This window comes from Durio zibethinus, chromosome 3 (genome assembly GCF_047325235.1).
Source record: "Durio zibethinus cultivar Kanyao isolate XHJ-2024 chromosome 3, ASM4732523v1, whole genome shotgun sequence".
NCBI lineage: Eukaryota > Viridiplantae > Streptophyta > Magnoliopsida > Malvales > Malvaceae > Durio > Durio zibethinus.
The window spans coordinates 11,392,839-11,464,927 of NC_143164.1; the positions used below are offsets into that span (position 1 = coordinate 11,392,839).

The following is a 72,089-nucleotide window of genomic DNA, read 5'->3' on the forward strand; positions in this document are numbered from 1 at the left end:
GTTCGATGAAATGTCATATGCCATGGGACATCCTTTTATTTTTAGGACCCACCCTAATAATAATATTATTATTGCTAAATATTTGACGTAACCATTTATTACTTCATGCAATTAAATGCATTATTATGCCATGCAAATTTATCAATTAATTTTTTTTAAATAATCTAAAGATAACCCAAATATATCACGCAACTAGGCATATTAATCATCTACCCGCAATGTGGTCTAATGGTAAGGGCTGAGTTTAAGGATGAAATGCATTAGTGCATGATTCGAGTTTAATTTTTATTTTAAAATTTTGATTTAAGTGAAAGATAAATGATTCGAGTTTGATTTTTGCTTTGAAAATTTTGATTTAAGTGAGAAAACATAATGGTGAAATGCTACACTAGTTTCTTTGAATTTGGCCAGAAATGACAAGTCCATCATGCCCTGCCTTCTCAAGGTTCCCTTCATAAAAAAACTAGGTATATTGATCTTTATCCAAAAGAGTATAGTTTGGTGATTAATTATTTTACATGATAACAATATTTTTGTTTTAATTTTTTCTCCTATTTATAGTATTATGTTTTTTTTATTATTATTTTGCTAATTTATCAACGTAAATGCAAGATGTGGGAATTACATGGTTTGAGATTTAACTTTTGTTTTTTGTTTTTTTTTTTTTACATATAAAAGGAAAAAGGAAAAATATAATTTAGTGAAAATAAAGGGTTTTTGCTAATAAATGTCTTAAAAACACTTTTTAAAAATTGAAATTCATTACCAGAACAGTTAATTATCATATTATAACTATTTTTTTTTGTACATAGAAAGTTTTAGTTTAAGAATAAAGAAAAATTTGTAAATACTAAAATTTGAACCCAAATTTATTAGATATTCAAATTTATTGAATATCATATTTTTAAAATGATTGAATAAATCATTTGAATTAAGTTATGTATTCATAAAGCAACTTATTGGCAAAAACCAAAAAAAAAAATTGAGGGAATAAAATAATGTGGGTTTGACATACGAAAGAAAAAAAGAGAAAATGTTATTCTAAATACACCATCAAATCTTCTCCTTACATCCTAATTATTTTCTTCTATAAATACCAATATATAAAATACCAATTTTATCATTTAATAAATTACAATTTTACCCTCTTTACACCCCATTTACCCAGTTTCTCTTATTCTTCTCCTTTTCTTCTTTCTTTGTTTCTTCTTTTTTCCTTCTTTCTCAAACCCCAAACCCTAAACCTTTGAAACTAAAACCAAAATTTTGAAACATTTGTTAAATCTTATAAATAGTGTAAAAATGGATAGAGACATGAGAAACAATAATGGGGGAGCTGAGCTTGAAAAGGTAATGATATCTCAACCTAAGCGAACCTGTAGTTTTTATGCTTATGGAAATCCATTTTGGAAAATACAACATAATTTCGGAAAACCCTATTTTCAAAAATTATTTTGTATTTTTGGAAATTCATTTCTAAAAATACATCATAATTTTTTAAGAACTGTATATTTCTTTTAATTATAATTTTTTAACATATTATGATATGTAGATCAATTCGAAAACTATACTAATAGAGTGGAATTAGTAACTAGAAAATTAAGATGTGAAATATGATTGCACGAATTCATTTATTACAGAAGAGGTAAGATTATGTTTTTGAGGTTTAAAGTTATAAAAGGCATAAAATGTTAGTTTGTATAGATGTAATAAGTTAAATATGCTGTATAGGTGTTTGTAGTAGGAAACTTTGATTTCATTAGCTAGGTAGGTTGGAAAGGTTAAATACTCAATTTGAGATTAAACATTTGGATGGATACTTAATTCAGGACTAAACGTTTTAATTTATACAAATAAGAAATCAATGTTATTAACTTATAACAATGTAAGATTTTTTTAACAAAAATTGGGATGTGAAAGATACGTGTCATGATAATGCATGAAAAAATTAAAAGGCAATTGATTTGGCACTTTAATGCTGATTTGGTTACTTTTTTCCAATATTGGGTTAAAAAATAAATATATTTATCAAATATATATTATATTTATCAAATATTATCAAACCAAACAAAGGAAAAGTTATTAACAAAAAAAAAAAAAAACTCAAATCACCTAAAACATAACTGCTCTCTCTTAAATCACGAAAATAATGTTTGGGTTTAAAATTCATTTTTAACCTAGACAATATTTCTTATCAAGAATCTTAAATTTTAATATTATGCTTGGATCTTCAACCAAGCTAACAATTTCTTGAGCGAAGGTGTCTTGAAGAACAAGCTCTTCATTTTTTTCCATTAGGTTCGTCTTTTTCAGTAACTTTAGCAATGATGCCTTCAGTTTGCACCATAGGAATTGCAAGGATTCCTGAATTTCTTTGCCTCTGTTTCTGCAAGAATGTCACTTCCTCTAATGCCAATCTATACATTCCAATTTTTTTAACTGATTTCCATTTTTTCTTCTATTTCCAACTTAAAATTCCAAAACAAAAAATTTAAAAGAAAACCCTAATGTAATTAAAAAGGTGAAAAATAGATTATCTTTTGTCTTTTTTGTCGTTTGATTTAGTGGCAGGGTCATCTTCTTCGTCTTCCTAAATGCTTCTTTTTCTGAAATTTTTTCTCTTTTGCATTTCAATTTTTTTTATTTCTTTCCCTAATTTCAATAAAATTGAAACTTGTAGTAAACCCTAAGTTCTCTTAGTTTTGAATAAAAAAGATAATGAAGAAGAGAAATGAAAAAGGTTTAGGAGAAAAAAAGGCAAGAGCCTTTCTATTTATCATTTCAAGTGGAAACTTAATTCTACTGTTAAACTTAACGGTGTGTATCTTTCACATCTCAATTTTTGTTTAAAAAATCCTATATTGTTACAAGCAATAGCATTGAATCTTTATTTGTATAAATTAAAATGTTTAGTTATGAATTAAGCAATCACCCAAATGTTTAATCCTAAATTGAGCATTTAGCTGGTTGAAAAAGATCAAGGTGTTGTGATTGTGATAAAAAAAACTTTAAGGTGAAAGACCCAAGAAAACCTAGAATAAGATTGGCATGTGAACGAAGTGAAAAATACAGATAGCAAAAGAATAAGGACAATGTAGGAGAAATGCAACCTAAGAGAATGGGAACGAAAAAGTGTGGTTGCTCATTTGAGTTACATGAGATTAAGTTGACAATGAATGATGAGTAAGATGTGACAATAGTCAATGAATTTCATAATCATCTACTAGCAAAACAATTAAAAAGACATTCATTTGTAGCTTGATTAATTGAAAAAGAAAATATAATAGTTGCTAATATGTTAAACAGTATGGTCAAACCCAAAATTATACTGTTGACCATAAAATAACATGATGAGAAGAATGTCAGCATTGTAAAGACAATATACAATGAACGTCAGAGATACAAATATGTTGATAAAATTGGTATATCACAAATGCAATAGCTTATAAAAAAATTGACTGATTGTAAATACCTAGAGTGGCATAGGACTGACGAGTCAAGTGACAGTTTGAAATGTTTGTTTTAGGCCCATCTTACTAGTGTAGAGTTATTGCAAGCCTTCCCAAATATCCTAATTATGGATTACACTTATAAAATGAATAGGTATCGTATGCCATTACATGAAATTGTTAATGTGACTTTCACTAAGATGACATTTTCTATTGCATTTATGTAAATGAAGACTGAGCATTTTGAGACTGACAAGTTAAGTGATTATGTGAAAGACCTATTCTAGGCTTATTCTATTAGTGTAGAGTTATTGTAAGCCTTTCCAAATATCTTAATTATGGATTACACTTAATAAATGAACAAGTATCGTATGCCATTGCATGAAATTATTGGTGTGACTTTCATTGAGATGGTATTTTTCGTTACATTTGTGTATATGGAGACCAAACATTTTGAGAATTACATTTGGGCATTGGATAAATTAAAAAATTTGATACCTACTGATAAATTTTCTATTATTATTGTTATTGATAAAGAGTTGGCATTGATGAATGCCATAGAAGCAATGTTTCCTAGCATGATCAATCTTTTATGCAAATTGCATATCTCAAGAAATATACTTGTGAATTGTAAGAAGTTTTTTAAGTGAAATGAGAAATGGGAGGCATTTATGTCTGGTTAAAGTGTACTTGCATATTCATCTATCGATGATGAGTATAAAAGGCATCTAAGCTCATTAGAAATTGATTACCAAACTTATCCAGATGAAATAAAGTGTGTGAAAAATTAGTGGTTGGCAAAGTATAAGGATAAATTTATTGCTGCTTGGACAGATAAAGTAATGCACTTTGGTAATGTTACAAAAAATAGGTATGATTAATGTTGCATTGTTAAAATTTATTTATGGTTTTTAGGGTTTCATAACAAATCATTTATATACTTTTATTAATTCATTTAGGGCCAAGATTGCATATGCAAAATTAAAGAGGTACCTTGAATCATCTCAAGGGGATTTCAAATCATCATAGAAGGTAATTAATGCACTTATTAAGCTTCAACATAAAGAGATCAAGGCTTCATTTGAGTGAAGTGCTATGGTTGTCAAGCATGATTTCAAACCTTTATTGTTCAAAGAGTTGTGATGTTTGGTATCTAAAAGTGCACTGAATATGATATTGATGGAGGTTAAGCAAACTAATCACGTTGAGATTGATGCAAATGCTTGTGGTTGAGTAATCAGAAGCATGTATGGATTATCTTATACTCATGAAATTATAGAGTATATAAGGGTGGGAAGTTCAGTTTCTTTATCTGAAGTACATCTACATTGGAAGAAGTTTGATTTATTGAAGAGCCAAGATAATGAAATATCTAAAAAATTGACCTTTTAGTTCGAGATTGACCAAAGCATAAAACACTTCAATTAATGTGATGAGTTTGGTAAATTGGCTATGAGAAAAAAATTGCAAGAACTTGGTAATCCATCAACAACTATATTAATTCCACCATTAAGGATAGCTAAGCCAAAAAGTTACAAAATTATAAAAGTAGATACCTCTACACGATGCGATACATCACACTGTAAGATTGTTTTATCAGTTCAGGATAGTACATCACCACCAACTATTGCAAACTCAGTAAAGCTGATAACATAAACCAGCAAACTTCTTGTTCACTGTCCTCATGGTAAATGAAAAATGTAATATTTAGATAGTTTACTAATAGATTTACATATGTATATAAAGAGCATCATTGTTGTTGAGGTGCATGGATAATGTGGTTTTCGTTCTATTATTGGGTTGCATGGATTGGGATTAAATGGTTTGATACAGATGCAACAAGATTTAATTGAAGAGTTTAATCAGTTTCGAGGTGATTATGTGACTTTGTATGGATCCATAGAATATGTTGAGGAATTGTTATAAATCTTATTGTGTTTTGACAATTTTATCTCATATAATAAGTGGTTGACCTTATCTAATATGAGTCATTTGATTGTCTCATGAGATAATATTGTGGTAGTCCACATCAATTTGAGATAGTGCCTGACATAATATCCCTATTAGATCTGTACCACTTGCACCATTAGAGCATAGAATAATTATAATTGGATTTGTTAATGATTGTCATTTTATGCAGGAACTATTAACTGGTGTTGTCATTTACTGTTTATATTTATCATTCCTATTTTATGTAAGATTCAATATAATTGTGCTCGAGGGTGGAAGATTCTATATGTACCTCGTATTGAAGATTTCAAGTTATTGTTTAGTATAAATTTTGATATGGTCATTCAAAAAACAATACACATTGATTAATTTTTTTTTTGCAATACTTGTTTATCATATTAATGTATATGTTAAAAGTTTATATTAATGTTTAGGGTTTATATATTGAACATGTTATCTAATGGACAATTGTTATATTGAACATGTTATCTAATAGGATGTGTCATATTGAACAAGTAATCTAATGGATATTTTATAAATGTAACATACTATAATGGACAGTTATAAACATAATAAACTAAATAAAAAAATATGACACAAAGTATTAGTGCATTATATCAATACATCAATTCCTATCCCTCAGCCTCTTGATTCAAAGATTATACATGGTGGCTTGGATGGTTTAGGCAGTCTAAATACATGAAATAAGGGTGTAGGAGTCCATGTCTAATGCAATACTATTGATCTAGACTGACTGCTATTGCTTATTGTAGTCATGACCCAAACAGTAAAACATGTGCTCTGATAACTACATTTCTTTATATTGTCATAAGATATAGATTTGTGGATCTACCACTAGACATAGATTTTAGGGAGTCACCACTAATCTTTTTTGTTTAGGTATGATTGACCACCTAAACGAATCTATTTTATTTAGAGAGGAGTTCCAAGATTAACTTAGGTATCTTTAAATAGTAGATTCTAATCCATGAAACCATATTTAGATTCGAGAATATGGTTATATATAAGAAAGATTATAACACCCTCACAGCACCCATCCAAGGGATGATATCAATTTGATTTCAAATTATCAAAGCCTTAAATATGTTTATAATTTCTCAAAATATTTAATATTAAAAATTAATCCTAAAATTACTCCAATAGTTTAGTAGCAATTTAATATAATTCTCTCAACTTAGGAGTATTCATGGAAACTAGTGTCTTACCCTGAAGAGCTCTGTTATCAATTTTATTAATGTATTTTATTCAAGAAAATAATTAGTAAAGTCCTCCAATAGTTTGGTAGGATTTACTTTGATGCAGATCTCTTAATAGATTTATGACATTCTTCAATAGTTTGATAGATTCCATAAAATTTAAATTTTTGAAAAATCCTCCAGCAGTTTGGTAAGATTCATAAATTTATTTCAAAAGAGAAAATTATGCATATATTTTTTATTTTTTTAGACTATTTTCCAAAAATAAATAAAAAAGAATATTTAATGAATGATAAAATGCTCAATTAAAAAAATAAATAAGTAGAATAAAATAATAAAAAATTTGAAAACAAAAAATAATAAAAAACTTAAAAATAATGAAAATGGAAAAAATAATAAAATAAAATAAAATAAAAAACCTGTGATCGGGTTGAGTTGGACACACGGGTTGTTTTGGCACAGTATAAAAACCACACCCTTCAGACTTTTCTTAGAATTCTTCTCCCCTCTTTCTTTCTAGCCTAAAATTTCTCTGCTTTTTCTCTAAAAACCCAAGAATATTCAATCGAAAATTGGGCAACTTGTCGGTTTCTGAAAAAAGTTATTGAAATCTGGTCAAAAAATTCAAACTCCAGAAAAAGCTCACCAAAAAATTCAAACATTAAACCCCAAAACCTAGTTTTCTAGATTTTTCCAGATTCTCTAAAAATTTTCTAAAAATTCAACCTTGAACCCAAAAACCTGAAATCTCAATCCTAACATTCCAAACCAAAAACTAGAAATCCAAACCCCTCTAAATCACCAAAACCTCAAATCTAGAAACTTCAAAACTAAAATCCCAAAAAACCAACCCAAAAACTATTTCCAGAATTTTAAACATAATCTTTTCTCCCAAAAATCCATTATCCTATTCCTCTGGTCCTCTATTTAATTTATAGCCATCCTTAGTAGAAATTTTAAGATTCAAACCAATCCAGGATTAAATCCTGGGATTGGATTCTGTCAAATGTAAATTAGTCCTAAGCATGGCAAGTTTAATTGATTTGATTCCTGGTTTCATGCAGAATTGAAATCTTAATTTTAGTAGATTTAATTCCTGATTCAATCGCAGATTATGAAGAAAAACAGAAGGAAATAAAGTAGTAGTAGTAGTAGTAATAGTAGTAGTAGTAGTAGTAGTAGTAGTAATAATAATAATAATAATAATAATAATAATAATGATAATGATAATATAATATAATATAATTACTATATAATAATGTAATACTAGTAATAAAAAAAATAATAATACTAATAACAATAATAATAATAAAAGTACTAGTACATATAAAAAATCGACATTAATTGACCCCAGACATAGATGGGTGTCTACAGTTGCGCCTTTTTGCATATTCATGTTTGACAAGGATAATACAAAAAATTGGACATCTACTTTGTTCTGACCCAAAATAAGAGTCAAATCAGTAAGCAAAAATGATCGAGATTGAGCCGTAAGTTAGAAAGGTGATATGGACTGAGTTGAGATCAAATGACCAAGATTGAACCATAAATCAAGAAAATGATATGGATAAAGCTGATATCAAACAACCAGGATTGAATTGCAAGTTTGAAAAAATGATCTGGACCAAGTCGAAATCAAACGATCGAAATTGAATCGCAAGTCTAAAAAGTTGACTTGGATCGAGTTGAGGTCGGTTTGACGGATTGAGAAATAATTTTAGATTGAGAGTGAAAGAATGAAAAATGGTTTAATGGAATGAAGGGAAATGTAAATTTGTTGAATAAGATGGATTTAGAAGAAATAAAAATTTTAATTTTAATAAGGTGTAAAAAAAACAAGTTTTAAGGTGTAATAGAATTACTAAAAAGAAAAAATAGTGAAACATTGGATGATGTGATTTGCTAGCTTTTGTTTGTTTGCGTCTGTCCCCTCTCATGATCTATTCATTTTCCAATTAATTCTTTACAAAAGGAAATTTAAAATTTCCTATCTTTCCTTTCTCTCCAACTCATTGGGGATCCAATTAAGCCCCCACTTAATTATAACCGTCTTCCTCATTATTTCCAAGCATTCCCTTTGCCTTCATTTCTCTCTCTTTCATCGAATGTTTACCTTTCCCAAACTTATGATGGCCTGTCGTTTTCATTTCCCTTTTAATATGTTAGATTTGTTACTTGCTTTCTCCAATGATTTTGATTCTAAGATCTGACATTGCTTTTTTATTAGATCTAATTTCCATTTTTATCATTTTTTCTTCTTTACTTGATCTGGATGTGTCGCATGATTGATGAGAAATTTTATTTTATTTTGTTGTGATTTTTAGTGTTAAAACAATTCAATATGATTCGCTTTGCATTTTTCTAATTGTATCACTTAACGAAATCCAAATGTCACAGTCTTGGAGTGAAGTCAGGAATCCCACATCGACTGTGTACTAGAGTTAACCATAGGATATATAGGTTCACACATTTCCCTCTTTGTGAGGTGCCTTTTGTAGGATAAAACTATGAGGTCAAGGAGGCCAGAACAGACAATACCTCATAAGAGTGTGAACCGAGGTAAGTAGGTAGATCTGCGACGTCGGATGAGTGCATGCTCGGGTCCTGGAGCTGTGCGGGTCTGAAGGTTGAGTCTAGGTCCATGTCAAGTGGTATCAAAGCCAGCTCTAGGGTACTAGCGATGTACCACCAAGGACGGTGGACCTCCGTTGGAGTTGGGAGGATGTCACAGTCCTGGAGTGAAGCTAGGAATCCCACAATGTCTGTGTACTAAAGTTAGCCATAGGATATAAAGCTTCACATATTTTCGTCCTTGTGAGATACCTTTTGTAGGACAAAACCGTAAGGCCAAGGGGGCCAGAGCAGACAATACCTCACAAGAGTGTGAACCGAGGCAAGTAGGCTGAGTGTGAACCAAGGCAAGTAGGTTGATTTGGGATGTTGGGATGCCGGATGAGTGCATGATTGGGTCCTAGAGCCGCGCGGGTCTGGAGGTTGAGTCTCGGCCCATGACACAAATAGGGAAAACATTTATTATTGGTTATTTATTATAAAAATCATAAGTTGGAGTTGAATTCATGTGTAGTGGTCATAGTCATGATGATCTCATGAGCACAATGTATTTCAGTCTATGGGAGTCGTTTCCAAGTCAATGCTTATATTAGGAACTAGCAAATCTGGTATGTTCTAGAGATACATATGGATTTGAATTAGCTTTATTCCTTTAATGGTTACTTTGACCTGGTATCGAATTGGGTAACGCATTGATTTGGTTATATAGGTATCTTGATTGTATAATGCGGAAATTGATTTTGCAAATTTTTGTTAGTATTTAATGGTAAAAATGTAGCTAAATAACTGTGTTTTTTGCTGAAAAAAGTGATTTGGACTTTTTTCCATAATGTTTCCTCCTTGAAAATTAGGCAAAATAAATTAAAATATCTTATTTACAGAAGGCAAATTGTAACAGAAAAGGTGAATTACTGCTAGTGAAAGGTTCCTGGAGGTGGAAGGATAATAATTTTTAGCTATTTATAAGAGATGTAAAGCCATTCTTCTGCTTTTGGTTTATTCATGACATGTTGGACTATCAGGCAATTAGTTGGTCTTAATGACAAACTCATATTTTTATTTTATTCATGCATTCACACGAGTTTCTTTTCAGCTTTTCTTTGTAGACTATTCTTTCTAGCATTTTTATGACTTCAATAAATTTGCAGTTGTTCAAGTTTTTTTTTTTCTTATTTGTTTCTTTTATTTTTGTCGGACTTATTGCTCACATTGTTGAAAACTCTTGGCATATGCACATGGATGGATTACTTAAAGAAAGTTGAGTGATATAGGATTTGGGGTTATCACTTGCGACAAAATATAAAATGGCTCCAGCTAATAAGGCTGATAGAAAAGCAGTTGTAGATGCAGCTGGTTGGATGTTCAATGTTGTCACTTTTGCTGGACTTATTATTGTCAATAAAGCGTTAATGGCTACTTATGATTTCAGTTTCCGTAAATTATTTTTAAGCTCTTTTGAATTGCTTCCTCTCCTTCATAAGCCACAAAGAGTTACTGATGTTTTAATCAATTATAGTTCCCTTGAATTTGGAAATTTTCCTGTCGAATTCTCTTATAACAAATGCATAGCATTAGAGTGGTTAGCAGCCATGAAATCAGCAAATAAATAGCAAACAGATAAGAATAGTTTGCTGAGTAAAGTGATGTTTTAACAGTTGTGTGCATTATCTTGGAAAATGAAACCAGCAGGTGGAATGGCCCTAAATGTTTGAAAATTGAGATTGCAGAGTGGTAAGACTGAATAGCAGACAAGCAATCATCCAAAAATAAAAAAACTGTACAATTGGCTTTATAGTAAGCAGAAATGAACTTGAGGTTCAAACTTAGAATATGTTTGGTGTAGGTTTGTGAGGGTTGCAAATGGTGGAGAAAGTGAAGGGCATGGGCTCTAATTCCCTTCCCTGCCCACCCCTCTCCTTTTTACCTATTCTAGGAGAGGAAACAGGTTGAAGTGGTGGAAAACAATTGAAAAATCAAAAAATGATGTTATCATAAGTAGAGATGAAAAGGAAGCCTTGACTTGTAAGTTTGTAGTCGCTGAGATTGAGTGTAAGATGATTATGATGCCGTATAATAGTCACCTGCAAGTAAATAAGCTAAAGATTCTGGTTTTTTGTTACTTTATGAATGTTCTGATTATGCTTGCTGCAATAAGGATCTAATAAACTGTTATTAATTCCTTTGCATTTGATTGCACATTGTTGCAGCCACAACATTAACTAGTTGGTACTTTGCTACCACAACCTTGATGACAGCTGTTCTAAGATGGTTAGGTTACATTCAATCTTCTCATCTACTGATGCCTGAGCTTTTGAAATTTGTTTTGTTTATGAACTTCTCTATCGTTGGAATGAATGTTAGTCTGATGTGAAACTTTGTGGGATTTTATCAGGTAAAGAATAATATTTGCTAGATTTTACCAGTTGTGTTTTTGAATAATTTGGAAATCACAGATTCTCTAATTCAATGACAGATTGCAAAGCTCAGTATGATTCCTATATCCTGGTTTTTAGTTGTGATAGACAAAATTCGGTACTCTTGAGATACAAAGTTGAGCATAGCTGTTGTTGTTCTGGGTGTTGGGGTTTGTACTATCACTGATATGAGTTTTTTACCAAAGGTTTCATAACTGCCTCTATTGCAATTTGGAGTGCTTCTCTGCGGCAGTAAGTAAGTTATTAATTCCTATGCATCTAAATTGAATTATCTAATGTTCTAAATTGCTATATCTTTTTTAGAACTTATAATTTGGTCATTTATTTATTTTTTGTGTTTGTTTGTGCAGTATGTACATCACCTTCAATGAAGGTATAGTCTTAATTCCTTTAACCTATTGGGACAAACTGCTCCAGCCCAGGCTGGAACACTGCTGCTATTAGGTCCGTTATGGATTATTGGTTGACAAACAAGAGAGTTGATGCCTATAGTTATAACCTAGTATCTGGGGTACGTGTTCTATTTATTTGTATATTTTGCTTTAGTTTTGTGCATCACGGTTGTTGTTGCCATTAGTATAGAACACGTTTAGGTTTGTTTCAGAGTTGCTGTCAGAATCATGTTTGGGAATAAAACTGCTTGTGTTCGTGAATATGCATACTGTAATTCATGCAGTTATGTGTCTTTCTTGTGACCTACAATTATATTTAATTTGCATTTCATATGTTGTTACCTGCATATCTGCATACATCTCCTAATACCGCTTACATGCGATGCGGTGCCTAACATCTCTTAAAACATCTATCCTTTACTTGAACTTAGGCCTAGTGGAAATATTTGTGTTTAGTTCTTCTGATTGAAGAAAATCATTTAATTGTTAGCGTGGTTTATAACATGCAGCTCATTTGAACATATGTACCTACTCTCCTCTCTCCCTCTCTCTCTCTCTCTCTCTCTCTCTCTCTCTCTCTTAAGTTGCTTATAAAATTGATGCATTCATTGATAGTATAATATTCGAGTTATAACTTGACTTTTGCACATTTTGTTATGGTTCTGCTGCTGCATTTGTAGCAGCAAGCTTAAATTACTTTTTGCAAGGCTCCATTTTTGGTGCCTGCCTTTCCTGTGTGCAGTTATTCATAGGCCTATAAAGTATTTGTGGGATGTGTGTAATTCCTATTATAGTTTGTTCCTCTGACTTTGGGTTTTACAGGAATAGTCGCTCACAGCTGTATTTGTTTCTTGGTCTTGGCAGATATTCATAATTGTTTCATGTACTATAGCAGTAGGAACGAACCTCAGCCGGTTCATCTGCGTTGGCAAATTTACTGCAGTGTCGTTTCAAGTACTGGGCCATATGAAGACAATCCTTGGTTGATTGTGGGATTCTTTTTCTTTGGAAAAGAGGGTCTCGATCTGATGTGGTTCTGGGCATGATCATAGCTGTGGCTGGAATGATTTGGTATGGAAATATGCTTCATCTAAGCCTGGTGGGAAGAAGCGTCGAAGCCTGTCTCGCCCTACGAGCAAACAACAAAAGCATGGTAGTTTGTGTTATAAGGTATCCATCTAAAGATTCAATCGCTAAATGAAAATTTTAAAATCATGAAAAATATGAAGAATTGTCAATAATTTTTTTTAAAATGTGATTGGTGACTCAAAAATTTATCTTTTTAATAAAATAATAAAATAAGTTTAAAGTTTATTAAAATGGTAATTTTGGTCTACGAAAATAAATTTGAGTTTACGAGTCAGTTATGTGTGAGAAAAAATTAACACTCTTACAATGCTCATAAAATTGGTACTAATTAATCATGTGTTGTTTATAATTTTAGATAAAAAATAATTTTTATATGAAATTTAATTATAATTTTTTTTTATTTTTAAGAAATAAAATTATTTAAAAATTTTTATTTAAAAATGCTATGAAATTTTTTAAATTAAAGAAATATTTTAAAATTTTTCGACATAAAAGTAGAATTCGTAGGTAAGTCTTTTCATTTAAGATTTACCACAATATTTTTTTTAAAATAAAAATATTATTCTTTGAAAATAATAATTATTAGTAATTCTCTAACATCTAGACGGGGTATCAAAAATTATATTTCATAGAATATTATTTTAATTTATTTATTTGTTTACTTTAAAAAAAAATTAAACAATAATTAACTATAAACATCAACTAAAAATATAAACATATATATATAAACAATAAATACAAATATGGATGTAAAGGTGGTGTATCTTAAATGATGATGAGGTGCGAATTTAAAATCAAGTTCTTAGATATTAAAAGATCATCTAGACCTTTGAACCTTCATGTAAAGTTTGGATGCGATTTTTATATTTAAAATTTCATTTTTTTCATTCTTTATTTTTCATTTTTCATTTAATTTTATTATTTTAAAATACGAAAATATATGAAAATTTTTGAAGAAATAAAATTTTCTAAATATTTCATCATTTAAGCGACATTTAAGAACAAAATATTTCATATAAATTCTTGAATTTTGGGATGGTTTCAGGTTTTTGAGTGGATTAAGGTTTTAGAATTCACTTAAGGTTTAGGGTTTCACATTAAGGATACGAGTTTCATCTAAAGGTTTAGGGTTTCAAATTAGGGTTTTGGATCTCCTATTAAGGTTTCGGGTTTTATTTTAAGATTTAAGATTTAAGATTTAGAGTTTTAGGGTGTAAGGTTTCGAGTGTCACCTAGGGTTTTGGGGTTTTATTGTTGGGATTTATTTTAGGATTTCATTTTAGGGTTTTGGTGTTTTAAGAATTTATGAACCTTTTTAAAAATCTTCAACATCTAGGCAAATCTTTGGAACAAGCTCATTTTTTATAATTTTTCTAAACAAATGAATTTTTATAGTTTTATTTATTTTTTTTGTTAAAAATTTTTATTATTGTTAGTATCTATTAATGTATTAATCTTTTATTATTTTATTTTTATTATTTAATAATTCTTCAACATCTAGGAAGAATTACTATTATTTTTTATTTTTATATTATTTTTAAACATGACTTTTATTCCCTCTAACATCTAGGTAGGGGTTTAAAACAATTACTCCTTTTTTATTATGTTTTATTATTAAACTTTAAGAGACTTTAATAATACAAATATCATCTAAAATGCATAAACATAATTAAAGATAATATGAGCATGCAAATTAATAGGTTATTATATGTACAAAATTATTAAATAGTCAAAATCACATAAAAATCCAATCAAACATGATTATATTAATAATATAATAAAATAATGATAATAATGCAAAAAGATATTTTGACATACATATAACCTAAGTGTTAATTTTTTAAAACAAAATTTTTATTATTGTAAACATCCCATTTCGTTTGGGGCCTATAATCGAATCTCGAGTTTCATCCAGATTATTGGGCTTTTGAAATGCCCATTCGGTTTTTAAATTGGCTTTGAATATTTACACTTGAAAGTGATTTTAGGCTTTAAGCGCAGTGTAAGTTTTGGCGTTTGGGCTTGGGCCCCATCATTAATTTCAATTTTGGTAGAACTACTTTAATAAAAAATTTAAAAAATAATAAAAAAGGGGAAAGAAAATCAGAAAGTTCTTTAGGAAATTTGATTCAGAAATTTGAGTTGATTAAAATGGAAACTAAAATTAAAAATCATTGACCACAATCAAGCGAGATTAGGGCATGAATCAAAATACAAGCCAAAAATCACGTGGTGATTGGGATCGAATTTGGTAGATTTGATCTCTGTCATTGAATGAAATCCTTAAGATTTCTGATGAAAAACCTTATAAATAGTACCCAAAATCACAAAAAAAAATTGAAAAAAAGGTGTTAAAATAGATAAACGTGGTTATGAGGTTTTTTAGGTTTTTAGGTTAACACTAGAAGTCTTGGTTTTGGTAATTAGTCCGTGATTCTAGTTTTTTTTATCATGGATTGAAAGTGGTTTGAATTTCTCAAAATTTTTCTCTTTTATGAAAAAATTTGGAAATTTGGTTGAATATTTGAAGATTATTTCTGATGAAAAACCTTATAAATAGTACCCAAAATCACAAAAAAAAAAAATTGAAAAAAAGGTGATAAAATAGATAAGCGTGGTTATGAGGTTTTTTAGGTTTTTAGGTTAACACTGGAAGTCTTGGTTTTGGTAATTAGTCTGTGATTCTGGTTTTTTTTATCATGGATTGAAAGTGGTTTGAATTTCTCAAAATTTTTCTCTTTTATGGAAAAATTTGGAAATTTGGTTGAATATTTGAAGATTTTATTTGAACTTCTTGACCAAAGTTGAAGTTTTCGGTCAGATCTTGACAAGTTTTCTAGAAATTGATGACCAAATCTAGTTTTCGATCTACTAGATTTAAAGGGTAAAGAGAGTGGTAGAGAAGAAGTGTAAAGAGACGTAATTTTGAGGAAAACAGAAAAAATTTTGGTTTTTGTACAGGTTTGGAATGACATAGTTTTAGGAAAAGCTCCTGACCCATTAGACCCGTGTGACTCGCACGCTGCCTATTTATGGAACCTGACTCGATCACAAGTATTTGTTTTTCTTTTCTCATTCCATTTTTTGTTTTGATTTTTTATTTATTTTATTTTAGATTTTTCTTTTATTTACTATTATTATTATTATTATTATTATTATTGACTCGATCGTAAGTATTCGTTTTTCTTTTTTCATTCCATTTTTTGTTTTGAATTATTTATTTATTTTATTTTAGATTTTTATTTTACTTACTACTACTATTACTACTACTATGACTATTATTATTATTATTATTTTATTGCTTTTTTATTTTTTTATTTATTTTATTGAAAAAAAGATGATAAAATAGACATGCTTGGTTATGAGTTTTTTTTTAGCTTTTTAGGTTAATACTGGAAGTCTTGGTTTTGGTAATTAGTTTGTGATTTTGGTTTTTTTTTTTCTTTTTTTTATCTTGGATTGAAGTGGTTTGAATTTCTTGAATTTTTTTTCTTTTATGGAAAAATTTGGAAATTTGGTTGAATATTTGAAGTTTTCAACTAAACTTCGTGACCAAAGTTGAAGTTTTTGGTCAAATCTTGACAAGTTTTCTAGAAATCGATGACCAAATCCAGTTTTTGTCACCTAGATTTAAAGGGTAGAGAGAGTGGTAGAGAAAAAGTGTCGAGAGAGGCAATTCCGAGGAAAATAGAAAAAAATTTTGGTTTTTATACAGGTCTAGAATGATGTAATTTTAGGAAAAGCTCTTGACCCATTAGACCTGTATGACTGGCACGTTACCTATTTATGAAACCTGACTCGATCGCAAGTATTTGTTTTTCTTTTTTCATTGCATTTTTTGTTTTGATTTATTTTATTTTAGATTTTTATTTTACGTACTACTACTATTATTATTATTATTGAATCAATCGTAAGTATTTGTTTTTCTTTTTTCATTCCATTTTTTGTTTTGATTTATTTATTTTATTTTAGATTTTTATTTTACTTACTATTACTACTACTACTACTACTATTATTATTATTATTATTATTATTATTATTACTATTATTATTATTATTATTATTATTATTATTATTATTATTTGTTTTGATTTTTTTATTTATTTTATTGAAAAAAAGTGATAAAATAGAGGAGCTTGGTTAGAAGTTTTTTAGGTTTTTAGGTTAATATTGGAAGTCTTGGTTTTGGTAATTAGTTCGTGATTCTGGTTTATTTTAATCATGGATTGAAAATGGTTTGAATTTCTCAAATTTTTTCTCTTTTATGGAAAAATTTGGAAATTTGGTTGATATTTGAAGTTTCCAGTTGAACTTTATGACCAAAGTTGAAGTTTTCGATAAGATCTTGACAAGTTTTCTAGAAATTGATGACTAAATCTAGTTTTCGGTCACCTAGATTTAAATGGTAGAGAAAAAGTGTAGAGAGAGGCAACTCTGAAGAAAACAGAAAAAATTTTGGTTTTTATACAGGTTTGGAATGACGTAGTTTAGGGAAAAGCTCCGACCCATTAAACTTGTGTAACTTGCACGCTACCTGTTTATGGAACCTGACTCGATCGCAAGTATTTGTTTTTCTTTTTTCATTCCATTTTTTGTTTTGATTTTTGATTTATTTTATTTTAGATTTTTATTTTACTTACTACTACTACTATTATTATTATTATTGACTCGATCGTAAGTATTTGTTTTTCTTTTTTCATTCCATTTTTTGTTTTGATTTATTTATTTATTTTATTTTAAATTTTTATTTTACTTACTATTATTATTATTATTATTATTATTATTATTTGCTTTGATTTTTTATTTATTTTATTGAAAAAAGGTGATAAAATAGACAAGCTTGGTTAGGAGTTTTTTTAGGTTTTTAGGTTAATATTGGAAGTCTTGGTTTTGGTAATTAGTCCGTGATTCTGGTTTATTTTAATCATGGATTGAAAATGGTTTGAATTTCTCATATTTTTTCTCTTTTATGGAAAACTTTGGAAATTTGGTTGAATATTTGAAGTTTCTAGTTGAACTTTATGACCAAAGTTGAAGTTTTCGGTCAGATCTTGACAAGTTTTCTAGAAATTGATGACTAAATCTAGTTTTCGGTCACCTAGATTTAAATGGTAGAGACGAAGTGTAGAGAGAGGCAACTTTGAGGAAAACAGAAAAAATTTTGATTTTTATACAGGTTTGGAATGACGTAGTTTAGGGAAAAGCTCCTGAGCCATTTGACCCGTGTGACCTGCACACTGCTTGTTTATAGAACCTAACACGATCGCAAGTCTTTGTTTTTCTTTTTTCATTCCATTTTTTGTTTTGATTTTTTGATTTATTTTATTTTAGATTTTTATTTTACTTACTACTACTACTATTATTATTATTATTGACTCGATCGTAAGTATTTGTTTTTCTTTTTTCATTCCATTTTTTGTTTTGATTTATTTATTTATTTATTTTAGATTTTTATTTTACTTGCTTACTACTACTACTACTACTACTACTACTACTATTATTATTATTATTATTATTATTATTATTGTTATTTGTTTTGATTTTTTTATTTATTTTATTGAAAAAAGGTGATAAAATAGACGAGCTTGGTTAGGAGTTTTTTTAGGTTTTTAGGTTAATATTGGAAGTCTTGGTTTTGGTAATTAGTCCGTGATTCTGGTTTATTTTAATCATGGATTGAAAATGGTTTGAATTTCTCAAATTTTTTCTCTTTTATGGAAAAATTTGGAAATTTGGTTGAATATTTGAAGTTTCCAATTGAACTTTATGACCAAAGTTGAAGTTTTCGGTTAGATCTTGACAAGTTTTCTAGAAATTGATGACTAAATCTAGTTTTCGATCACCTAGATTTAAATGGTAGAGAAGAAGTGTAGAGAGAGGCAACTCTGAGGAAAACAAAAAAAATTTTGGTTTTTATACAGGTTTGGAATGACGTAGTTTAGGGAAAAGCTCCTGACCCATTAGACCCGTGTGACCTACACACTGCCTGTTTATGGAACCTAACTCGATCGCAAGTATTTGTTTTTCTTTTTTCATTCCATTTTTTGTTTTGATTTTTTTATTTATTTTATTTTATATTTTTATTTTACTTACTATACTATTATTATTATTATTATTGACTCGATCGTAAGTATTTGTTTTTCTTTTTTCATTCCATTTTTTGTTTTGATTTTTTTATTTTAGATTTTTATTTTACTTACTATTACTACACTATTACTCCTACTATTATTATTATTATTATTATTATTATTATTATTATTATTATTATTATTATTGTTATTTGTTTTGATTTTTTTATTTATTTTATTGAAAAAAGATGATAAAATAGACGAGCTTGGTTAGGAGTTTTTTTTAGGTTTTTAGGTTAATATTGGAAGTCTTGGTTTTGGTAATTAGTCTGTGATTCTGGTTTATTTTAATCATGGATTGAAAATGGTTTCAATTTCTCAAATTTTTCTCTTTTATGGAAAAATTTGGAAATTTGGTTGAATATTTGAAGTTTTCAGTTGAACTTTGTGACCAAGTTGAAGTTTTCGGTCAGATCTTGACAAGTTTTTTAGAAATTGATGACTAAATCTAGTTTTCAGTTACCTAGATTTAAATGGTAGAGAAGAAGTGTAGAAAGAGGCAACTCTGAGGGAAACAGAAAAAATTTTGGTTTTTATACAGGTTTGGATTGACGTAGTTTAGGGAAAAGCTCCTGACCTATTAGACCCGTGTGACCTGCACGCTACCTGTTTATGGAACCTGACTCGATCACAAGTATTTTTTTTTCTTTTTTCATTCCATTTTTTGTTTTGATTTTTTCATTTATTTTATTTTAGATTTTTATTTTACTTACTACTATTATTATTATTATTATTATTGACTCGATTGTAAGTATTTTTTTTTCTTTTTTCATTCCATTTTTTGTTTTGATTTATTTATTTATTTTATTTTAGATTTTTATTTTACTTACTATTACTACTACTACTACTATTATTATTTTTTTATTTTTTTATTTATTTTATTGAAAAAAGGTGATAAAATAGACGAGGTTGGTTAGGATTTTTTTAGGTTTTTAGGTTAATATTGGAAGTCTTGGTTTTGGTAATTAGTCTGTGATTCTAGTTTATTTTAATCATGGATTGAAAATGGTTTGAATTTCTCAAATTTTTTCTCTTTTATGGAAAAATTTGGAAATTTGGTTGAATATTTGAAGTTTCCAGTTGAACTTTATGACCAAAGTTGAAGTTTTCAGTCAGATCTTGACAAGTTTTCTAGAAATTGATGACTAAATCTAGTTTTTGGTCACCTAGATTTAAATGGTACAGAAGAAGTGTAGAGAGAGGCAACTCTGAGGAAAACAGAAAAAATTTTGGTTTTTATACAGGTTTGGAATGACGTAGTTTAGGGAAAAGCTCCTGACCCATTAGACCCGTGTGACCTACACGCTACCTGTTTATGGAACCTGACTTAATCGCAAGTATTTGTTTTTCTTTTTTCATTCCATTTTTTGTTTTGATTTTTTGATTTATTTTATTTTAGATTTTTATTTTACTTACTACTATTATTATTATTATTATTGACTCGATCGTCAGTATTTGTTTTTCTTTTTTCATTCCATTTTTTGTTTTGATTTATTTATTTATTTTATTTTAGATTTTTATTTTACTTACTATTACTACTACTACTACTATTATTATTTTTTTTTTATTTTTTTTAGTTATTTTATTGAAAAAAGGCGATAAAATAGACGAGCTTGGTTAGGAGTTTTTTAGGTTTTTAGGTTAATATTGGAAGTCTTGGTTTTGGTAATTAGTCCGTGATTCTGGTTTATTTTAATCATGGATTGAAAATGGTTTCAATTTCTCAAATTTTTTCTCTTTTATGGAAAAATTTGGAAATTTGGTTGAATATTTGAAGTTTCCAGTTGAACTTTATGACCAAAGTTGAAGTTTTCGGTCAGATCTTGACAAGTTTTCTAGAAATTGATGACTAAATCTAGTTTTCACCTAGATTTAAATAGTAGAGAAGAAGTGTAGAGAGAGGCAACTCTGAGGAAAACAAAAAAAATTTTGGTTTTTATACAGGCTTGGAATGACATAGTTTAGGGAAAAGCTCCTGACCCATTAGACCCGTATGACCTGCACGCTACCTGTTTATGGAACCTGACTTGATCGCAAGTATCTGTTTTTCTTTTTTCATTCCATTTTTTGTTTTAATTTTTTTTATTTATTTTATTTTAGATTTTTATTTAGTTACTACTACTATTATTATTATTATTATTGACTCGATTGTAAGCATTTGTTTTTCTTTTTTCATTCCATTTTTTGTTTTGATTTATTTATTTATTTTGTTTTAGATTTTTATTTTACTTAATATTAATAGTACTACTACTATTATTATTTTTATTTATTTATTTTATTGAAAAAAGGTGATAAAATAGACGAGCTTGGTTAAGAGTTTTTTAGGTTTTTAGGTTAATATTGGAAGTCTTGGTTTTGGTAATTAGTCCGTGATTCTGGTTTATTTTAATCATGGATTGAAAATGGTTTCAATTTCTCAAATTTTTTCTCTTTTATGGAAAAATTTGGAAATTTGGTTGAATATTTGAAGTTTCCAGTTGAAGTTTTCGGTTAGATCTTGACATGTTTTCTAGAAATTGATGACTAAATCTAGTTTTCGGTCACCTAGATTTAAATGGTAGAGAAGAAGTGTAGAAAGAGGCAACTCTAAGGAAAACAGAAAAAATTTTGGTTTTTATACAGGTTTGGAATGACGTAGTTTAGGGAAAAGCTCTTGACCCATTAGACCCGTGTGACCTGCACGCTACCTGTTTATGGAACCTGACTCGATCGCAAGTATTTGTTTTCCTTTTTTCATTCCATTTTTTGTTTTGATTTTTTGATTTATTTTATTTTAGATTTTTATTTTACTCACTATTATTATTATTATTAACTCGATTGCATGTATTTGTTTTTCTTTTTTCATTCCTTTTTTTTTTTGGTTTTTTTATTTATTTTATTTTAGATTTTTATTTTACTTACTACTATTATTTTATTTATTTATTCATTTAAAGAAAACAACGAAAAAATATTTCAAAAATTAATTTATGAATCTTACCAAACTATTGGAGGATTTTTCATGGATTTAAATTTTTATGAATTCTACCAAAACTATTTAAGAATTTCACAAACCAATTTTTATTAAAAAATATTTTGTTTTAATCCTACCAAACTATTGAAAGATTTGAATCTTAAATTAAATCTTATCACAATATCGAAAAATTTAATAAATTTTTTGAAAATAAATTTACAATAAAATCTCACTAAACTATTGGGAGATCTATATTAAAATAAATTTTACGAAACTATTAGAGGAATTTACTAATTATTTTTTTGAATAAAATATATTAATGAACCCAACGACGGAGCTTCTTTAGAGTGGGATACTAGTCTCCATGAATACTTCTGAGATGAGAAAATTATCTTAAATTGCTATCAAACTGTTAGAGTAACTTTAAGATCAATTTTCAATAATTAAGTTATTGGGTAAAATTATAAAAATATTTTAAGACTTAGATAATTTAAAATCAAATTGTTACCATCCTTTGGATAAGTATTATGAGGGTGCTATAACCTTTCTCACGTGTAATTGCACTATCGAACCTAAAATCTAGTTTCAAAGACTAGAATCTACTATTTAAAGATACCTAAGTCTATCTTAGAACTCCTATTTAAATGAAAAAAATTCAGTCAAGTGGCCAATCACATCTAAACAAAAAAGATTGATGGTGACTCCTTTAGTCTATATCTATTACTAGGTCTACGGATCTATACATTATGACAATTTGATGATTCCACTAAAAACAAAGTGAGTAGACCAGTAAATGATTTCTTATTATCCAAGCGTACTTAATAAATTTAAGTTTTTTTTCTTTTTCTTAAGTTTCATGTATTGTTTTTATTACGCTTGTCATTCACTTACATGTGCATAACATGAGCTTTACACCCAAGTTTTATCCCTTAAGAGGAGTAAAGTACTTACACTTTCATGAGATTTCATATCTCTACATAGGCTAATGAAATACTCCTACTCAAATTAAACTTTTTTCTCTTGTAACCTATAATGGGTGAAAATTGGGGTGCTTTACCAGTTTGTGATGGACAATGATGTAAAGAATAATTTGAGAACCTTTTAAAAGTGACCCAAGCTATATGTAGTTAACCTTATGGGTTTAATCTGTAGGTAAAGCCATGTTCCCTTTACCCTTTAGAGTTAATCCAAAATTTAAAGTCATATTGTTGTTGTGTTATATTTGGTTTATTGTGTTTATTTTTTATTTTATATTGCAATAATTAACAAATTTTGTGTTTGTTTCTCTTATCTTGCATATCCATAAACATGCATACAAATTACATATCATTCTTACCCTAAAGATACCTTTAACAAAAGCTTTCAAGGAATTCACGAAATGTCTAGCGTGTGCCTTACCTATGTTTTTCAAGTGTGAGTCACCTATCGATATGAAGGTAAAGTCTAAAAAGAGGCAACGAGAGGAAGAAAATTGTTTACCATCTAACTAGGTCTCTACCCTACCTAAGGAAGTCCGATGGCTCCTTAAACAAAATGATTTGAAAGATCTATTAGACATATGGAATAACATGGTTCCTTCAAGACAATAAGCTTTTTTATAAAAGTTTGGGCATATCAAACATCTCTTATTGATGAAGGTTAAAAATTTACTCATTAAAGTAATGATATAGTTTCGGGACTTTTCCTATCGCTATTTCATCTTCAATAAAATTGATTTGATGCCAACCATAGAGAAGCATTCAATTCTGATGGGTATGCATCTCTAGTATTAAGATAAGGTTTATGTGAAGAAGTAAAAGCTAGGATATCATAAAAAGCTGGCCAGTATTTTAGGGATAGAAAAAAAGCTTATAGATTCACATGTTCAAGAAAAAAGAGGGCATATAGGTATTCGATGGGAAGTTTTTTGAGATTTCATTGTTAAACATCCTGATGATGACCAAAGAATGAATGTGTTTGTCCTAACAATATATAGGATTATGATCTTCCTCAAGGTTTTAGGCTATATTGAGATAAAAGTGATGGATTTGTTTGAGTAGATTAAAACTGGATGTAATCCTTTATCGATAATATTGGAAGAAACCATCAGATCATTGAATTATTGTAGACAAAATGATAAAGCACGCTTCTTGGGTTGCATACCATTATTATATCTATGGATGAAAAGCCATTTTGAATGAAAAAAAAGTATTTTCTCCAAACTTTATTTTTGCAATCGAAATCCAATCTAGGAGTTTTGTGGGAGCGAATGGCTAGAAACAAAATCCAAGAAAGAATAGGAGTACTTGCTACAAAAACTCACAACTTGTCAGGTGAAATGGTTAGTTCTATGAATGAATCGAGAACCCATGCTATATCAATGTGGAGATGAAATAGGGGTTTCACTTTTAGGCTTATGGGGGTCAACAAGTTATGCACCATTGATGGTGAAAAGATAGTATGGAATTGAATAGTTTGTTTCCATGATACATAGGTTTAACCAATTCGATTGTTTATATGGAGAGCCTCAAACATTTCAAAAAATTGACTACATGATCAAAGCTTGGAAGAAGCCTAAGAGAGTGAGTCCTGGGTCATTTACTGATAAAGTCACCAACAGGTATTTGGTGTGAGAGCCAAGAGGGGCAAAAAGGTTGCGTTTAATCCTAAAGATTATTGCCAGCCAGTGAACCAAGAGTTGGATGAGATACCTTCAAAGTTGAAATTTGCAAAGAAAGAATTTAAAGATAAAAGTTAGAGGTCAAGAGTCCATAAGATGAAGTAAAAGATTTTAAGGCTTCAAGAAGAGAAAGAACAATAGAAGGACAAAACAAAAAAGTTAGAGGTTAGAGTTCACAAGATTTTAAAGGAATGTGATATAGTAGTTAATGGTTTGGCTAAACTTCATCAATAACAAAAGAAGTTGGAAGTTGAAAGTAAAACCCAAAATGTTGTTAGGGAATGAGACAATGCCTTTAAAAAGTTGATGGAATTGTGACAAAACCATAAGAGGCTATGTTTCTAGGTGAAAGTGAAAGAGAAAAATATTTCTTATTTGACTTATGAGAATGAAAATTTGAAAAAAAAAATGTTCCCAGTTAAAATATGATTGTGTTGAAGTCGAAAAGGAAATGAGATGGTTAGAGGGTATATTTAGACATTGAAGTAAAAATTGAATGAACAAGAGGATCATATCATGGCATTCATGAAAGAGCATATGGAGTATTCTACCAAGTATTGTTTGGCAAAAGAGAAAGTTTGGGAAGGCAAAGATGTATAGAGCATCTTGTAGCCCAGATAAGCAAAGTAGTGATCAAGGCAAGAGAAATAGGGGAAAAGGCTGAGGCATTAAGAACATTGGTCACATCAGCAGGAAAACATGGGTAGCGATTTTTAAACTTTATTAAGGAAGCCAAGAATTAGTATGAGCAAATTAAACAATTTTACAAATGGAGAATAATAGACTTGGAAAACATGGGTAGCGATTTTTAAACTTTATTAAGGAAGCCAAGAATTAGTATGAGCAAATTAAACAATTTTACAAATGAAGAATAATAGACTTGATGTAAAATAAACCTTTGTAGAATAAATGAAAATTTACTTTTGTTGAAATCTTTAAAGGGGCAAATATTTTTCTTTCTTTTTTAGGCATTGCACTTATTCATAACTAATTTTAATTATGTTAGTCAATAATAAGATCACTAATTTAATATTATGGTACATAAGTTTTAAGGATAGCTCAACATTAGTATAACACCCGAGCTTAAGCTAGAATAATGGAACAAGATAATGCAAGTCATGTTGAGAAATTAGAAAAGGCTTAAGAAAAGATTAAAGGAAAACTAAACAAAATCCTAGAGGCATTAGGCAAGTTGAATAAGGAAAAAGTGGTCGAAGAAGATGTTTCCCATGATATTGTTGACCCTCCATACCCTCCAAGTTATCGTCCATATCAGCCTAATCCACTCCAAGCTTTCCATCATAACAATTTATATTTCCAGCAAGCTTTACTTATTTGGGAATGCCACCCACACCTAGCCAAATGAATGTCCAAAGTTACAATAACCCTGCCTCTGCTGAAAAGCCAGTTGAACCAATCCAAGTTTCAAATTTGGACAACCTAAAAGAGAAGTTGAAAATGGTTGAGGCTTCAGTTGAAAACTTATAAAGGCAACTTGGAAAAGGAAAATATGGCATCATTTGGGAGGTTCACCAACATGTTAACTGGAATATTTTGAAGAGCTCTGAAGTGCTAAGGGCATTGTATGGTTGAGTTTTTGAAATCCAAGATATGTTGTCATAATTATCTGATTATTTATTTTAGGGCATTGTTATCTAAAATAGCTATCCTTGTATGCTTTTATTGTGTCTAGTTGCAAAAATTTGTCCCAAATAGCCATCATTTGTAATCTAGTCTTTTTTCCAAATAGAAAATGTTCATTTCATTCTATTATCTATATATTGTTTTCAATCCTTGCCTTTTCCTTGCTGTTTAAATATTTTCCAATGAATAGAAGAAATGTATAATTTACATCTTATATATTTTGAAATTAGGATAATGATTAATAATTGAATAATGTCATAAAAAATTGTATATTGCTTTTGGAAAGTTGAAAAAGATGAAGGCAAAAAATGAAACCCTCAAAGCTTAGTAAAGACATTGGTTTTGAAAACTCCCATAAAGAATAAGGCGAGTGCCCATTTTGAATAATGAAAAATGGAAATGATTTTGTTTCCCTTATTGGAAATTTGAAGAGTTTGGAATACAAAAAAAAAAAAAAAGAGTCTTGAAAACCTTAGGACCACAATTGGAATTTCATGGCATTGATTAATCGACATTTGCATCGGTATTAGTCAACATTTGCATCGACATTAATCTTCATCATTGCATGTGAGAAAACATGGATTTGTTACATTTGTGTCATTTGCATTATCATTTATCGCATATGAATTTTTTACTTTGATGAAAATTTTTGAACTTGTGATTTTGAGAACATTTTTTGAATTGTAAGGCCTTTATTTTAGAAATTTTTTCTCAAAGCCCTTTGAAGATGATTTATAAGACCTTTGGGCATAGTCTTTAAAAATTTATGGATCATTTGATCTCATATTTCGATGTATACTCAGCCTAGTCATTTTCAATTTTTGCTTAGTCCAGATCAGTAATTTTTTTGATTTGCAGTTTAGTCTCAATCACTCATTTTGGCCTTAGCTCAATCCAGGTCATTTATCTTTTTGACTTATAGTTTGATCCTTCTTAGCACTTTTTTGGTCATGGTTCAGTGTAGATCATTCATTTTCTTGACTTGCGGTTCAGTCTCGATCACTCATTTTGGCCTTGACTTGGTCTAGATCATTTATCTTTCTAATTTGCAATTCAATCTTGGTTAGCATTTTGGCTTTGGCTTAGTCTAGGTCATTTAATATTCTAACTTATAGCTCAGTCCCAATCACCTTTATTTTATTTTGATATAGCTCAATCACTTTCGACTTTAGCTCAGTCCAGTCATTTTTACATTCAAATTTGGCTTAACACAAGTAATTTTATTTTTTGAACCCGGATGTAATGGTTGTCTATGTCTTTGCATCATTTCTATTTCACAAGAATATGCAAAGAGTGGCAACTATAGACACACCATTTTGTATAGGACTTGTAATCGAATCTCAGGTTTTGTCTAGATTAGTAGGCTTTCAAAATGCCTATTAGGTTTTTAAAATTGGCTTTGAATATTTGGACTTGGAAGTGATTTTGGGCTTTCAGCCCAATGGTGTTTTGGCATTTAGGCTTGAGGGCCATCTTTAATTTCATTTTTGGTTTTTCTGCTTTAATAAAAAAAATTATTTAAAAAATTAAAAAAACAAAAAAGGGGAAAGGAAATCAGAAAGTTCTTTAGGGAATTTGATTCAGAAATTAGAGTTGATTAAAATGGAAACTAAATTTAAAAATCTTTGACCATAAGAACTAAAACATAGACCAAGGATCACGTGGTGACTGGGATCAAATCTGGTAGATTTGATCTTTCTCATTGAATGAAATCCCTAAGATTTTTTTTATGAAAAACCCTATAAATGGTGCCTAAAATCACACCCAAAAAAATGAAAATTGAAAAAAAAGTGATAAAAAAGACAAGAACTTGGTTAGGAGTATTTCTGGGTTTGTAGGTAATATCGAAAATCTTGGTTTTGGTAATTAGTTTGTGATTCTAGTTTTTTTTTTATCATTGATTGACAATGGTTCGAAGTTCTAGAGTTTTTCCTCTTTTTTGGAAAAATCTAAAAAAATTTAGAAATTTGGTTGAATGTTTGAAGTTTTCGATCAAATCCTAGCAAGTTTTCCAAAAACCAGTGACCAAATCCAGTTTTTGATTACCTAGATTTAAAAGGTTGAGAGAGAGGCAGAGAAGAAGAAGTGTAGAGAAACAAGGGAATAGGCAATTTTGAGAAAAACAAAAAAAATTTTGGTTTTTATATAGGCTTGGAATGACATCATTTTGGGAGAAGCTCCTAACCCTTTGGACTCGTGTAGAATCTGACCTAATCGTAGGTATTTGTTTTTCTTTTTTCATTCTTTTTTTTTCTTTTTATTTTATTTTAGATTTTAGATTTTACTTATTATTATTATTATTATTATTATTATTATTATTATTATTATTATTACTACTACTACTACTATTATTATTTTTTATCTTTAATTATTATTTTACTCATTATTTTTAATTGAACAATTTATTTTTTTAAATCCCTTTATGAATTTTATTTTATTTTATTTATTTATTCATTTAAAAGAAAACAAAAAAATGTTTCCAAAATAAATTCATGAATTTTACCAAACTATTAGAAAATTTTTCATGAATTTAAATTTTTATGAATTCTACCAAATTATTAAAATTTTCATAAATCAATGTTTATAAAAAATATTTTTTTTTTTTGTTTTAATCCTACCAAACTATTAGAAGATTTAATGAATTTTCTAAAAACAAATTTACAATGAAATCTCACCAAACTATTAAGATATCTGCATCAAAGTAAATCTTACCAAATTATTAGAGAAATTTACTAATTATTTTTTGAATAAAATATATCAATGAACCCAATAATTGAGCCTCTTCAATGTGAGCACCAATCTCTCAATGAATACTTCTAAGGTGAAAAAATTATCTTCAATTACTACCTAACTATTGGAGTAACTTTATGATCAATTTTCAATAATTAAATTATTGGGTAAAACTATAAAAACATTTCAAAGCTTGGATAATTTGAAATCAAATTGGTACCATCCTTCGGATGGACATTATGTGGATGTTATAACTTTTTTCACACGTCATTGCATTCCTGAAACTAAATTATGGGTTCATAAACTAGAATATACTATTTAAATATACCTAAGTCTATCTTGGGACTTTTTTTTAAATATAGCAGATCCAATCAGGTAGCTAATTGTACTTAAATAAAAAAGATTAGTAGTCACTCATTTAGTCTATGTCTAGTGGTAGGTTCACGGATCTCTACATTATAACAATTATTATTATTATTATTATTATTATTATTATTATTATTATTATTTTCTAATCAAGCTTATACAATAGCCAGATGTCAAATGAAGAATACAAAGACAAACCCTTAGTATCTTAGGCAAACCATTTCTATAGAAACCTTACTTTAGCTACCCTCTTCTTCCCATTTTAATTTAGAGAATATAAACAACCATGAATGCACTAGGGTTTCAAACACACAACTTTAATGCCAAAAAGGTTTAGCAAGCTACAAAATAAAAGTCCCATATTATTAAAACCTAAAGCAAACTACTTTCCATTCCATCAAAAGTCGAGGCATGGTTAGATAACAAAGGAATACAAGATAACAAACAAATTAACAAAAGGTAAATATGGCAACATCAACCTTCCCCATGAACCTAAAATAAAGTTGATTGAAACTCCCAATCAACAACCAAACATGCACGAATGTAAAACACTAAAAACATGACACAATGATACCAAAGTATCAACACATCTTGCAACTTGGGCTAAGACTGAGGAAAACTTATCCAAAAATAAAATGGGCCTATTCTTGATCTAAATCCACTAAACAAATACGGAAATAAGGTAGGCTAGAATAAAGAGATTTTGTTCACTCTAGCTGAAAAATGAAAGTATGAAGATGGATGAGATTATGGTCAGATTCATGGATGAACGTAGACACCAAATATTCAGCATATTATCATGTAATTTGCATGAGTAAATGGATAGATAATTGTGTTTACATTATAGATTATTGTGTTCACATTTAATTTCCATGATTTATGGCACCATTTCAACAAGACAAGATTGAAGGCAATTTCATCACTTTAGCAATCGAATCTTTGAAGCTCCCATGCTTGGAGGGAAGTTTCTAGCCTATTTATTTTTTGTTATTCTTTATAGAAGGTAGAATAGAGTATATTTTATCATTAAGCAATCTTTATATTGTTCTTAAGTTTTGTATCTCTTAAGTTGATTTCTTAAAGTGGTGAACTTCTATAGTTTTATATCCTTGATTAGAATTCTTAGGGTGGTATTTCTATATCCCTTAGCGTCTAGTCTTGGCAATGAACTTCTATCCCTTTAATCTAATAACTATATTTTACCATTATTCAAATTCTTATGAGTTGTCTTCTTTGTGAATTTTTCTATTTGTAATTACTTTTGAACTTCTCAGCCATCGATTTTTGACATCAAATTGGCATTAAAGCTATGGCAGGTTATCGTAATCAAGTACCAGCAAAAGATGTTGAAACCAACACCAATGTTGCAGTAGCTACAAATGATGACCTCATGGATGCTTTCATAAAGAATATGCGGTAACAAATCCTCTAACTACAATAACAGTTATGTATGCAAGAGGAGAGAAAGAAGATAAGGCAACAAGGAAAGAGGAATTAAAAAGATAAAAAAAAATCAATCCATACCATGAAAACAATAGTTATTCTGATTATAGCACCCCACCTCACCCATGGTAAGTAAGAGACTACCTATAAGAAACAAATTTTAACATAGCATGTTCAACCTCAAGATAGAGATTCCTAAGTTTAAGGGAAAAATACAATTTGAAAAGTTCTTGATTGGCTACACATAATGGAGCACATTTTTGAATACCATGATGCCCTTGAATATCGTAAGGTAAAGCTAGTAGTCATCAAACTTAGAAAGTATGAATCCTTTAGGTGGAAAAATTTAAAGAAGCAAAAAGAAAAAGAGGGCAGGAGAAAAATTACAACTTGGGAGAAAATGAAAAGAGAGTTGAAGAAAAAATATCTTCCAAACAACTTCTAGCAAGATGCTTTCCTTAGGTTTCATAACTTGAAGCAAAGAGATCTTTCAGTGGAAGAGGATACGATTGAGTTTGACCATCTCATATTGAAATGCGAATTAATGGAACAAGAGAAACAGACTATTGTACAGTATCTTGAAGGGTTAAAGATCAAGATAGCTAATGTGGTACAATTAAAATCCTATTGGACTTTTAACGATGTATGCAAACTTGCCTTTAAGGTAGAGAGGCAACAAAAAGAGGTCTATGGTAGCAACTTAAGATTTGGGTCCTAAAAAGGCTATATCAATAAAGATGGCTTATCTAAAGTTATTATTCCTTCTAAGTCTATTCCAAAGCAACCCCAAAAGAAAGATGAAACCTTAACAAGCAAGTCTCAGTCTAGTGTACAAACCAAAAGGTGTTTTAAGTGTCAAGGGCTTGGACACATTGCCTCAGAATGCCTAAACAAGAATATTGTGAGTCTAGTAGAGAAAAACTTGAAAGAAAATGAAGATAAGCTAGTTGAAGAGAATCAAAACCTCGAAAAGGATGAAAAGGTAACCTATGGCGATTGTGAAGCATCTTTAGTCATACAATGCAGCTTGAGTATCGCACCTGCTAAGGAAGAAGATTGGTTACATAAAAATGTGTTTCACATTCGGTGTACTATCTATGAAAAGGTATGTGATGTTATAATCGATAGTGAAAGTTTTGAAAACATTGTTTCTACTTTTATGGTGCAAAATTAGGCTTTAAAATAGTGGATTACCCCCAACCATATAAGCTATCTTGGTTGTAAAAAAAAAAATAAAATCAAGGTTAGCAAGAGGTGTTTGATTCTTTTTTTTTTATAAGAAAACAATACAAGGATGAAGTGTGGTGTGATGTAGCTTCAATGAATGTTTGCCATTTATTGCTTGAAAGACCTTGGCATTATAATAGGAAAGTTATTTATGATGGTTACTGCAACACTTATACATTTGTCAAAGATGGGTGCAAAATCATCCTAGGCCTTCCAAGCCATAGTAATGTCAAAACTAACTAAAGAGGAAAAAAACAACTTGTTTACCAAGGCAAATTACAAAAAAAAAAATTAAGATAGGTGGTACTATGTATGCACTAGTGCTGATTGAATAGAATAAAGATAATAAGGAGCCTCCTGTAGTGATACAACCATTATTGGTAGAATTTTAAGATGTTGTTCAAGAAGAGTTACTAGCTGGTCTACTACTAATGAGAGACATTCAACACTGCATAAACCTTATCCCAGAAGCTATTTTACCCAACAAAGTAGCCTATAGGATGAGTCCTAAAGAACATAAGAAGTTGCAACACCAAGTTGATGAATTGGTTAAAAAAAGAATAGTGTGCAAAAGCATGAACCCTTATCCAATCCTAGCCCTTTTAGTGCCCAAGAAGGATAGATCATGGTGTATATGTGTGGTTAGTAGAGCGGTCAACAAAATCACGATTGACTATCACTTTTCTATTTCGCGCTTAGATGACTTGCTAGACCAACTACATGGAGCAACTATTTTCTCTAAGATAGACCTACATAGTGGCTATCATCAAATCAAAATGAAGCTTGAAGATGAGTGGAAAATAGCCTTCAAGACAAGGGATGGTCACTATGAATTGATAGTAATGCCTTGGGGTTTATCCAATGCCCCTAGTACTTTCATGAGATTTATGAATCATATCTTTAAACCTTATATAGGTAGATATGTAGTAGTATATTTTAATGATATTTTGGTGTACAACAAAGATGAGGACCAACACTTAAATCATCTATACTAACTATTTTGCATATTGGGGGAACAAAAACTTTATGCTAACCTTAAAAAGTACATTTTTTTTACTTTTGGCCTTATGTTTCTAAGATTTGTGGTATCAAGGGAAAGAATAAAAATGGATTCTAGCAAAATTGAGGTAATTTTAAATTGGCCAATACCAATATCTTTACATGAGATCTAAAGCTTCCATGGCCTCGTATTTTTTTTATAGGCGATTCATTAGGGGTTTAGCTCTATTATGCTCCAACATAGCTTTGAACTCATCAAGAAAAGGATCACCAAAGCTCTTATCCTATCCTTACCAGATTTTGATCAAGTGTTAGAGGTGGAATCTAATGCATCCAATTATGGAATAGGTGTTGTTTTAAGCCATGGAGGAAAGCCTATGGTATTTTTCGATGAGAAGCTTAATGAAGCCAAGAGGAAGTATTCAATCTATAACAAAGAGTTTTATGCCATATATAGAGCTTTATTCCATTGGAGTCAATATCTCATTGCCAAGCCAATTGTCTTATATTCAGACCATGAGGCTTTGAAGTTAATCAATAGCTAACACAAGTTAACCGAAGGCATGCAGCTTGGGTGGAGTTCCTTCAAGCATATAACTTCACTATCAAGCACAAATCGAGAACTCAAAATGTGATGGCCAATGCTCTGAGTCAAAAGCACTCCTTATTGGGGACTATGGCTATTTAAGTTATTGGATCTGATGTGATCAAAAGGCTCTATGAGGTATACCCTTACTTTGGTCAAATTTAGGAAGAATGCAAGTAAGGACCACACAACCAGTTTTTATTGCATGATGGATATCTCTTCAAAGCTAACAGCTTTTCCATTCCTTTATGTTCTTTGAGACATGCCTTAATCAACGAGGCTTATAATGGTGCACTAGATGGACACTTTGAAAGGAACAAAACACTTGCTCTTTTACAATATAAGTTTTATTAGTCGATAATGAAGAGGGATGTGATGAAACACTTTGAACGATGTAAAAAGTACCACATTGCCAAGAGTCATGGTAGAAACACTAGATTGTATACTCCATTGCTCGTGCCTAATGCTCTTTAGGAGGATATTAGTTTGGACTTCGTAGTAGGACTACCTAGAACTCAAAGGAATAAAGACTTCATCATGGTGGTTGTGGATCATTTTTTCAAGATGGCCTATATTTTTTCCTTGTACCAAAATTATAAATGTTTTTTTATGTTTTCGATCTATATTTTAGGGAAATTGTGAGGCTATATGAAGTTTTTAAATCCATGGTGTCTGATCAGGATTCCAAGTTTCTTACTTATTTTTGGCACACCCTTTGAAAGAAACTTGGCACCAATATCAAATATAGTTCTTCTCATCATCCTCAAATAGATGATTAAACAGAAGTAACTTACTGTAGCTTAAGTAACCTTTTAAGAAATTATATAAAAAAAAATCAAACAATGGGATCTTATTTTACTTTAAGTAGAGTTTGCCTATAACCGCTCATTAAGCCAAATTACTGATTGTATAGCCCCTTTGAGGTAGTGTATGGTAAGAATCCAATTAGCCTTTTAGATTTAGTTTTTCTGCTTACTAATCAACAATTTAATGGAGATGCAAAAAAAATGGCTAAGGGTATCAAATGATTGCATTAACAAGTTAAATCTAGGATTTTCTAACAAAATGAAAAATGTAAAAGGCCAACAAACAAGCATCAAAGACATGTGGAGTTCAAATAAGGTGATTTAGTGTGAATTAACTTACAGAAATTGAGATTTTCTCTAATGAAGTTTGACAAATTACAACCTAAGGCAGATGGTCCATTTAGAATTCTCCAACGCATTGAGAAAAATGCCTACAAGATAGAGCTTTTTGATACTAATAGAGTATCTTTCACCTTCAATATTGCTGATTTGTCACCCTATCATAGCAAAAAGACTAATTCAAAATTAAGGACAAGTCTTTTTCAATCAGAAGAGATTGACACTAGAGATCAACACATCTTACAACTTGACCTGAGACTAAAGAAGACTTATCTAAAAATAAGATGGACCTATCCTTGGTCCAAATCCACTAAACAAATATAGAAATAAGGTGGGTTATAATAAGTAGATTGTGTTTACACTAACTGAAAAAAAAAAAAAAAAAAGCCTAAAGATGGATGGGATTATGGTCAAATTTATGGATAAACCTGACACCAAATATTCAACATATTATCGTGTAATTTGCAGTAGTAAATGGGTAGATAATTGTGTTTAAACTATAAATTATTGTGTTCACACATAAATCCCATAATTTGGGACACCATTTTAGTAAGATAAGATTGAAGAATCCCATCAATTTAGTAATCTATTCTTTAAAGCTCTCATTCTTTGAGGGATGTTACTTTTAGTTATTTTTTGTAGAAGGCAAAATAAAGTTTATTTTATCCTTAAGTAATCGTTAGATTGTTTTCAAGTTTTGTATCTCTTAGGTAAATTTCCTACAGTAGTGAATTTCTATAGTTTTATATCCTTGATTAGAATTTTTAGCATGATATTTTTGTATCCCTTAATGTCTAGTCTTGGTAGTGAACTTCTATTCCTTTAATCTAATAATCATATTCTGTCATTATTTAAATTCTTGTGAGTTATCTTCTTTATAAATTTTTTTGTTTATAATTACTCTTCAACATCTCAACCATCAATTTCGGCATCACACAAAGCTCATGCCAAAGAGAAGGAAGAAAAGAACATTGCATGCAACATGTTAATGCATATACTCCATTATAAGAGGAAAATAAGAGCATGTAAAAAGAAGAAAAATAAAGTTTCGACGAAAAAGAACAAAAGACCTTTGCTACAGAACCTTTCGATCTTTTCTTTTTTTTTTTACTGTTGCTTCTTTGTTTTTCATTACTGTTCTTTTTATCTACTTTTTTTTTATTGCTACTGTGCATACAACTTCTATTTTTATTGTTTGGTTATTTTTCCTAGTGTTGTTGAATCCTACTATTGCCACCGCCCTTCCTTATTTTCTGTTAAATTTTTTTGCTTACAGTTTTCCTTCATAGCTTCGTTGCCTATGCAATTTTTTTTTTGCTTCAATTTTTTATTGAGGTTTTTGTTTCTTTTTTAGCTTTCAATTTCTTTTTTTTTTGTCATTGAATACCTATTTATTCTTACTGCTTTGCTATTGGTTCCTATTTCTACTATTTTTTTCTACTTCTACCTGCATTTTGCTTTATTTTTTTGGTTTCTTGATTTTTTTTTTCATTTTTGCTCTATTTTTTTTCTTTTTTTTCTTCACCATTTTCAGCTTCAACTTTTTTTGGTTTTTAGTTTTTTATTCTGCTATCTTTTTTCTACATTTTTTGAATGCCCATTGCCATTTTTTTTTTTGTGTTGCAAGTTTTTTTTTTTTAGTGCTTTGTGTTGCTATATGCCTGCCCTATGTCTTTCCCCACTTTTCCCTTTACGTACGTCTTTTCTTTTCCTAACCATCTTTTTTTCTCCACATTTTCCTTTCTTTTTGGAAAGATTTTTTTCTGTTTTTTTTTTTACAGTTTTTTCACCAAGCCCCCCACATTGCCAAAAAAAATGCAAACTTCAACTTTTAGCTCTGCCTTATTCTTCATGCTTGTAATAGACCTTTTTCATGCACTTTTTGTTTTTTGCTTACCTATTGGCTTATGCATGCCCATTTCATGCATGGTTTTTTAGTTTCTTTTTTCTAGCTTCCATGTGTACAAGCCTTTGCCATTAACTTGGGCCGAATGGCCCCATTTCATGCAAGAAAATTAAGCCAAATGGGTTTCCTTGGACTCTATTTATGGGCTTGCATATGGGCTCCCATTTTGGCCTAAATGGCCAAGCTTTTATATTTTTATATTTTTATATTTATTTGGTTTTTTAACTTGATGATTTTTATAATTTTTATTTATTTAAATTATTTATTTTTTACTTTTATTTAGCTTTTTAATTTAATGATTTTTATTTTTCATTTATTTTGATTTTCATTTAATGGCCAACAAGAGGCCATTAATGGGCTTCAAAAATGAATCGTTGATTGAGCCTTTATCGAGTCCTTTATCAAGAATCATATTGAACCATTCAAGAATAGGCCATGCAATAAGCTCGAAAAAATAATGATCGAGGCCCAATTATAAAAATAAATTCAAATTAAAACAATAAAATGTTTCAAACAAAATTAGGTATCTACAGTTTGTCAAATTCTAATGAACATGACAAGAAAGTCTAATTCTCTATGTAGGATAAGTTGCATAATTAGAAAAACCAACCATAGTTTTTATTATTTTTATCCTAATTTTTGTAATTCTTATTCTTTAGTATTAGGTTCACTTATATAATTTTTTTTCATGCCTTTTGTTTAATTTTCTTCAAAACCATCATTTTTCTTCATGCTAAGCTACCATTTGAATTGAAGTAATAAGAAAAATGTTTGGTAAAGCAAACACCTTGAGGGGCATTTGATTCAGGGAAGTAATGTTTCCTCTCGAAATTTTATTTTCGTAATTTGATTTTTTTTTTTTAATTTGGTTCATGGGAATGTGATTGTTGAAATTTTTTAAGATATTTAGCAATGTCAAAAAATGGAAAAGTATGAGAGAATAAAAAAACTCTCTTTTTTTTAAGGTTTTTTAAATTTTAAAGGAAAAGTGAAAATTTTTTTCCATTTACTTTCTCTTAATTGCATTTTCTTATTGGTATTTGTCTTATAAACATAGTAATTTCTTATAAAATATTATGAAAATAATTTTTTAGTATATTTTAAACAAAAATCACGTTTTTAACACAATACTATTAAAATCTCCATAAAAGTTATGATTAAAAATACGATCTTCGTTGAGAAGATAAAATAAAAATATTTTTTATAATTCAATAAAAAACAACATTTCTAAAATAACAAACGTGTTTTTATTAAAAATATGAAAAAAAAATATTTTTCAAAATTTAACAAATAAAAGGTTCTTAAGATTAAAAAAAAAACATAGTATTTGTTAAAAATATCATGTTTTTAAGATAAAAACGTAATTTTTGTTTAAAACTTGAAAAAAAATATTTCGTAGAATTCAACAAAGACAATTTTTAAGATAGAAAATGCAATATTTGTTAAAAACATGAAAAAATATTTTTTTCAAAATTCAATAAAAACGACATTTGTAAGATAAAAACAGTCTTTATTGAAAAAATGACATTTTTAAAACAAAAACGTAATTTTTGTTAAAAATATGAAAATATATTTTTTAAAAATTCAATAAATACTATATTTTTGAGATAAAAATGTAATTTTTATTGAAAAAACAACTTTTCTAAAATAAAAAATGCAATTTTTATTGAAAATATGAAAAAAAAATAAAACACAAAATATATTTACTTAATATTATTACATTTGAAATCTAAAATACATTTATTTAAGGATTACTAGCATCCGTAATTCCTAAATTTTTATTCAAATTTTGATTTTTGTCCTTAAACTTTAAAAAATTTTAATCGGATCCCTAATTGTCCAAAGTTATCTTATTTTGGTCCTTCCATCTATAAAACTATTTAAATTGATGGCAAATGCCAAGGGATACCATATGGTAACGTTAGCTAACATCTGACATTGCAGATAAGGTATCAAAACAAAATTCTCTCAAAATTTAAGGAGTAAAGATGAAACTATCTCAAAATTTTATATATTTCATATATATTTTATAAAATGTAATACAATGTATTTGTTATTTTTTTTTGTTATATTTCATATATTTTTTTATTTTTTTGTTGTAATAAATGTATTTGTTATATTTTTTGTTTTTAATAGAGATAGTTTTTTAAGAAATTAAAATTAACTTAAAAATTTAAATTCATTTTTTAAAAATTCAACACATTTTAAAAACAAAAAAATTATTTTACTCATAAATGACAATAAAAATATTATTTTCTATCTATACAATATATTTTTTAAAGTATTAAATATCTTTTATTTTCTTTTCTCAAATATATTTTATAAAAAAATAAATAATATTTATAAAAAATAAATAAAGGAATATATAAAAGTAATTCAAAATTTTTATTTTTATATATTTCAAATATATTTTATAAAATATTATAATTTAAAATATTTTAAAATTTTTATTATGATATGATTTATCAATAAAATTATATTTTTCATGGAAAATAAATTTAAAAAAATTAAAATTAAGTTGAAAATTTCAAAATAATTTTGTTAAAATCACATATCATTTTAAAAAATTAAGTAAAAATTTTCATAGCTAATTAAAAAATTAAATAAAAACTCTATATTATGTAAAAATTTTCATATCATTTTCAAAAATAGATTTATTAATCTATTCAAAAATATAAATACTTTATATTCATATAAAATAAAAATATAATTTAAAATATTTTTTCTTTTTTATAAAACATATTTTATAAAATATATTAAATGAAAAAATAAAAGATATTTAATATTTTGGATAGAAAATAATATGTTTTTATTATGAATTATGAGTAAAATAATATTTTAATAAAAAATATTTATTTTTAAAATGCATTAATTCTTAAAAAAGGATTTGAAAATTTTAACTTAATTTTAAGTTTTAAATATCTATTTTGTATTTAAAATAAATATCTATCTAATAAGTTATATTGTAACAAAAACTATGCAAATATAATTTTAAATTTAATATTTTATAAAATATATATGAAATATATAAAATTTTGAGATAGTTTCATCTTGATCCATAAACTTTGAGAGAATTTTATTTTAGTCACTCATCTACAACGTAAGATATTAGCTTACATTATCATGTGGTGTCGGATGGTATTTGATGTCAATTTATACAATTTCATAGAAGGAAAGATTAAAATAGGATAATTTTAGGTAATTAGGGATTCGATTAGAATTTTTTAAAATTTAAGAATTAAAATAGAATTTGAAATAAAATTTAGGGACTATGATGCTATTAACCCTTTATTTAATATTATTACTAAAATTTGTTCTAGGATCCACTTTACTGCGAGAGCTTTTTTCTTTTTTTACTTGAGACCAATTAACTTTAATATAATAATTAAAAATGTAAATATATATTTGTTAAAAATATAAAAATTATTTTTTAATTATTTGATTTAAAAAAAAATGTAATTTTTATAATATTACGAATGTCACATGTTATTCATAGTTATTAAAAATAATATAATAAAAGTATCAAAGACAATATAACAAAAAGTTTTATTAAATAATTTTATATTTCCGTAAACCAAACAAAAAAAATATATTTTTTAAGTTAACAAAATCCAAAAATTAAATATTTTTCTTCAATTATCACTTTCTATCTAAATTACTTTACCTTTTAGAATTTAAAATTATTTCAAAATTTACAAGCCAAACGTCTCCTTCTAGCTTAAACAAAAAGAGGGTGGGCTGGAGCTCCAGCCACTTAATTTGTTCTCTACTTGTAATCAAAATGGTGAAGCTTTTGGTGTAGCCACATTCAGTTGGATCACTCCCTCAGGCAAAACACATCCATGCTTGAAAAGCAAATATTTTATTTTTATCGAATGACAATATACATCAATATTATCAAATAATTTTTAGAATTCTCACATTTTCGCATTAAATTTATTAAACTATGTTATGATTTATTTTAAAAACACTAATAAAACAACTCTACTCAATAGTACTTAAAAAACTCAAGCGGATCAACAGACCATAGAAGAAAACTACTTGAAAATAACTCAATAAATACATCATTAAATAAAACCATTAATAATTTATTGATGTGAAATATATCAAAGTCGCAATTATTTATTAGCTGGAAATTTAACAAAACCCCAAGAAAAAGAATTGATGCCTACAAGTAATTGCCAAGGGTCCTAGATCATAAAACAAACTATAAAAGAGCCAAAGGAATTGAAAATTCAAAGAAACAACATTTAAGCATAAACATCTATCAATGCAACTATTCTTAATAGCAACAGATAAAGATCAAGCACAACTTGTCTGCAAGGTTTGAAACAAGCTCAGAATAAGAAAATCACATACAAAATTTGACTTGATGCAAACAGTACTTAAAAGCAAGGAAATTAACTCTCTGCCTGACAATACAATATTTGTTCAAAATATATGTAGCATTCAACGCTTCTTAGAGACACCAACAGTCTTGCCTCTGCGACCTGTAGTCTTAGTGTGCTGCCCACGGACGCGAAGGCCCCAGTAGTGCCTCAGACCACGGTGGTTCCTGCATGACAGTATTTGAAATCTTAGCTGCCATCCCATGCCCCAAAGGCCAGAAGTTAACCACAAATAGTAAACTGACTCAACCAAGATCCAAAACTATTTCTCAAGAAATCTTAACCCACAGCAGTCGAAACAAAGAGAAAGGAAGAAAGTAGACACAAATAAGTTCAACTAAAGGACCATTTTTTTATGATTTTATCGTAAATGCAATATATTCTAAATGTCCGTTAATGTAACCCTCTACCCATCTTAATCAATAATGAGTATCATCAAGATATCATAAAATTACACTTTCATATAATGACAATAACCTGCCCAGCAGCAAACTTCAAAGCTTGTAAGAGTACAAACAAAACTCAAGGAAAGATGCATACACATTCGAACAAACTTGCCCACATACATAATAACACAAAGGAAAGGTCACAACATGCATTTTATTCCATCTCAAATACAAGTTATAGAAGAGAACTCAAATTATTGTCAAAATTATTCATTGATATGCTTGAAAATGCTTATTAAGAATGTAAAAGCAATTGCTAATGGTCAGAGGACATATTTTGAGCACTGAGGCAAACATAAACTCAAATTAAAAAGCAACTCTCGTGCTTAGATAGTGTTGCTTGATCATATCTTTTCAAGCATCAAATAACCGTCATGTAAAATACACGAGGGCAAAGATTAATTGTAATACAAATCATTAAAAAGAAAAAAAAGAATTAACCTGATCTTCTTCAAGCGCTCCAAGTCATCTCTCAACTTCATGTCAAGAGCATTAGACACAACCTGGGAATACTTTCCATCCTTGTAATCCTTCTGCCTATTCAAAAACCAGTCAGGAATTTTAAATTGCCTGGGGTTCGCAACAATGGTCATGAGATTGTCCAGCTCCTGTGCAGTCAATTCACCAGCCCTGATAACAAGTGAATAAAATATGACCTCCACAATAAACCATCGAAAACTGAATACCATTCGGCAACATCCTCAGGCCACAGCCAATACTTTTACTATATGAATGATTCCAACCTAGAAGACTAATTAATTCCCAATTATGCCTAAAATTAACATAAAAACAGCATTTTCTTGTTTAAACTTTTCAAAAATAAAACAAACCTCTTGTTCATGTCGACATCGGCCTTCTTGCAAACAATGTTAGCGAAACGCCTTCCGATACCCTTGATGGAGGTCAAAGCAAACATAATCTTCTGCTTTCCATCAACGTTGGTGTTCAGCACACGCAAAATGTGCTGAAAATCTTCGTTGGCCACCAGAGACTACACACACAAAAAAATAAATAAAATGAAGTCAAAAGCAACAACTTTTAGGGAAAAAAATGAAACATAAACCCCAATTAAAATCAAGCAAAACACATTTTATAAACGCTCATAACAACCCCCTTCCCACCAAAAAAGATAGAAAAAAAAAAAAGAAATGAAGCAGATTCAGATCAATGAATATAAAGCATACGAAAAGCTACAGAAAGAGATGAACTAATCAATTAATGGCAATAGAGTTGTATAGATTAGGAATTTGGAAAAGAAAGATGGAAACCTAATTACCATTTTGTGAAGGACGAAGAAATTTGGGGACAGGAGAGAAGAAGCGAATAAGCAACGGCGGCCAAAGTAGGGTTTTTAAAGCGCTGTGACAAATGATTCGTCGGGTTAAAAAATAAATGAGAAGAGAATGGATTGTTACCATGATCCAATTCAAAACCACCTTTTATGGTCCCATTATTATTGGACTGGTCTGGATTTAGAAGCCTTGAAGGCCCCAAGAGGCCAAGACCAATTTAAACCTAAGAGAAATATTTTAAGATATATATATATATATATTTTGCTATATTTCTCCTTAAATTTATTTACTTCACCATATCATACATTTTAATCTATCTCTTTATCTATAATTATAGTAAATCCAATCCAATGTTGGACCCATCCACAAGTATTATATTTTTTGTTATATTCATGCCAATCCAGTCTTACATCTGAATACACTTGGAGGAGGAGCTGCTAAATCTTCCTTGATAAGAATTCCAACCGAAGAAAATGAGCACCATATTAGCATTTCTTCTGATTTTCCTCAACGAATTCCATTGAGCAGATTCAGGTTTGATTCTTCAGTCAGTCCATAACCTTCTTATTCATTCTACTGGTTTGATCAAAACCACTACAGCTTCTAAGAAATCCTATTCAGCTGCCTTTTTCATCTCTAATTTCATCGCCTCTTTCCCCCTGCTCCTCATCCTCAAGTATTTAAACATCTCCTATGCAATTAGTATATTGTCATGGATCTGCCTATTGGCCATAATAGCACTTTGATTCTATGTAATCAACTCACCATTACCTTTAAGATTACATAATAAAAGTAATTGCATAAGCTAATAGCTCTAAAATGTTAGACTAATTCTGGACCTTTTAGCTTAGGAATCAAAACAACCTCAGTATAGTTTACCCCCCCCCCCCCCCCCCCGTTTTAAATTTAAAAAAAAAATTAATTATACCAATGATTTTTTTAAAAAATTTATTCAATAAAATTTAACTTTACAACAAGGCGACTAACCAACTAACATTGAGAATTTGAAACATTTAGTTAACCACTATGTTAAATGTGCAAGTTATTTCAATGAATAAGCTTGGACTTGTTTGATAGGATGAAAGGTGCCTTGTTTATTAATATATAACGAATCCAAAAACAGTCACTAAAAGCTTTAGGTGCTGATAATGCTGAAACAAACTGAATTATCCAACTAATTGATACTAAGCAGAACCTTTTATGAGTTGTCGCTTCATGCTAATGGAATAACTATCAAAGTTAACTGAAACTACATACAGTAATCTGACAAACAAATCGCAATCTGGCCCTATATCATACAAATACAAAGCTAGCTTACAGCAAAGTTTAAGATTAGACACATGAAACCTCAGGTTGGCAGTTCACCGTACCCCATCCTTTGTTGAAGCGTTCATGACATTCAAAGGATTCATCCCTAGGACTATTTGAAGAGTTACATTTCTGCCTAAACGATATCCTTCAACCCACTTGAAGACGTCTATTCCTCTTTTGCAGTCTCACTTGAAAAGAAAAAGATATTTATTCTGATAATCCCAAATCAATGTTATATGGAAATATTACAACCTAATTCTTTGGAAGCTGTATCGGCAAATTGTATAGCCTTTCCTCTTGCAAGTTGACTATGAACTTCCCATGTTAAGCACTTCTCAATATCAGAATTCCAGTCAATGACACCCATATTAAAGCATTGGTCAGAGGGATAATGGATGCCATTTATTCCCAACTTCTTGGAATTAGATTGAATTGAAACTGTATGCAAAATATTGCGAAGGACTGATGCGCTGAGAGCACGAGCATGTGCACTTGGATGAGAAAGGCATCGAGTTATAGCTGGTAGACGACACTGCATGAATTGACAGATTAAATATCACATCAGCACAGATCTTGCAATGACATTAGAGGAAAGAAGAAAGAACCTCCTCTTCTATTTGCTCCGTTTCAATCCATGTTAATGAGCATTAGTATTTACAATGAACTGCTTGAAAGCATGTTTTTGAATTGAGTTAATTACATATTTGATATTTTAACTTTGACAAAATTTACAAATTGATACCTAAAGGAAAAAAAAATAAATTGCACCTAAACTTTCAAATCATGTATCATTTTAACCTAAACTTTAACACTGCTAACCCAGTGAGCCTATATGTGGCATTTGACTAATATCATCCATTCAGTTGTATATCACATGGAACCGGCCATTTGTTGGATGCCATGTGGCATTAACATGGTACCCATGAGGATTTTAAAAAATATTCAAAATATAATTTAACACATGACGTACACATTTCTAGACTATATAGACTGAATGCCATGACAGTGGGTTAGGTTAACAGTGTTAGGATTTTGGTTAACATGATATTCTATTCGAAAATTCAGGGTAAAAATTGTATCAATTTGTTTCTGTAGGTATCAATTTGTGCATTTTAAAATAGTTCAGAACCAAATGTGTAATTAATTCTTTTGAATTTAATCTTAAGAGAATATCAAATTGACCTTGCCAATAAAGGGCATTTGCTCACCTTTAGCAGGTTTGAAAGTCCATCTGCAACTGCCAGTCCAGATTCTCCCCACTCTAGTACTGGCTGAACAGCTCTAGCTGTTGCTTCCAACAGCTGCCATTTTTTGATAAAACCTCAAGATATTAACGAAGCTTTGAGATAAATCGGAATGTATTTGGTTTCACAATATCATGTATTCAATTAAAATGACATGGTGATTGGTGAATGGCTATCTATAAGAGAAAATAATTAGAGGCAGTAACTCCAGTTGCAGCAAGCTTCCCCGTCAACAAGCATCGCATCTGTGGCACGCAGAAGTAGATCAGAGGCACTTGCCACAATTACCAATGATTCTAGGATATCATGATTTCTCATTAGTTCCATTAGAGGCAGTAACTCCAGTTGCGGCAAGCTTCCCCGTCAACAAGCATCGCATCTGTGGCACGCAGAAGTAGATCAGAGGCACTTGCCGCAATTAGCAATGATTCTGGGATATCATGATTTCTCATTAGTTCCATTATCAACTTTACAACCCGCTGGTTGATTCTCCACATCTTCTGACCTTGATCATCATCTTTGGCAATCCATGGCTGCAATTCCCTATCCGCCTGACAAGAACACAAGGCCATAAAAGTGACCAAACAAATAGAGACAATAAAGTTAAAAAAAAAAAGAAAAAAGTTAGATAATAAGGCAATTCATGGCTGCTGGTTGGACACCATCCAGATGACAGTTCATCCTGTTATACAGAGGCCTGTTATAAAGAGGCCTTTTGTCAAAAGTGGTAGATCTGAATTTTATTACCCATAAATACAAATTGGTGTCACCTTTTGCCAAAGGTATCGTGTTCAAGTCAGCAGCCGTAGAGAAAAACAGGCCGTTTTTTCTTTTCAATTTTAGAATAATGTTTACAAGATGAATAAAATTTGGACCTGAAGAACAACTGCTGTAGCCGCTTTTGTTGGTGCTGCTGATACGACATTGCACAATGCATCAACCACCGAATTTCATCGAAGAGGGGTAGTAAGACAAGTATATTTCCATGAAATAATCATGATGAATTTACAGATGAACCATAGGCCAAATATATGTATTCCTTCAGCTGTTTTACTCTTATGCACTCTCATTAGTTTCACTTAAAATTTATTTGCATTGCTGAATGTTGCCAATCCATACATCCACAAAAAATCACATTTTCTGTTTAGAAATAAAACACCATCTATGGCATCAGTCAACATGAATCTTTTTGAATTAATTTTGGAAAGTGAGGATAGATCCAGTAATTGCTATTTTCTTGTCACAATGAATTTTCCAATGCCATAAAAAATGAGCGTATACATTTGATTTCTTTCATTGTTTCCTTCATGAAAATTCCAGTTACACCTCTATTTATTGCAATGCTGCAAACAATCAGAGATTGGTGAAAAAGAATTATTGCTCTTCAAAATGCTGCACCTTATACATACCAAACTGTGATTAAAGAAATACGATCCAACACTATAATCAAGTAGCTAGAATATAAGAAACTATAAAGCATTCTCTACAGGTTGGGTGGAATCAGCCCATTTCCTTTCACATCTGAAAGAAAAATATCCTGTATGACCTTGGATACTAGGGGTCGCAATAAGGAACAGTACCCACAGAAATAACTCCAACCTAGAGGCAAGTTCGTGGGTTTGAGTTTAGTATTTAAGAGGTTTATGTCAAAATCAAACTGACCCAAGAGTTACATGGAAATAACCATGCCATATTAAGGTTGAATTGCTTAACTCAAAATTGACACATAATAGACTTCCATATGAATACAGCCAGTGTGCCAACCTCTATAAGACCTAACCCATTTAAACCTTTTCATTGTTTTATGTTTATTTGGGGAGGGGGATGCGAGCCTTGCTCTTTGGCCAGGGAATGCATACACCAACCACTGAGCCAAAGGTTCAGGTGCATTGTTTTATTCTTAAAAACAGTTCTAATCATTAAGAGTTTAGAGATACTGAATCATCACAAAATAGTACCAATAGAAGTGTAAGGATAATATGCTTGTACAACAAAAAGAACTGTAAAATAGTTACTAAATGACAGAACCTGAAGAAATCTTTTGAATAAAGCTATTTTATTTTTTTTATATATTTTTATTACAATACTATAATTGCATGAAAACATACAGCCTAAAGATTGAATATTCTCATCCTTAAAACCTAAGATTTTCATACATTAAAAATAGCTAATTAGATGAATAATTTACTCTTTTCACATAATGAAAAAATATGTAATGGATTTGGTGTAATTACCCAAATCACTCATTATTCTAAAAATAAGAGACTTAACTAAAATAGACAAGGTCAATTAATCAAGTAATAACAAAGATTAGATTTCTACACTCCCCCTCAAGCAAGGTGGTAGATGTCAATCATGTCTAACTTGGAGTTTAGATTCTTGAAATTGTTTCGAGAGAGAGCTTTAGTGAGTATGTCTGCAAGTAAGAGGCATGTAGGAGTATAAACGAATCTAACAATCCATTCTTTAACCTTCTCTTTGATGAAGTGACGATCAATCTCCACATTTTTAATCCTATCATGATAAACAGGATTCTTTGCTATACTTATGGTAGCTTTGTTGTCATAGAATATCTTCATGGATTCCTTTACAGAGACCTTTAACTCCCATAGTAACCTTTTCAGCCAAATTCCCTCACATATGCCATGAGACATAGCTCTAAATTCAACTTCCACGCTACTTCTAGCCACCACAGATTGCTTTTTACTTTGCCAAGTAACCAAATTTCCCCACACATAGGTACAATAACCGATAGTTGATCTTCGGTCAGTAACGGATCCAACCCAATTAACATCAGTGTAAATTTTAACATTTTGGCATGATGTCTTTTTTAAAAAATAACCTTTTGCCAGGACACTTCTTTAGGTACTATAAAATTCGATATACAACACACAAGTGTTCTTTGATTGGGTTGTTCATGAATTTGCTTACCATGCTAACCGAAAAACTGATATATAGTCTTGTATGAGAAAGATAGATGAGTTTCCTTACAAATCTTTGATATCTAACCTTATTTATTGGTAGATTTCTTTCTTCCATTCTTACCTTATTCATTGTGTCCATAGGGGTGCCAGTAGGTTTGCATCTAAGCATTTCATTTTCCTTTATTAAGTGTAAGGCATACTTACATTGTGAAACAGAGATCCCATTCCTTGAGCGAGATACCTCCATGCTAAGAAAATATTTGAGGTGTCTTAAATCTTTGATTTCAAATTCTTTGGCTAGAAAGTTCTTTAGGTTGCTAATTTCTTCCACATTGTCTCCAGTAAGAATAATTTCATCCACATAAATAATAAAAATGGCTATTTTTCCTTCAGGTAAATGTTTAACAAACATGGTGTGATCAGGCTGGTATTATGAAAAACCATAATTCTTTTTCTCTTTTGTTAGTCTATCAAAGTATGGACATGGGGATTGTTTGAGACCATATAAAGACTTTTGAAGTTTACATACCTTGCCAAAATTATCTTGGTTTTTGAATCCTGGAGGAATTTTCATATAAACTTATTCTTCTAGGTCGCCATTAAGAAATGCATTTTTTATATCTAGTTGGTAAAGTGACCAATCTAGATTTGCTGCCAATGATAATAATACCTAGATTGAATTAAGTTTAGCAACCGAAGCAAATGTTTCCTTATAGTCAACACCATAAGATTGAGTGAATCCTTTTGCAACAAGGTGAGCTTTGAATCTGTTAATACTTCCATCTGCATTATACTTGATAGTAAAAATCCATTTGCACCTAATTGGATTTTTCTCTTTGGGTAATTCTAAAATTTCTCATGTTTTGTTCTTTTCTAGAGCCCTGATTTCTTCCAAAACAACCATCTTCCATTTTGGTTGCATGAGTTTTTCATGAATATTATTGGGAATCTATATATTGTTTAGTGTGGTATCAAAAGGTCAATAACTGGGTGATAATCCTTCATAAGAAATTGTATTATAGATTATGTGTTAAGTACATGATCTCATACGTTTTCTTAAAGCATTCGATTGATCAAAATCATCAAAAGATTCAATTGAATCAAATTCAGTAAAAGTGTTACCATTGTTAGTTTCAACTATCTCTATAATCGGTTCTGATTCTTGGTTTTGCTTTAAAGGTGTACATTCTCTTAGATCCTTCTAAGTTTTATTTCTTCTTGAATAGACAATCAATTCTTTGTTTGTTTTCTTGTGTGTGAACTTTGGGCTTTGAGGATCTGGTTGGATGTTTTGACATGAAAGGGAGTTTGAGAAATGTTTGGTGATTCAGTAATAGGATCTTACCAAAGTTGATATTCCCGTGTAATTGGATGCTCCATTTGAATGGTAGTTTGGGAAAAGTAAGGTTGATTTTCAAAAAAGGTAACATTCATAGAATGGTAGAATTTCTTTGTTATTGGTGAGTAACACTTGTATCCTTTTTTATTTGGAGAGTATCCAAGAAATATGCATTTGATGAATTTGGGATCTAGTTTATTTTGTTTTGTTGGCTGGTAAAAACAAATGTAGTGCATCCAAACACTTTAATGGGAATAGACAAAATGATTCGAAGGTGAGAATAGGAACTGAAAAAAGATTGGCAAGGGCTTTGAAATTTCAAAACTCGAGAAAGCATTCTGTTTATAAGATATGTAGTGGTAAGGATAGCCTCATCTTAAAAATGTTTGGTACATGGACAGCCATCATGAGAGATCTTGTAACTTTCAACAAATGTCAATTATTTTTTTCAGCAATGCCATTCTGATGAGGAGTATTGATACATGAACTTTGATTAATAATACCATGCTTCATTAGATATGATCCACGGATTAAATTGTAGTATTTTCTCCCATTGTCAATTTTTAACACTTGGATTTTAGTTTTGAATTGAGTTTAGATTATATTGCTAAAGTTTTGGAATAGTTGGCCAACTCCCTAGTAACCCTAGTATGGTCATCAATAAATGTGACAAACTATCTAGAGCCAGTAATGTTATTGATTTTGAAGGGACCCCAAATGTCACTGTGTCATGGAAAAATGATGGGATGATTTATAAGGTTGATTAAGATATATGGTACAGGTATGTTTGGATAGTTGATAGACTTCACACTAAAAGTTGTTAAAATTTTTATTGAATAATGAGGGAAACAACCTTTTAAGGTACAAAAAATTTGGATGATCTAACCGATAATACCATAACATGATAATACTATCTTTATTATTACTGAAAGATGAAGCCACACAAGAGGTATTATGATATTATTTTTCAGAATCATTAACTTTTAGGATATAGATTCCTACACACATCTTATCATTGCCAATCATCTTCTCCAAGTGCAAATCCTGAAATTCACACATATTTGGAAGAAATTTAGTAACACACTTAAAGTTTCTTGTAGGTTTGCTTATAAACAGTAGATTGCGACTTAGATTTGGGACAAATAAAACAAAATCAAATGTTATCTCTTTGGAAATAATAACATAACTTGTATCGATTACTTTTGAAAGTAACACATCAGCAATTTGAATTGTGAAGTTTTCATAACATGGGTTATATATACTAAATATAGATACATCCTCGATCATATGGTCTGAAGCTCATGAATCCATAATCCACGAATTTGATTTCTCTAGTTTTACACTCAAGTAACTTAGAAAATTATCTTTTTTTGCTAAAATACCAATTTGAATAAGAATGGTAATGTTCTACAATGATTAGAAAACACTGGCTCTAGGGTTAGAGGTAACCTCTAATGTTGTGCTCTTGCTTTTGTTGGCCATGCTGGACTTTAAGTAAAAATTTTCAAAGGTTCAAATCATGCTCTGATACTATGAAGAAATCTCTTGAATAAAACTATTTTATACTTCTATATTTTTCTTATTACAATACTAGAATTGCATGAAAATATATAGGTTAAAGATCGAATATTCTCAACTTTAAAACCTAAGATTTTCATGCATTAAAAACAATTAATCAAAGGAATAATTTACTCTCTACACATAATGGGAAAATATCTAACGGATTTGGTGTAATTACCCAAATCACTCCTTATTTCAAAAATAAGAAGCTTAACTAAAATAGACAAAGTCAATTAATCAAAATTAGATTTCCACAGAACCCTTAATTTGAATTAAAATTACTATTTAAGACCTATCTAGTTAAACATGTTAACCCAACCCGATATGACTTGTTTTATCAAACAGGTTACACATGTCTCATTTGTTACTTGCTTGATAACAGAGTGTGTTTGAATAGAGGGCTCCGACATAATTAGTCAAATGGGCTGTGTTGGGTTGATCAGTATCCTTTTATAGCCATTTGTTGACATGACACACCAACATAAATTGCCACCATCAAATTGATATTGTATCTTTTCCAAGCTAGTATGAAAACCAAGTCAGACAACTGGCTCAAGGAGTTCATAAAACAGTTCATTAACTTGCAAATGCATTTAATGAATGGCTTAGTCTAATATTCAGGCAGCCACCGACATTTGATATATTCTTAAAGACAAATTATATGTAGACGTTGAAAGGCATAGGCCTGAAGGAGAAGCTGGATGATTGTTTTTTCTTTAATGTTTAGAGGTAGGAAGAAGAACTTGCCACATTGACATTCCAACAAACGGAAATAATTTCTAAGGATTGTAATAATGATACAATATCTAGATTCAAAGTTCAGAGTTCAGATAGCGAGATTCAAAGTTCAAATATTTGGATAAGTGAAAAAGCATTCATGAAGACATTATGATGAAATACTGATTGAGAGAAAAAAAAAAAAAAGAAAAACCAGATATTAGCCCATGTGTTGTTTTCAACATTTATTTGAGAAAATTATTTCGAAGTTTGGTTTCAAATAATGAAGAATATAATCTAGAAATTTCTGTTGTTTTTAATCAGGTGCCAGTAATATGTTACGCAGATCTTAAAAAATTTATGCTACATTAAGCATGAAATATATCAGACTGCCTGTCTCCATCCCTGTTAGGCAGATGTGCTTTCGGCACTGGGTTGTGTTTCAGGGGCAGTTATCAGCTTGTGCCACAATAGTGAAACAACAGAGAAACATAACTCTTGTTTCTCCATAAGCACAGATCCCAGAAGAATTTGTGAACTGCAATTGAATCCTATGTGCCTGCCCATTGTGAGAAAATTGGCCAAATCTGAGGCATCTAAGGGGAAACTTGCTACACCTTTGCCCTGGGAATTCCCCAAGCCTTCATCTGATGCTTACACACCCTCACATCTGAGATCTTTTTCTAGATGAGTTGAATCTTCAGATTCTGAAGCAGATGACTGCCCAGGACCAAAGCAAGTGGTATTTGTACGTTTGTTTTGTTTTCTGCCATCTAAACAAACAGGGGAATCCTTCCGAACAGGCGCATATACTAATTGTGCTTCTAATGGTTCAGCCTTGCTGACAATGGATGCAACAGCCTTGCTCTTAATATCAATAAGATTATATAACGAAGATGCCCTGGCATAAATTTTATTGTCCCACTTGCATTGCATTAGGACAGAGAGCGCATGCATGCAAGCCTTTGACCGTCTAAATAGTCCAGAAACATGAGCGGCAAGTCGGCAACCATAGCTGCAGCAACTATTTCATTTGAACTATTAACTCCATGAGGTGCCAACAGAAGACGGCTTCAGCGAAAAAAGTGCCTCTAAAATTGCTAAGATTCTGTGAGTATGATGAATAGCTGAGTCAATAATATGTCCATACTCGATAGAAGATCCATTTACTTTTGCAGGCTTGGCTATAGATTGAACATCTTTAGCGGTTGAATGATTATTTCCTCTTGTAATCAAAGGGAACAACTGAAGTTCACAGGCAAGAGCACAAACAGCAGCCAGCACATAAGAATCAAATGCAGCAACAGGCCGTTGGTTTTTTGTGTTTCTAGGTTTTAGGTCTCTCAGCTTTTCAGATGCTGCCCGTGATTCCTCAATTTTTTCATCAGGAGGATGACCTTCTTCACCTCTTGGTCTCTCACTCCCACTGAACTGAGCTTCATGGCTAACACACAGCGCCAAGACAACAAAAAGTAGGCGTGATGCAAGCTCTACAGAAGCACATGATTCTAAAAAGAGGGAATGGACCATTGAACGAAGCTCTGCCACAGCAAGATTCTTGGAGGCAGAACCTATGCTGTACCTTGTTTTTCTGGTTTGCTCTCTGGAGGATTGAGCTGGAAAAGTTTTCCGTAATCATATAAGCCTCAAACCTTCAGCCTTTGAAACTTTTCCATCCCAATCTGAAACTCTAAAATGATAATCTTCGATTACCAAGAACACTTAACATACAATGTAATCAACTTTTAAATTTTCATTTTATTTTTCACTTTTCCCCCGGGGAGTTGGAGGAAAGAAATTTTCGAAAACCAGGCCCAGCAAGGCCCTCATCAGCTTTTCTTTTTTTTTTTTTTTTGGGCAAAGCCCTTATCAGCTTTTACTTTTGCATTTCACAATATTCACTCTTCCCTTCCTTCTCTCCATGTACCAATTCGGGCAATCATAGATGGTCAAAAAGCGTCAAAGAACCATGAAATTTAATACAGGTAAGATTCACAGGTCTTAACATTTGGGACTTATTTCATCATATTTAAGAGGTAGGAAAACCAAAATTGTTAGTAGTCTAGCAAATACTTCGGAATAGCAATTATATTGCTCATGTATGTGACGAACTTTACTAAAGAGGTCAATGGAATCATGACCCAACATCTTCAAACTTTAAATACGTAAAAGGGTCTTGAGAAACTGATTGACATTTGACGATCATATTTAACAAGCGGATTACATTGACTCATGGCGAAGGACAAATTTTACCAACAGTGGATAAATAAATTATTTTTGAAAAATATCTCAATTTAAGAAAGCTGAAAACAGACCATTTTAGAGCACTATGCTGAACCCCCGAACTCATGTTTTTCTAGGTCAATCAAGCTGAAATGTTATTTATAACTAATGGAGAAACTATGTTCCGCAAACATTATTTTTCCTTTCACAATTCAATGGCTGGGCTAACAAATGGGGTGACTCTCCCTCACTGAAAACCCCCAAAACATTTCTGAAGACAAGATTCGATTCTGAGTCCTTGATACAACCACCAATCTTTGTTATTAAGGACTGTATCTTGCTTATTAATATTAATCTCATTAAAGACTTATCAACTATATTAGCCAGCACCTTCATGTATTCAGTTTAGCATGTGGTTGAACAACATATGCAGACACTACAAGAAAATGATTATTGGTAGTTTTATAGTGGTGTTTCACTTACAAACATTGTTAGCTTCCATGTTTTCATAAAACTGAAGGCGTTTATTATCAAAATGCCACTAAATATTCAAATAACGGCATTTACGCCACCTAAGACATGATATTAGCGGCGTTTACCGACTAAAATGCCTTAAATAATCTTATCTTAAAAATTTGAGTGAATACTGAAGGCATTTTTGGCAGAAAACAACTTGAATAATCCAATTAAAAAAATGGATTAGGTGATTACTAAAGATATTTTTTGCAAATAACGTCTTAAATAATCCCCTCATAAAAAAATATATGCGATTATTGAAGGTGCTTTCTGCAAGAAACGTTTTTAATAATTCCACCAAAAATTTTCATAGGATTATTGAAGGTATTTTTTATCAAAAACGCCTTCAATAAATATCCTATCAAAATTTAAAGATCATACAGTTGTTAACCATAAGATCGTAGGTTCAATCCCTCCCTTTAGTTTTTCTTAGGTTTTTGAAAATATTATTTGTAAGGGATTATTCTAAGCATTTTTTTGAAAAAAATGCTTTCACTAATCGATTTAAAAAATTTTGGAGAGAGAATATTGAAGGCTTTTTTGGTAGAAAAATACCTTCAATAATCCATAGAAAAAATTTGAAACGGATTTTTCAAGGCATTTTTGGCCAAAAGCGCCTTTAATAATCCAATCAATAAATTTTTATGAAGGATTATTGAAGGTAGTTTTGGTTAAAAACGCCTTCAATAATTCACACAAAAAAGTTGGAATAGATTCTTGAAGGCGTTTTTGGCCTAAAATGCATTTAATAATCCACACAATAAATTTTTATTAGGGATTACTAAAAATGGTTTTGGTCAAAAACACCTTCAATAACATTTTGTTATGGATTATTCAAAGTGTTTTCTTTTTAAAAACGCCTTTAGTAATCCCATTAAAAAAACTTTGATTAATTATATATGTGAAGTCAGTTATAGGTTTATGTCCAGAAAACATTTGAAGTCATTTGTAAGTTTATGCCCAAAAAACATTTGGTTTATATATGTGATACTACGAATTATATTTTAGAATTTACATTATGAACATTGTTGTATTTCAATAAATTGACCACAAATCCAAATTTAAAACTGATAACGTTGCCATATTAATATACTTTTCTCAAATAATCGTACTCATTATATGTGTATTCATATAAAACAAATATATACCAACAATATTAAACCAATACCCCAATCTACAAATTGAAATTATCCATTCAACAAGGCATGTTAAAAATATTATAACAAATGATCCTCAAATATTTACATTCAACCAACAATGTACAACCTCAAAGTTTATCAATATATGATAATACATACTCACACCATTCTTTATGGATTTCATCAAGTTCCTTTACCGTGAAGCTTTCTTTACTCTCCCACTAAAAAAAATATCAAAGTAAATATTAATAAATGAGAACATAATTTAGCTTTTATTTTTTTGAAGATATAACGACTTTATGAAATTTATACTAACCTTGAATGGTGTGGTCATAAAAGCATATAAAACTATCTCCCGCATAAAATGAAGGACATAATATCCATATTCAGTATATCAGAATTGACGAGGTACCTTAAAATTAAATTGAGTGGGGTTAGAAAATATTTATTTACACAAACTCAGCATAAAAGAATAAATTTCACATTTACCGGTAATGACACCCATTTTTTCTTTGCCTTTTTATCAAATGCAAATATTACCCTAAATTGAAAAGAAAAAATTACTTAATACATAAATAAAATTACTTATGAAGAAACAGAAGATATATAATATAATAACATGTAACACCTCTGTAAAAAAGTTTGAATTTCAAGGTTAGGCATCTCTGTTGGTTGAGCTGAATTAAGTAAGTATGACGTTAAGGATTTGGTATCAATTACAATAAGCTGCCAATGATGACTGCAAAATAATAAGAATGATATACTCAAATTAGGCATCATATCAGATTTGGATAAGATTGGAATAATTATTTGTATGAATATAACTTACTACGCATTATACGGGAACAAATAATAATCGATTGATTTTTCATGCATTCAATCACATGATTAGCATGAAAAACGATTGTGTCATTCTACTCACTAATGAAGTTAGGGTTAATGAATCTAAATCTATAGGTCAACTGTCTCACCTTGACCTCTCTATATAGGAAGCTATATGATAATAATCAATAATACTAGTTAGTAATATAACGTAATATAGATTAATACATATTGAGTTTGTATATTTGTATTTATAAGCTAACCTCATATAAGCAACAATATCAACAGCTGATATTTTATCCAATTCATAAAATTCTTTAACCTCATCTACACCAATGTAAAAAAATGATGATTTATCAAATAACCCTTCCTCAAACTCAATGGTTATGTAGTTTTCTTAGGATAAATGATCGAGTGAATAATTAGATAACTCATCCATGGTAGCCTGGCAAGGGTTATACTCTGAGTCCCAACATCTTGCTACAATATATAATGAAATATAAGTATTAAAACTAAATCAATAAATATAATAAACAAATTAATATTAAACTTATAAACAAAATCATACTTCATGGCTGGTAACGAAGGTTAGGTTCCCTGCCTGACTTATAACGAAAACTTGTCCTAGGTGGATGATGCTATTCGACTGGCTTACAAGCATGCTATCTATATTGCTGCCAACATGGCCTCCAAAGCAACGAGTCTTTGCTGTTGCTCATTAAGGCATTGCTCCTGGTCATCAAGTCATTGCTGTTGTTGCTCAATGATTGCTTCATATTAAGCATTTGTCATTCACAGGGTTTTAGGTTGATGACTAAAAAACTTTAATGGCAACATAAATTTATCAACCCCACGAACTCGACTAGGTCTTTCTTTTGCTCATAATGCTAAAGACAATGGATATTTACCATACTGGGTTGTTAGTTCATCAGATTTAACTTTGGTGACATAATCATCTTGAAAGACAATAACAAGATGAGCTGTAATAACAAATTTATACAAGCTAGTATAAAGTCATGCATACAACCACAATGCCAATCATACATGATATTAAACAAGCAATTATACATACAATCTTTTTATCCAATTCTTCACTTGCTTCATCTACAAATGATCCATCATTCCGCAGATGTCCTTGTTTCTAGACATCCCATCTAAAAACTTCGATGCCAGAGCTCACTGATTCCTAATAAATTATTGCAATATAAGAATCAAAATCTATGAAATGAATATTCATAAATATTCATTTATAAGTATAAAACAAGTGTATATATACTTACAAGCTGATACTTCACATTTGCATATCCCTTTCTCGCTGTCCAATGGTGATATATTTGTTTGGCCTAAATGTTCCTTTAGTTTTCTTTGATTTTTTACACAAGAAAGAAATTACGTTAATCACATATAAAGATATCGAATATATTACATAAAATCTTATAAACAATTTTTTTGGTAATGGGTTTATGTACTAAGAAATCTTCTGATAGCTGATATCGAACAAATTTTTTTTAATATTCAACACTTATTACATCTACATATGATGTAGGTAGAACAGTCAATACATCACCTTGATCAACAAGTAGTAAAATATATTGGGTTATCAATCTGCTTTTAAAATTTTTAAATACTTTTCCAACAGATTGCAACACAATCTTTTTATAATCAATTGGGACGTCGAACCATTTCTAAAATAATTTAACACAATTAGTATAAATGCATTGAATTTCAATTAAATGATCATTTAACAAATTTTATGAAATAGTTGAATAAACATACCATAACCGATTGCCATATACTATCATTTAGATCATCAGGAACTCGTTGCTAATTGGTGTACATAATTGAAATGCTACTCTGAACAACAACACCAATATGAGTAGCCAACTTGGCAGTTCCATTAGGCATAGGTTGCTCACTTTGATTGAATTCTACGTAAATTTTTGTGTCACTCACTTTAATTTGTTTATTTTGTCCCTTTCTTTTTTTTGGCCTACAGATGTGTCTTGTACATGTTTAGTAGAAGGAGAATTATGTTGTTCGGAGTCCATAATACCTATAATTTTGATCATAATTATATGAAATACACTAAAATGACTGTCTAAATTTAACACTGTACATAATAAAATCCACAGAAACACCATTCAGCAAACCAATAAGCAATATGTTCAGAAACACCATTTAAGAAACCATTCAAAAACACCATTCAGTAAACCACAATATTTGTCATAACATCTACATCCGTGGACCCACTGCTAAACATTAACTTGAAGAGTTGCCACCAATCTTTTTTATTTAGGTGTGATTGGCAACCTAAGGACTTTATTCTTTCAAGGAACACCTAAGCTTGACTAAAGGTCCCTAAAAGAATAGATTTAGGTCGTGAACCAGAACATGATCGGGAGTTTGGTTACATGTAGGAAAGGTTATAGCACCCCCACATGCCCATCGAAAGATGGTACCAGCTTAATTTCATGTTATCCGATAAGCCTTAAAAATTATACCAAGTAATTAATTATTGGAAATTATTCTTAATTAACTCCAATACCTTTGACAAAAAATTAAAAAAAATTCCCTCACCTTAAGAGTATACAAAAAAACTACTGTTTCACTTGTAAAGGCTCAATTAGCAGATTATTTAACAAAAAAAAAAAGGACAAAAAGAAAAAGGAATGATGATTCGACTTTTGATATAGATTTTTTTTGTTTTATAAGAAAAAAATTCATGCTTTTGTACAAGGAAAATTGATGCCTTAAACTTTTCCTTAAAAATGTTTTTCTTGATAATTTTATTTTTAAGGAAAATTGGTACTTCAAACTTTTCCTCAAAAATATTTTTTGGAAATTTTATTTTCAAGAAAAATTGATACTTTCAACTTTTCCTTAAAAACGCTTTTTTGAAAATTTTATTTTCAAGGAAAATTGATACTTTCAACTTTTGCTCAAAAATGTTTCTTGAAAATTTTATTTTCAAAAAAAATTGATACTTTTAACTTTTCCTTAAAAATATATATTTTTTTAATTTTTATTTTAAAGAGATCATTAAAAATTAAAGAATGTTTAATTAAATGAATAAATTATTTCAATTTAATCAATAAATAAATAAGGGAAAAAATAAATAATAAAACTAAAAAAAAACTTTGGCACAGCTTGACTCAACGGCTAAAACGGCTTGGCTTGAAGTACAAAGATCGGCTCAAAAGTGCGGCTTGGAGGCTCAATTTGTGGCTCGACTCAACTAGAGCCAAACGCAGGAATGCGGGTTGCGGGTTCGAGTTGCATTATGGGTCAGGTTACCCATTTAAAAACACGCAGATCCTGCTCTTAGCTAATACCCAAAACGACGTCATTTTATATGGCTATATAAGCTAGAGTTTCAGCCATTTGTTTCAATTTTCACCTTTACACTCTCTCTTTACCCTCAACTTTCTCTCATTCTCTCTCTAGGGGCAGAAGATCCAAGGTTGAAAACTTTAAAGGTTTCCAGATTCCATCATCGGCGTCGTCGTACTCTGCCACCGTCCGATGACTGGTCAAGCCAAAATTCTCCCCATCATTGCTTTTTACTCTCATCGTTGTGAATATGGGCTTGTTTTTCTGTAAATCACTCCCGAAAGGCGTAGATCTGGTGTCCAAGTTATGGTTTTTTCTTTCTTTTATTTTAGCCTCTCCCATCATCAGATCTTCACCAATTTTCAGTATGTGATTTCTTTCGTCAAGCTCCACGACTTCACCATTCATATTTCCTAAAAGTCGCACCAATAATTACCTATCGCCACCGCTGCCCAGGGGTTTTTGGTTTTCTTTTTCCTCATCTTTCTTTTCCTATTTTGATCTCTTTGGTTTTCTGACTTACATTTGTTCTTCTTGAATCTGTGTTGGCAGTGTTAGGTTTTTCTATTTACTGATGAATCGATTCTGTTTACTACATGATTTTCAGTAACTCTGTGTTTATGCTACTGGTGACAGTGGCTATTGATGATGGGTTTAAATTTAATAAGGTCTCGACTGGTAATGGAAACAGTATTAAATTTTGAGACTAGGCTGTTTCGGTGTGAATTGCCACTGATGGGAAGGATGGCAATGTGGAGATGGCAGCAAAATTGGCTTGGTGTAAACTGGTGGTGTCATGTACTTCTGTTTTTCTTTGGGATCTTTCCTGATCTCTTGTGCTAATTTTCCATTGCTGCGAATTGCAAATGATTTATAAAACCATGCCGATTAAGTTTCAGTTCAATTCTGATTATCATCCAAAGCTAAAGATTAGCATCTAGTTATGCTTTCTGATAATCTCAATCACTAAGCCTAATCTCAATCTTTCACTTTTTTCCTTTTTTTTTTAATCAGATAATGGAGAAAGAGAAAGAAAATAAACATTAGATAGACTATAAAATAAAAAAATGCTAAATACAAAATAAAAAAAATCTAAAATAAAAATGAATAAAAATCCCTACAATCGAGCTTGGATTGGTCTCAATTGACAAAGAACCCCGAATAAAATAGGGTGTCTACAGCTGCCCCTCTTTGCATAGTTCTTATGTAACAAGAATTGTGCAAAGACGGAGACACCTTGTACATGATCATCCCAACACATTCATCTTTTTTTTTGTTTTCTCTTTTTTCGTTTTTGTTTTTATTTTTATTTTTTGATAACCAAACACTATAACTGATTGAATGACATAAAGCTCTCCTAAACAGAGGCTCACAACTTTGACGAAATAAATACAGTTCCTCTAAACAGAGGTTCAATGACTTTTTAAAAAATAAATTAAGCTCTTTTAAACAGAGGCACCACAACTTTCACAAAATAAATATTGCTCCTCTACAAGGATGTCCAGAAGAAATGTAGATTAGATCTGATGAAATTTGTAATGGGAACTCAAAGATTCACAATTTGAGTTTGAAAGTCAAAGGTTTAGATTCGTAAGAACCTTTCAACTTTGCAAGAATTCACTGAAATTTGATTCTCAAAATTTCAGATATGCAAGAGTTTAATTTTGTAGGATCTTAAGATTTGCATTTGCAAGACTTGCATCCAACATTTAAAAATTCTCATTCGAATTTTGAGGATTCTCATCCAAAAGTTTAAAGCTTTTCATTCGAGTTCAAAGGTTCACATTCAAGAAATCTTAGAGTTTCACATCTAAGTTCAAAGGTTCTCACTCAAAATTTAGAGATTCACGTCGAAAAGTTGAGTTCAAAACTTTTCGTTTGAATTTTGGAGATTCACATCTAAAAGTTTAAAATTTTTCATTAGTTCAAAGATTCATACCCAACAAACTTTAGGGTTTCACATCTCAAAGGTTTTCATTTGAAATTCAAAGATTCTCATTTGAATTCGAAGATTCACATTCGACAAATTTTGGGTTTGACACCTCAAAGATTCTCATTTGAAATTCAAAGATTCTCATTTGAAATTCAAAGATTCTCATTTGAGTTCGAAGATTCACATTCAAAAAATTTTGGGTTTCACACCTCAAAGATTCTCACTTGAAATTTAAAAATTCTCATCTGATTTTGAATATTCACATTCGATAAATTTTGAGGTTTCACATATCAAAGATTCTCACTTGAAATCCAAAGATCTCATTTGAATTCGAAGATTCACATTCGACAAATTTTGGGTTTCACACCTCAAAGATTCTCACTTGAAATTCAAAGATTCTTATTTGAGTTCGAAGATTCACATTTGACAAATTTTGGGTTTCATACCTTAAATATTCTCACTTGAAATTCAAAGATTCTCATTTAATTTCGAAGATTCACATTCGATAAATTTTGGGTTTCACACCTCAAAGATTCTCATTTGAAATTCAAAGATTTTCACTTAAAATTCAAAGATTCTTATTTGAGTTCGAAGATTCACATTCGATAAGTTTTGGGTTTCATACCTCAAAGATTCTCACTTGAAATTCAAATATTCTTATTTAAAACATCTTAAAGATTCTCATTTAAGTTCAAAGATTCACATTCAATAAATTTTGGGTTTCACACCTCAAAGATTCTTATTTGAAATTCAAAGATTTTCATCTAAGTTCAAAAATTCACATTCGGTAAATTTTAGGTTTCACACCTCAAAGATTCTCACTTGAAATTCAAAGATTCTCATTTGAAAATATTTTAAAGATTCTCATTTGAAAATGTCTTAAAGATTCTCATTTAAGACTCAAAGATTTTGATTTGAAAATGTTTTAAAGATTCTTATTTAAGACTCAAAATTTCTTTTGCGAATGGGTTTCAAAGTTTTACCAAAGTCAAATTTTTGTATGTACTAAATGACATGATCCCTAATGCAAGTGCTTTCTTAATGATGCAAATGCAACAATCTAGATTCTCACAATGCCATATTCTCAATCATGATTCAAATATTTATTGCATAATGCACATGCATAGACAAATCAAAGTTTTGAATATTCTCCAAACAATAATACAAATGTAATGCATGTAATGCAGATGTCCATATCATGAAATTCTAATCAAAATGTGGTACCATGGTCCTCAAGACCCCACCATCTCACCTTTTTACATTTTAGCTTCTCAGCATTTTAGAACAAGTTTCTCAACTGATCCTCATTATTTTCATCACTTGATCACCATTCATAGGCTTCTTAGCATTAACTATTCCAGAATGAATTCTATTGATCACCATTCATAGGCTTCTTAGCATTAACTATTCCAGAATGAATTTTATCTTCTGATCCACATTATTTGATCATCTCTCACAAATTATGTTGACCAATCCATCACCACATTCATTACTTGGTCACATCATGTGTCTTTTCAAATAATCTTTTTAAGTTTTTTTTACCCCCTTCATCCTGGATTTTTTTCCAAAAGAATGCAAGAATCTTTTAAGTGCATATTCATTCATTCATGATCATTTCAAATCGTGACAAATATAATGCAATCATATATTTTCTCAATCTATTCTAGGGATGTAAGAATAAAATAGCATAAGGTGAATTGGGGGAAAGGCAATCAATGAAGAATGATTCTAGTACAAGAGTAAATGGACAAAGGAACAAATTCAAAGCATACCAATTAGGATGGTATTGAATGGTGTGACGACATCCAAACAATGAACATTCAGACAATTCTTAACTTTAATCCAGGATTTTTTAAACTCTCATTCCATTGACCTTCCAAAATCATATTGAGCTCATTAAACTTTGCCCTAACTTTGATGGATCTTTAGATGTCTTTAACCTTCTTTCATATGTCTGTTTATCCAACTCTTAGCTCAAAGATTTTTCTACCTAAATCATCTTTTTGACTTTTCAACTTGAGTCTTCTTTTTCTCTTCTTTTCATCTTTTTTCCATTCTTTCATCTTTCCCTTTTTTTTTTTCCTCTTTCTTTCTTTTTTCCTTTTTTTTCTTTTTTTTCTTTTTTGCTCATTTTTTTCATCCTTTTTTTTCTCATTTTTTTCATTCATTTTTTTTCTCATCTTTCACCCATTATTGATATCTCTCACACATTAATCTCTAGAGTAATGTAGCATGATTCTACTGTTCCATCATGAGCATGCTTTTGCCTAACATATGATCATTCAATTTGAGCTTTCACACTTGATCCAAATAGACTTTTCAAGGTTGTAATACAGGCCATGGTGAGGGGTCATAAAAGAAATGGATAAAATAGGCTCAATATATGTGTTTAAAGGGTTCAAAACCAAAGGATCATTTATTATTTGATACAACTTGACATTTTGCCCCATTCCTTATTTCACTACTTTTTCCTTTTTCATCGATCTCATTTTTCACAAAAGGATTCCCCTTACTTTACCCTAAATTAGGTGTGGCAATTTTTTTTTTTTTTTTGCTTTTCTTTCTCTCTCCATCTTTGAGACCTTTTTTGTGATCTTTTACCTCTTTTCTTTTTCAAATATTACCCCCTAGTGTGGAGGGTGATCCTTGGTTGGGGTTCTCTAACAATAATCATAATTGGCTCAAAGGGGTAACGATGAATGGTTTTTCGAATGGTAAAAGAAAGATGGCCATTTTTCATCTCAAATGTGAATGCTTTCTTTGAAGATCATCTATTAAACAAAACAAGCTCATGGATCTTTATAAAAGATTGCACCTTCAAGACATATGCATCTCATATCCGTCAACAACTTATTTATGTTTTGCTTAAATAATCTATTTAAATCAATATGAATGAGTTCTCAAAATTAAATCCCAGAATTATTGTTAGCATCATTGTCTAAACATTCATCATTGAGAATTGGAATGCAAATGAAAAGTTATGAAAGGTGACAAATCACGGTACAATAGTTAAATGAAAGAGAAAATGTAATGAAATACATTATCCTTGCCTTTTACTAAAATGATAACAAATGAAATCCTATTGCATAAAAGAAAATCCTAACATTACTTTAAAAGAAATCCTAGAATGGCAAGTAGCTTCCAATTAGCCTTGACATCCTTCTCTAAAATTATGCCCCTGTGCAATCTGGTAAAGAATTTTTATTGACATGTTGCACCCTTAATTCGTTGAAACTCACTAAGCCTTTCTGGATTAAACTTTGTACTTTATGTTTCAAAGTAGGGCAAGTTTCGATAGAATGACCCATATTCTCATTATGATAATCGCACGTCACATTAGCATCGTACCACTTTGGATAGGATGGCTTTAATGGTTCTAGAATAACTAGAGATACCAAGTTGTTCTTGACCAGTTCTGAAAATAACTCAATGTAAGTCATGGGGATAGGGATAATATATGCCCTTTCTTGATTATCTCAAGATTTTTTTAAACCTCTTACTTGGTTGTTACGCCTTGAAGCTGATGTAGATACTTGAAAGGTTGATTGTGGATAAGCTGGTTATGGATATAGTTGGTAAGGGTAAAGTGAGATATTATTTCCAGCAGGATAGTACGGAGAGTAACCTTATGGTGGATAAGGTTGATAACCCTTGAACTATTTATCAAAGCTCACGACTTAAGTTTCAGTCTCTTTCTTCTTTGGCACCTTCTTGGTTTCACCTCTTTTTAACTTGTCATTTTTAATGACATTCTCAATAATTTTGCCTGAGATCATCATATCGATGAAGTTTTTTATTGCATTCCCTATCATCTTTTCATAATAAGGAGATTTAAAAGTGCTGACAAATAACACCATGATCTCTTTCTCAGTTAGAGGAGGCTGCACTTGAGAAGCAATATCCCTTCACCTCTAGGCATATTCCTTAAATGACTCAGTCACTTTCTTTTTCATATTCTACAAAAAAAAGGTGATCTGGGGCTAAATCTATGATATGCCGATACTAACTAATGAAGGCATAGGCTATATCACTCCAAGAATGAATACGAGTTCTATCTAGCTAGACATACCATCTAACAGTAGAGTCAATAAGACTATCTTGGAATACATGCATCAATACTTTCTCATTATTAGTATGGGCAACCATTTTTTTATAGTACATGGTAATATGAATTTTTAGACACTTTGTACCATCATCTTTTCAAACTCTGGCACTTTGAATTTTAGAGGAATTATCATATCTGAGACTAAACAGAGCCCAGCAACATCCACTAAACCATAAGAACCAATGCTTTTTACGGCTAGTAACCTGTCTTCTAACAAGTTCGTCTTTTGTTCAGCTTTTGAAGCTTCTAAAGTATCCTTCTCTTTGGGCTTCAACTTTTCTTTCTCTTATGGATCATCCAAATTAGGGACTGGTATTGGTTCTATTACCTTCTTGATAAAGACAGGATTTATAAAACTTTGATACTGCCTCAGGTTTGAAGCTAATGGCATTCTAAGATATGTGTACCCTACAGGATAAGTAAACTGTTGTGATGGTAGACTTTGTACGAGTTGGGCTTGATGTGGCCCAAAATCGAGAGGGTACAGTGGGTCATCCACCTCTTGTGATGGATGGTCTTATTGACTAGTGCTTTCTTCTATACCTTTCCTCTTGTTTAATTTGCTAAAGCCTCTAAAATCCTATTCAACTCCCCTTCTAGCTTCTCTTGGGCTTTCTCTATCCTCTCAAGATAATTAAAATTTTCTTATTCTATCTATCTAGTTTGAGCTCTTGTATTATATTGGTGAGTGAGGTTGCTTGGTGGAGCTATCCTTGAACCTTTAACACCATAATTATGATTAGAAATGCTATGCTATGCTTTATATATGATATGTTGATGCATGAATGGAATGTGGATCTTCATGGATGAAATAAGAATGATGCAAATGATAATGTTAAAACATGATCATGAAAGTGATGCATAGAATGAAATGATACAGATGCACAAAATCAGACAAACAACATGGTTAGTTTTATGGATGAAATGAAAGTGATACAGATCCACAATATTACATATGATAATAAAAATGATGCATAAAGTCAGATAATCAAAATGGTTAGATAAACATAACTTATTCCTTCTTGTGTCCTAGTTTTAGGATATATCTATCATTGGATAGAAAAGGCTCTATCTTGAGATTGGCCTCTTAATTGTACACTATATGCTGGGTTAGATGATTTTAACCACTAAAGGTTCCCAAATTGTTCCTTACATCATCGTTTATCACAAACTAGTAAGGCAATCCAAACCTCACCCATCACAGGCTACCAACGGAATGGATTCAATTTGAGTGAGAGTATTTCGTTAGCCACTGCAGAGGCATTAGAACCTCACGAAAGCATAAGTACTTTACTCCTTCATAGAGGGATGAAACTCGGGTATAGAGCTCATGTTATACATATGCATATGAATGACATAGTTTGCAACATAAATAAATAAAATGAATGGAAAAGAAAGAAAAAGAAAAAAAATCCTTACAAAGAATTCAATTTTATTGGGCTTTTTGGACAACACAAATTTATTTGTTGGCTTGACTCTCGGCTTTCCTCAGTGGAGTCACCAAACTGTCGTAACGTCTAGATCCATTGACCCATTGCTAGACATTGACTTGAGGAGTCGCCACTAATCTTTTTTATTTAGGTGCGATTGGTCACCTAAGGACTCTATCCTTTTAAAGAACATCTAAGCTTGACTAAGGGTCCCTAAAAGAATAGGTTTGAGTTTATGAACCAGAACAGGGTTCAAGATTTCGATTACATGTGAGGAAGGTTATAGCACCCCTACATGCCTATCGAAAGATGGTACCAACTTAATTTCTTGTTATCTAATAAGCCTTAAAAATTTTACCAAGTAATTATTATTGGAAATTATTCTTAATTAACTCCAATACTTTTGGTAGAAATTAAGAAAAATTCTCTTACATCAAGAATATACAAGAAAACAACTGTTTCATTTACAGAGGCTCCATCGTCAGATTATTTAACAAAAAAAAAGAAAAGGAATGATGATTCGACTTTTGATATAGATTTTTTTTTGTTTTATAAGAAAAAAATCCATGCTTTTGTATAAGGAAAATTGATACTTTCAACTTTTCCTTAAAGCATTTTAAGGTTCTTTTTTTTATTTTTAAGAAAAATTGATACCTTGAACTTTTCCTTAAAAATGTTTTTTTGAAAATTTTATTTTCAAGGAAAATTGATACTTTCAACTTTTTTTCAAAAATGTTTTTTGAAAATTTATTTTCAAGGAAATTTGATACTTTCAAGTTTTCCTCAAAAATATTTTTTTGAAGATTTTATTTTTTTTATTTTCAAGAAAAATTAATGCTTTCAACTTTTCCTCACAAATATGTATTTTTTTAATTTTTATTTTAAAGAGATCATTGAAAATTAAAGAATTTTTAATTAAAGAAATAAATTATTTCAATTTAATCAATAAATAAATAAGGGAAAAAATAAATAATAAAACTAAAAAAAAACTTTTGGCGCGTATCGACTTAGCGACTAAAATGGCTCAGCTTGAGGCATAAAGACTGGCTCAGAGGTGCGGCTTAATGGCTCAGTTTGCAACTCAACTCAGCTGGAGCCAAAGGTAGGGACACAGGTCGCTAGTTCGGGTCACACTACGGGTTAGGTTACCATCTTAAAAACACGCGGATCTTACTCTTAGCTAATACCCAAAATGACATCATTTTATATGGCTATATAAGCCAAAGTTTCAACCCTTTGTTTCAATTTTCATTTTTACACTCTCTCTTTACCATCAACTTTTCCCCTTTTTCTCTCTAAGGATAGAAGTACCTAGGTCAAAAACTTTAAAGGTTTCCAAATTTTATCACCGGCATTGTCATACTTCACCACCGTCCAACGACCGATCAAGCCCAAATGCTCCCTATCACTGCTTTTTACTTTTCTCGTCATAAATATGGGCTTGTTTTTTCATAAATCACTCCTTAAAGGCATAGATATGGTATCCAAGTTACGATTTTTTCTTTCTTTTGTTTCAACCTCTCCCACCGTCAGATCTTCGCCAACTTTCAGTACGTGATTTCTTTTGTCAAGCTCTATGTCTTCATAGTTCAGATTTCTTAAAAGTCGCACCAATAATTGCCTGTCACAACTGCTGCCAGAGGGTTTCTGGTTTTCTTTTTCCTCATCTTTCCTTTTCTATTTTTGATCTCTTTAGTTTTCTAACTTACATTTGTTCTTCTTGAATATGTGTTGATAGCATTGGGTTTTTTTATTTATTGATGAATCGATTCTGTTTACTGCGTGATTTTTAGTAATTATGTGTTTGTGTTGCTGGCGACAGTGGCTGTTGATTATGGGTTCAAATTTAGTAAGGTCTCGATTGGTAATGGAGACAGTATTGAATTTCGAGACTAGGCTGTTTCGGTGTGAATTACCACTGATGGGAAGGATGGCAATGTGGAGATGGCAGCAAAATTGGCTTGGTGTAAACTGGTGGTGTCATGTACTTCTGTTTTTCTTTGGGATCTTTCCTGATCTCTTATGCTAATTTTCCATTGCTGCGAATTGCAAATGATTTATAAAACCATGCCGATTAAGTTTCAGTTCAATTCTGATTATCATCCAAAGCTAAAGATTAGCATCTAGTTATGCTTTCTGATAACGATAATCACTAAGCCTAATCTCAATCTTTCACTTTTTTCCTTTTTTTTTTTAATCAGATAATGAAGAAAGAAAAGGAAAATAAACAATAGATAGACCATAAAATAAAAATAAAAAATGCTAAATACAAAATAAAACAATCTAAAATAAAAATGAATAAAAATCCCTACAATCGAGCTTGGATTGGTCTCAATTAACAAAGAATCCCAAACAAAATGCGTGTCTATAATATTTAAAAAAAACTACATAGAAACAATATATATGCAATGAAAAATGCTTGGATGACTAAGGTTATGGTGAAATGAATAAAAATATATATGCATATGTAAATAGTAAGGAATCGAAAAAAAATACCTTTATCGAATAATATAAATAATACAGTAAACAAAAAAAAGGACATACTAGTAGCCAGAGAGGTGTGTACCATTGAGTTATTGAAGGTTGGAGGCAACGATAAAGATAAAGAAACTAAAAGTCAATCTATAGGTTTTGTTTGGTTGATTAATGTAGCTTTTAATCATTTTCTGTACTAGTAGTTTTTTATTCGATGTTCAAGACAGGGAAATAAATATAAAAATTATAAGTGAAAGATTCCAAAAACATCTCTTTGATGGAACCGAAGAGTTAAGGAGATCACCTTTACTAATTAGTGGGTCTAATATTTTATCAAAGTTAAAAGATATTAATTTCACTTATGAAAAATTGACTCTATTAAGGAAAAGAGTGAGGGACATTTTTTAAGGTGTCTGGCCTTATATTACTCAAGTTGGTGATACTGATACTCAAGTTGGTGATCTTAATATTTAAAGTGATGGAGAGGACGATGAAGAAGATGACCTCAATGAGTATGAGTTGTGAAAAAAAATATCTTTTTTAAGTTACCTTATTGAGAATATAATTTATTATGTCATAACTTTGATTTGATGCACATAGAGAAGAATGTTTACGAAAATTTTATCGAGAAATTCTCAATGTAAATAGAAGATTAAATGATGACTTAAAGAGTCAGTTTGACCTAGTTGATATAGGGATTCACCTTACCTTCATTTGAAGTTGCTTCATAATGCCAAATATCGATTACCTCCTGCTTGTTTTGGGTTTCTAAAGCTGAGAAAGATTTGTTTGCAAGGTTTTGAAAAATGTCAAAGTTTCATATGGCTATATGTCAAATATGTCGAGATGTGTGAATCTGAAGGAGCGAAAACTTTCTTCATTAAAGTCACATGATTATCACATTTTGATGCAAGACTTACTTCTCATTGCTTTACATTCATCAATATTAAAAGTAAGTTATTTTTGTGGTAATTGAATTGAGTAACATATTTAAATCTCTATGTTGGAAATGTTTGAATATGGAAGAGCTTGACAAACTTAAAGCTCGAGTTGTGATTACTTTATGCCATTTAGAGAAGATTTTCCCTCTAAACTGCTTTACTATTATGATGCATTTGGTTTCCACCTTTCATATGAAACAAAAGTCAGTGGGCCAATTTATTATCGATGGATGTATCCTATCGAAAGGTATTATTTATTAATAGATTGATTAAGTTGTTATTGTTGATCATGCCACTCTAGTTAAAAAGATACATGACTAATGTTTTATGCAATAGGTTTTTGAGAGGTTAAAGTCTTATTGTTGCAACAAACGCTATCCGGAAGGTTCATTACTGAAGGATATTTAGCAGAATAGTGTATAACATTTTGTTCTCGTTATTTGGAAGATGTTGAAATGAGATTTAATAGACCATCGAGAAATATTGGTATGCTACATACTGATTTTGCCTACAATTATCTTTTTAAAAATGTTGGACAACCAATAGGCAAAGTTGAAATGGTAGAGCTAGATGATAAATCTTGGGCACAAGCTCATCGATATATTCTTTTCAATCATGACTCGATTGAATCGTTTCTCATGTAAGTTTTTTTGCAAGGAAATTATTCATTCTATTAAGCATAATTTATTGTAATTTCTTTTATTGTTAATACTTTATCATGATGCTTTATAGTGAGTATAGAAATAATTTAAGAGGTCATGCACATTATCGATGATTAAACCCTCGAGAGCTTGATAAGTTTTTTGTCGAAAACTTTCATGAATAGTTAGGAGCAATTGTAATTAATGCCATACTTCCCATTATGAGAAATTTACATAGAATGCTTACGGTATAACTAACATTAATGACATATATATTTATTCCACTTCTATAGGTTTAGAGTGAAAGGCTTGTTAGTGAAGAGGTGAAATGTCTTTCACAAGATCCGAACAAGATTGTGAAACAATACAAAAGTCTCATCATTAATGGATTTAGATTTCACACTAAATCCAATGAGAAATTTAGAAG

The 72,089-nt window shown here is 30.4% G+C and overlaps 1 protein-coding gene and 2 pseudogenes across 1 annotated transcript; 1 reads left to right on the top strand and 2 right to left on the bottom strand.

Annotated features, from left to right (window-relative positions):
* Positions 1-10,458: 10,458 nt before the first annotated feature.
* Positions 10,459-24,918, top strand: LOC111300190 (UDP-rhamnose/UDP-galactose transporter 6-like; annotated as a pseudogene).
* Positions 24,919-41,113: 16,195 nt separating this feature from the next.
* On the bottom strand, positions 41,114-43,137 carry LOC111299296 (small ribosomal subunit protein uS13z/uS13y/uS13x). Its single transcript, XM_022894398.2, has 4 exons — positions 42,997-43,137; positions 42,551-42,711; positions 42,162-42,350; positions 41,114-41,441 (listed from the first exon to the last, which is right to left on the bottom strand). The coding sequence occupies exons 1-4, from the start codon at positions 42,997-42,999 to the stop codon at positions 41,336-41,338; spliced, it is 459 nt and encodes a 152-aa protein (XP_022750133.1). The 5' UTR covers positions 43,000-43,137; the 3' UTR covers positions 41,114-41,335.
* Positions 43,138-52,491: 9,354 nt separating this feature from the next.
* LOC111300201 (protein GIGANTEA pseudogene) lies at positions 52,492-53,742 on the bottom strand (annotated as a pseudogene).
* Positions 53,743-72,089: the final 18,347 nt, after the last annotated feature.

Coding starts and splice junctions, on each gene's coding strand:
- LOC111299296 (XM_022894398.2), bottom strand. Junction 42,351..42,550: donor GATGTCGACATGAACAAGAG/GTTTGTTTTATT, acceptor ACTTGTTATCAG/GGCTGGTGAATTGACTGCAC. Junction 41,442..42,161: donor GAGCGCTTGAAGAAGATCAG/GTTAATTCTTTT, acceptor ACTGTCATGCAG/GAACCACCGTGGTCTGAGGC.